This window comes from Excalfactoria chinensis, chromosome 14 (assembly GCF_039878825.1).
Source record: "Excalfactoria chinensis isolate bCotChi1 chromosome 14, bCotChi1.hap2, whole genome shotgun sequence".
NCBI lineage: Eukaryota > Metazoa > Chordata > Aves > Galliformes > Phasianidae > Excalfactoria > Excalfactoria chinensis.
The window spans coordinates 4,376,597-4,448,295 of record NC_092838.1 but is presented as its reverse complement, the minus strand read 5'-3'; the positions used below and the strand labels follow the sequence as shown (position 1 = coordinate 4,448,295).

The 71,699-nt window shown below is 49.6% G+C and overlaps 1 protein-coding gene across 1 annotated transcript; it reads right to left on the bottom strand.

The window, feature by feature from the left end:
• Window positions 1-18,465: 18,465 nt before the first annotated feature.
• HS3ST4 (heparan sulfate-glucosamine 3-sulfotransferase 4) lies at window positions 18,466-64,044 on the bottom strand. Its single transcript, XM_072349470.1, has 2 exons — window positions 63,179-64,044; window positions 18,466-21,533 (listed from the first exon to the last, which is right to left on the bottom strand). Exons 1-2 carry the CDS (start codon window positions 63,790-63,792, stop codon window positions 20,897-20,899), a joined length of 1,251 nt encoding a protein of 416 aa, XP_072205571.1. The 5' UTR covers window positions 63,793-64,044; the 3' UTR covers window positions 18,466-20,896.
• Between the last annotated feature and the right edge of the window lie 7,655 nt (window positions 64,045-71,699).

Genomic DNA, 71,699 nt, shown 5'->3' with positions numbered 1-71,699 from the left:
TTGTACATTTTGATTCTGCCCCTGCAGGCTATAAACAACCCAAATTACCTCTTTCTTTAGCTTCCAAGAGGACTAATCCCCTGTCTAGTGCTTTATCAGTCAGTTGAGAAAGAGTGAGACCAACCTGCCAATCCAAACAGAATATATTGAAGAAATCATATTACCACAATACAGAACCTCGCCGTAATTCACCTAACAGCTCAGCCAGTGAAAGCCTAATGCTGTGTCCACCTCTTTTACTGTAATGAGATCAGCAGCAGATTAAACACTCATCCACCCATCCTTTGCCCAGCCATCCAACCACCCATCCATCTACCCAATCATTCATCCATCCATCCATCCATCCATCCATCCATCCATCCATCCATCCATCCATCCATCCATCCATCCATCCATCCATCCATCCATCCATCCATCCATCCTTTACACACTGTCCATCTTGGACACCTGTTGACACTGTGAGCAGCTGCCAATTGCCAGCTGGGACCCCTTTGGCCATTTTGCTGGTGGGGACTGTGCTGCAAGAGTGACCCAGCCTGGGGATGGGGGCAGGGACAGCCCGGCCTGTGGATGCAGCTTTCATGGGAAAGGGAAATAGAACTGTCCAATTCTGCTCCAGAAAGGAGCGCTCCAGCCAGCAGCAAGCAGCTCACCAGCTCGGCTGTAACACAGACGCCCAGACCAGCATGGGTTGCTTCAAGGTTTAACGCTATATTAGAAAATGAGAGGTTAGAGCATGTTCAAGAGGAGAGAGAAATTTATTGTTGCCCTGGCCCTGCAGCAAAGCAGAGCTCAAATAACCCAGGTGCAGGGAGGACTATAAATCCCCCAATGGCAATCACGCTGCGAAAAGGACGGTGACAGCAACAGCAAAAATTGGCCGGTTAATATTTCTCTCATCTGAGTGAGAAAATAGCAACATTTAAAATGAAAACTCTGCTGAATTATGCAAGGAGAGAAAAAGTGAACACTGTGGGCCCTTCTCAGAATGCTGGTCTGGTGCTGTGCTGCAGGATCACAGCTCTGCTCTGCATGCTGGGCTCTCCAGGCTACCATCACATCTCCCTTTTCTCTATGGGACCCCCCTGGCACTTCTGAGCAGTTCCAGGCACATGGATATTTGTGTCCAGCAGGACCTCCTGCCTCATGCTGGGTGAGGGTCCTCAGCAGACAGTCCCAGGAACCGTAGGGAGCACACAGTGCAAGGGAACATTTCAGCTCGACGGACCCCATAAATTTCCAGCATTTATTTTTGTTTTCTGCTCCAGATGAAGGGAGCAGAAGAAATCAATTCTCCTTCATGGCTGACCATGAGCTGCCGTGGGCAGAGTAGGCAGCATCTGCCTGCAGCACCACTGATGGGGTACAGATCAGCACAACATCCTCGGCCACTTTCGTCTGACAGATCTGCCTTTTAAAACCATTTTTCCACAGGCAGAAAATAGAAACAATGAGGATGTGCTGGAGGTAGAGATCTGGATCCTTGTGGTCTGACACCTGCGGGAACTCGCTGTTAACCTCTGAAGCATGGCTGGCACCAGGGACGGCACATGCTGCTCCCCCAGCCCCTGCCTGCAGCACAATTTAAGAGCCTTCACATCTGTGTCATTAGCCCATTAATCCCACACCTTGCTCCAGCTTCCCACCACAGTGAGGATTTATGGGTCTCACAGACCAATTTCCTTATCCCAGGAGGAAAATCAGCATCTTGTTACGGGTAAAATGACAATAAATGAAATGGCCGTTAATTTATGATCTTGCCACACAGTGGCACTCAAACAGATTCCTATTAATGGCTTGTTATTATCACCATCCCATACAGGGCTAATAACAGTTCATGGAAAAAAACACATCTAAACCCAGAGCCAGCGCTGGCTGCAGGGCTGTGTGGGGCATGGCTGCATCCCCAGGGCTGCCCCACACCCTATCAACTGGATCCTGGTCCTGCTGGGGCCTCCTGCCTTTCTTGGGGAAGAAAAGCCTCGGAACTGCTCATGAAGCTGTCCCTCTCTGTGTGATTTATAATTCAGAACCTTCCTTTTGCAAAGGTGAAGAGAAAAGTGAAGTTGCGCCAACTGCGTCTTCCCCAGGGGCAAATGGAGCCAGAAATGCACTTATAAAGATGCATGTGAGGCCGGTGAGGAAAACCTGTGCCCCTCTTCCTTTGTGCTTCCCTTTGTGCTGTAGACAATCCCAGGGGACTGCTGCCTGCTAACCAGGAGCTCTGTTGGGCAGCAGTTTAATTTTCAATGTGTTTCACTCTCTCTGATGGTAAATGCAATTGTAGGATGATGCAGGCAGACCAGTGCCATTCCTGCCCAGCAAAAGGATGAAGCACCAGGCTGCTGCCAAGCCCATTCCTAGGAGCCCACCTCCTGCACATGCAGTGATGGTGCTGTAGATTTAGGTGCTCTCAGTAGAGCTGGCACTTGTGCTCTGACAGAGATCCAGGATGCCATGCAGGATAGAGTGGAACAGCAGCTGCTGCCAGCTGGGAGAGCTGCCAGGGAGCAATGCAGCAGCTGATTCTGCTGTCTGCTTGCAGCTCAACAAGCCCAAGAACATTGCCTTGACATTAAACAACTTCTCAAAAACTTCAGCGAAGCAAGTAGAACTGTAAAACCCAAACAGAAGCCAACTTTCTGTGTGATCAAAGAGATCGACTTGGGCCAAAATGGGGAACAGTCTCCTCACTGAACTGTGCTTTTCAAGAATATTAAGTTGCTTCAGATGGACACTCCCAACTTCTGCTTTGAATCCTGTGCTTTTTAAAGCCTGACACAAGCAGGACTTAGTGCAGGGCCCCGGCACAGGCAAGGACCAGTGCAGGATCCTGACATGGGCATGGATCAGCGCAGGGCCCCAACACAGGCAGGGCTCAGTACATGCTGCAGGGCTTTGTGCTGTCCCCCAGCTGCCAGTGCCCAAACGCAGCACTTCTGCTCTCTTTGTGCAATGTTCAGCTCTCAGTTTGCTAAACAGATCTTTTCAGGACGAGGAAACATGCTGGGCTTCATAAACACACTTCTGCAGCAATAGAACAGCATAAATAACTGCTCCAGTATATTTCCCGCTGCCACTTTTATTTACATTTTAAGTGACCTGTTATTACTGACCCCTCTGCCATAACCGCCTAATTGAGAGGAGGCCGCAGTGTAAGCAGGGCCGATGTGAAAGTGCATTATGCTAAATAATTCATAACAAGCACCGTGGTTGTTTCAGTGATATATGTAAATAGGAGAACCTTCTTTTTTAACTTACAGCCTGTGTTGGTTTATGAATTTTAAAAGGAGAAAATCTTCATCCTCTAGTTCGGCGCTGAAGAGAGTTTCATTCTCCCCGAAGTCGCATCCCCAGAACTGACTCCTGACTGTGAGATAGGAGAGATGTGCTCACAGAGCTCATTCCATGCCAGCACATTTTACATCTATTTGTCCCTGTGCTTTATCTGCGGCTCAGTGATGGTACCTGTGGGTGCCACCAGCAGTGTTGAGGACGGACACTGGCACTGGGGTGGGCACACAGCACCGATGTGGTAAGGCAGCGCAGTGCATCCTTCCCCCACACTTTTGTCTCCTGACATCAATGCCTGTGCTGGACAGGACTGAGGGCTGACCACGTGCAAGTGGAGGGATCCCCACCTTTGCACCCTCGCTTGTCATATTTCCCTGCTTTGCACGGAAAGGTTTTCTGCCCTCCTTTGAGGAGCTGCAGTGTCCCCATGCTTGGAGCAATCTGGCTGCTCCGTGCAGCTCCTTTGCATGCCTCTGGAGGACAGTGCAGGTGATGAGGGCAGAGATGAAGAGGTGGCACACACCACTGTTGAAGCAGCCTGAATACAGGCAACTGTAATGTAATGGAGGCTGTGGAAACCCCCTCTGCTGCCTGCTCTGCTCACCGCGGTGTCTAACAAGGAAAGCACAGAGCAAGGCAGGGTATTTTGCCATTTATAGACAAGTCACCCTGCCTGCCAGCGCAGCTGACAGCTAATTGCCTACAAAATGTGAAAGCCAGAGCAGGCTGCAGCCTGGACAGAAGCAATGAGAAGTTTCCTGCTTGTTCCCCAGCAGACCTGGTGTGGGGAAGTGCTATGTGCACTTCGGGCACCACAGAGCCCTGGTTCCTGCAGAGCACACCTGGGCTGTATGGCGGTGCTTGTGCAGCACTGAGACCTCCCACTTCTTACAGCTCACGTGAGAAAAGTGCTTCCTCCTGTTACCCTTTTATTCCAGCTTTTAATTCAACATCAGGTTTTCTCTTCCTTTATTATGAGTGTGGGATAAGAGGAGCTCCCGAATTGTCTACTGAAGACCATTCATTAGTTTTTTCATTCTTTTTACCTTGTTTTCCTGTCTGTCCTTATTTGAGATTTTTTTTTTCCCCAGCCCCTTCCTTGTCCCTTTCTAGTTCTCATCTATTCCTACAATACCCTCTAGAGATAGGGTAATCACTCCAAGAAAATTGACTTACATTCAATGGCAAAAAGCTTCATTAAAACTCAGTTAAGGTTCCCAAAGGTACCTTCTGTTTCTCAAGAATATTCAGCAGAACTTGTGCTTTCAATGAGATGAACCGAAGAGTTATAGTGCTGCCCAGGTGGGGCTGAAACTGTCTGTGGGGTCCTCTGCTCTGCTGTGCTCACCTTGAGGGGATGCCCTGCAGCACTGCTCAGCCCTGCAGCACCGCTCAGCCCTGCAGCACCGCTCACAGCTCTGCCTGTTCTTAGGGAGCAGCAGTGCAGAGCTGCTCGTCTGCAGCATGCAGAGCTCACTGTCTGCAGCCTGGGGCAGCACAGAGCTGCTGCATGGGGCACGGGCAGGGTGAGCTGGGAAAGGGATTTCCCCCTGCTTCAGCTGTCCTCAATGCTCCGATTGAAAGTTTCCCTAGGGTTCAACACCACGCACATCTCTGTGCAGCCCTCCTTGCAAGCGTGGTAAAACTTGTCATAAAATAACATGAAGAGTCAGTCTTTTTTTTTTTCTTCTTTCTCCTACAGCAGAGGAGTAATTACCACTTTGTAAAGCTTTTCATTTTTTTTTTTTAACGTTGAGTATAAATACTGCTGCTCAGGAGTGGAGAGGCAGGGATTTTAAATCTAATCCACATTTAACAAGGCTATTAAAGAAAATGTTGAAGCTGCCAGAATTTAACTGATTACAATATTTCATAAATCTTAACCCCCCCCCCTCCAACCCCCCTCAAAAAATATGTCTTAAAGAAAAAAAAAAAAGGAAGGGAAAAGCAGCACAGAGCCAATATCGCATGGCTTTTATATATGCACTACTGAGAATGCTTTAATGGGAAATGGAAACCCAAAAGATGCAATAATCCTGCCAAAAAAGCCCACAAATGTATTATAAAAATGTTTAAAGCTCCATTTGAGTTTTTCTAATTAACTCGATAATGACACCGGCGTCCCCTCTCTATCAGTCTCCTGGAAGATCCGATGTGTCTTGATTGTGAGAGCAGCAGGAAAGCGAGATTTCCCTTCCCTGGAGCCTGAGAGCTCTTTGAAGCTTCCACTTGGCAGCTCTCGGGGTGGCCCCGTGGCTCCCAGCTGCTGCATGCAGGGAGAATAGTGCCTGGGGAAGGGGAGGGAGCCTGAGAGGCATTTGGGAATGGCATCCCAGTGAATTAGCAGGGGCACACTTGGAGATTGCATTTCTTGTTGGCTGACTCAGAGAAATGGCCCTGGGCTGCGGTGTATATTCTCTAGGAGATATTAACTGTAGAAAATCAGAGGTCAAGGTAGAGCCATATAATTTCATGGTTGAGGGCTCCGGGCTGCAGCAGAAACCTCAGTGCCATAGGGGAGCGCTGCTAACAGCACTGAGTGCTCAGGAGCTGAGGCATGGCCCTGGGTACCCACTGCGGCCCAGATGGGGTGGGGGGCAGAGCTGCCCCTGCCCCCAGAATCCTATTTCAGAAGTGCTCTGGGCTCTCAGATCTCCACATCTGGGCACAGACATGCACTGCCTGCTGCTCCTGAGCAGGATGGGATCGTTCCAAAATGGTTTCAAATGGCTATGACATGGACTGGAGTTCACTAACTGAATTCCAGGGCTACTGCTGGCTCTTGCTCTTTGACTTATCTGAGATGGACTTTGCTTTTCAACAGCAGCTGTCTTTAGCTTTTCAGCTGTGTTGCATAGCTCTCACTCGTCCTCTTCAACTTGCAAACCTCACTGCAACACAGAAGGAGAAGAGATGCGGTGTTCCTGTGGAGGCTCCCCAAAGCAGTGTGGTTGGATTTTCTATCCTATCCATCTTACTGTGCCCCAAAAGCATTGCCTTGGTGGGGGCTGCACACTGACGGGTGCTTCAGTTGCTGCAGTCCATTCAGTGCAGGCTGTTGTGGAGTGCAGTATTTCAATGGCATGTGCTACGGAGCCAAACAATTGGTAGGGTTCAGTTACATCAATGCAATTGCCTTAATCAGCCAAACCTGTAATCTCATTGAGGGAGTGGGGGTTGTTCGACAAGCTTGTTTTCTATTGCTCCATGTGAACTGGACTTATCCCACCTGTTAAATCTTTATAGGTTTCCCCTGAGTTTTCCCATTATTTTTCCTTGGCTGCAGTTACTCCCTGGTAGTTTATAAAACATCTCTGTAACTTCCCCTGAGGGCAGCTCTTCCGTTCATCCTTTCTAAATATCAAACTCCTTATTTGTCTCCTCACAGTTTTTCAGGGCACCGTAATGTCACCTTACCTCCCAGCCTGAATGGAAACAAACAGAGGAGTTGGGCACATTTTCCATTTGCTTCTTCTGAGAATTCATGGAAACAATTTTTTCAGGCATTGGATATTGTAAGAATCACCACCACTGGTGTTATGACAACCTCAGCAAATACCTGATGGGAAGCACTTATCTGTGTGTGATAAATGGGCATAATGGTTCTGAAACAGAACAAAAGTATCTGCTGAATGTGTAGAATAGATGAATACGAGTCAGGTATGTGCATAGGGTTACTGGGCTTCACAGCCTCTGCACGTTCTGCAAGGCAGCAGCAGTCGTCGTGTCCCTCAGCATGTCAGATGTGTGGTCACAGCACTGCCTTATGTCTTCAGCGACAAGTGCTCAGGCACATCTTCGCACTGTACACATGTCTGTCTGATGCTTACATCTGTCAGGCACGAACTCATTAGCCAGGTGTGCTCTGCAGATCGGATCTCCAGAGCCAACCTGTGCTGTCTGCAGGTGTTCAGGCAGCAGTGACGCTGCCCCATGGGGTTGTGCCACCACTGAGCACCCAGCAGCTGCCTGCTGTTGCCTCCCGGTGAGGTTCTACTTCTGCTTTCCTCTCCAGCTCAGCACGATTTGATTTGCTCTGCCACATCTCTCAGCAGTGTTAACCTGCATTATTCAAACGGAGGTTCAGATAAGGGGTTATGGATGAGGGGTGGAGCTGGCCCTAATGGGACTCTCCTGGCTCTGTGCTTTCTTCTATGAAGAGCAGCTGTGTGTGATAAGCAGGTTGGCTGGCTCCATGCTGGAAAGGCTCCGCTGATCCCAATACCACACATCCTCTGGGTATGGCTAAGATGGCTCTGGAGGCCCCTTGGAAGCATTTCCACTGTCACATGGAAAGTGCCCTCAAAGGGAGCCTGGAAAAGGTAATCTGTGTCTGTAGTGTGTGCTGTTGTAGGCACACAGACAGCGCAGGGTTAGTGCTGAAAGCAGCAGCGTGCTACTTGTGGGCAGCTGCTCTCCCCGGTCTGAGCAGTGTGAAGCAGCTCTGGTAGCACGTGGCTGACATGACAACCATTGAGGTATTCACCTAATGCAGCAATTCCACAGCTTCAGTGGAATTCATAAAATGTGCCTGGACAGATTCCCTGAATCACTGCAGCAGGATGTCCAACCCACACCCAGCCCTGCGGCGTGGGTGTCACCACTACAATAATCGTATTTCTGAAGTGTGTCTCTGCTGCTCAGGGCCCAGCACAGATGGGCTCAGAAGGGAGACTTGAGGAGGAGACATGGGAGGCCGGGCAGTCCCAGGGCTTCTTGGTGCTCCTCATGCTGGGGTACTGGTGTCCTCCAGCCTGCCTGTTCCCAAGGACATGGATGTTTGCTGCCCTGGGTTCATTAGCAGCACTGCACATCCCTAGGTGGCATTCAGGAGGGGGGCTTCCAACTGCAATTGCGTCTGTTAAAGTTGCTTCATGTATCATACAGCGGCATATAGAGTATCTTCTCTGAAAAGCAAGAGATTGGAAGAGCTGGGCTGCTTTATTGGCTCATTCACTTACCAGCACATGAGGCTCCTTCCTCGCTGTTTGTGCTCAGAATGGATTTTTATTGCTTAATTCTCTGTAAGTGAAGTGCTAGCAAATTGTAGAATCCTATTGCTTAACATGTAGCATTAAGTATTGAACTAGCAAAAGAATCAATTACAGGTTTGGTCACTGATTAGCTTGACTTTTTATGGAATTTAATGTCAAATCTCATTGTAATTCTGCTCTTTAATTTGGAAAATACAGTACATGTAGGAGGGAGAGCAGCTCTGCTCCGTTGCTCCTCCTGCAGTGTGCAGTGGGATGGATGCTCAGCACCTGTTTCTACGTGGCCCCGCAGAGCTCTGGGCTGTGCTGTAGGACAGTCTCCCATCTCAGGGGAGCTGCACCCCAACTCCCTGCCCATGGCCTCTGGGTGCCCCTCCTTGGTGCTGCCTTTGCTGATGGACAAATGCAATTGGATTTCCAAACCACAGCAGCTCTGATTAGATTCACTCTCCTTTTCCTCTAGCCAGAAAGCCCTTTAATTCCTTTTCTTTCGATTGTGCAGGGACCCTTCTGTCCTCCTCAGACCCTTCGGCAGAATATCTTTGCTGTGCAGAGGCTGTGCGTGTGCCACTGCAATAAACTGGAGACGGCTCCAGCACAAACAGTGCGAGAGCTGCAGCTTTTCCCTTCCAGCACTGAGATTTTGGAGGCTCCTTCTCATCTGGCAGAGCTTCTCCCCTTGCAGGAGGAGATCTGCTCGCATACTAATTCACACCATACCCAAGCGATCCCTCTGCATCCTGAATGAGGATGGTTTGGGAAATTAAAGTTTGTAGGAAATGCATCAAAAATCTTATGTCCTCAAGCAAGACATCTGTTTCTCCATCTTCCAAAAGGGAGGTAACACTGACACAGTGGTGGTCAGCAAAGAAGGGAGGGATGCCTTTGCCAAAGGTGGGGGGGTCAGCTCAGTGCTGGCATCCCTGGGAGTGCAGTGGTGGGGATGGGGGTGGTGCATGGCTGCAGTGCACAGCGCTGCGCTCAGCACAGTCCTGCTGAGAGGCAAGTAGTAAATAACAATAATGATTATGAAAGCACTGTGCATGTGCCCCTAGGGCTCTGCCAAGAAACTTTTACACTGAAAGCCAACTGGAGCATTTTCCCCCTTGCCTAATTCACAAAATATGCCCATAAAAACAATAATTTATCGGTACAAGGGCAATTCCCTGGACACTGAAGGCAAGATTGATAGTTCCTGACTGCACCCTGTCCTAGCAGTGCAGCTCTGTGGAATTCCCTGGAACTTTGCAATAGTGATGAGGCTTTTGACATTTGCATACACAAGAATCATTAAATACAGTGATATTTACTGCCTGGGATTAAACCGTGGGGTAGCTCTGTGCCACCCCCACCTGTGTCCTTCAGCTTGCTCATGTGCTCCCTGGGCTTGGCTCATCCCCAAGTTTGCAGTGCTGCTTCCTTTCTTCAGGCTTGACTTTCACATCATGGCTTTTCAATGTGCTTAAATCAGTGCGGTGTTTAAAATTCAGCTATGTTTGTCGGAATTCAATTACCCCTGAAGATTACACAAAGATTATCAAAGTTGTAAACAGCAGAATATGCTCAGAGATCAATGAAGCGCAACAAAGACCGTATTTAACAGGAGAAATAAAAGTAAGGGCATGCTGGCAAACTCTGACAGCGGAGCGTAATGTCGCATCATCACACTGAAGGTTGGGAAGTAATTGAAATCTATGTTATAGCACAATATATCCCTGCATAGAAATGCAGTCATAGAGCACAGTTTCAGCTCTAATATCCGAGCAATTTGTTTGGTTTGAGGGGTTGCAGGGTCTGGGTGGTTCTGTTAAATGTCGGTGTGACCTAAAACCTTGTCACAAAAGAACTCCCTCCGTTGTGACTTGCAGGGTACACCTGCTTCCTTGACCACCTCATTCCTGTATCCTGAGGGCACACCTGGATAACTTAAAGGTTGCTGATGCAATTTGCACGTGCAAAACAATCACGCGAGGCAAATAAAAGGGAATTTATGGCTTCTGTGGTGGTTCCCTGACCTGTGGAAGCTTAATTTAATGATCTGGAGGAAAAATACTGAACATGCATGCACTTCCTGGGAAAATCTTGAAGTATGTAACATAAGTAATGGATATAAGCTGAAGATCTGTGTCAGGTATGTGCCTTAGGTGGAATGATCCCTGTGCGTCCAGCACCGTAATGACAAAAGCCTGCTTCTTGGTACCACATTGGTCTTAAGGAGTTCATTCAGTTTGTCTGGTGTCAGCAGCACTCTGCTATGGGCACAGTGTGGGGGCACAGCACTGCCCTGCTGAGAGCAGAGAGCTGAGCAGTGCAGCAGGACAAGAGGCCGGCTGCCAGCGCCTCTTCCCAGGAGCTGCTCCAATGCAAGATGTCTGTGTACCCCAGGCACTGCCCTGGAGCTCCTTCCCACAGGCTCTCATAGTGCCTGCAGAGCCCTCCTCCACCCTCCGCACCTTCATCATATTTGTGGCTTCCCATTGTCATTCCGCACGCAACGAGCCAGCTGATTTTTCTTCCCTTTAATATATTGCCGCTATAATACCAAGTCTAGCAGAACAATGAACTCCAGAGGATGGAGATGCCTTCCTCCTGTTTTGCAAACTAAACATAATTTTTATTTGCACTCGGATTTGTGGCTCCTGTGGGCGGTGCGGGGCGGGAGGGACGGCGGGCACGGAGATGGGGCTGAGCGCTGCGCCCTGCCCCGCGGCCCCACGGCATTGAGATGCAGCGGAGGACTCCTCCCTTTGTCAGACAGCACGGGGGCTTCGGAAGAAACCCTTCAACCCAGATTAATTACTGTTATCTGTACCCGCTGGGGCCCGGTCCACCTGCCTGCCTCTCGTCTGCCGCAGCGGAACGCACTGGAATACTCATTCCTTTTCTGCTTTTCTTTTCTCTCTCTTTTCTCTCTCTCTCCTTTTTTCTTTTCCTATTTACTTCTGCTTTAATCTGCATATTATCATCAGTGCAAAGACCTCTGAAATAACATCTGACAAATGATGCCTATTAAAAAAAACTCCGCACTGTCCTCTTTCACCGCCTTCCAATTTGGACTAGCACTATAACTATGCATCAATAGACAAGCAATATTATGTTAAGAACATGATAAAATACCAGCAGCTTCATAATGGCAGCAGCCAAATGGTAATTTCTGCTTCAGAAATTGGTCATTTATTTTGCTGGTCTGTTCTTACGTTCAAATTAGATGAAGTTTAATATACTGTAAAATTGAATGTATTCTATCCTCTTCAACAAATATGGCATGTATGAAATGATTTATGGGTCCTACAAACCTTAAAATGTTAAATAATCTCCTTTTTCCTTGTGCCTTAAGTCAGCGGTGCCAAATAGTTTAAGTACAGAGGAGCAAAACTTTATTAGCTCCCATCCTGATCACCGCTTTATTTTGCTGCATTTACAGAGGCAGGAACAGTATTTAACATATTAGACTGAGTTTTAGAAGCAGCCATATTAATTGGTACATTAATTTTACCCCATTAACTGTAATTGGGAGGAAAGCAATTCTTCCCGGGTGAATGTTGTAATTTGTGTTCTAAATTTTTAATGAAGTCACGGTGGCACTGCAGATGCTCGGTGAGGCGGTTCTGGACCTGGCCCTCAGGCACTGCCGGCACTGTATGATCCTGACTGCACCCCTGTGTGGGGCAGAGCCACGAGCTCCATGCAGGCAGGGGCTGCTGCAGGCCGGCATCCCTTTGGCTGCTGCTGGTGGCTCACAGCGGTGCCTGGGGCTGGTGCCAGCACAGGGCTGCACGATGCTCTACCAGGCACAGGGAAGCTCAGCCATGGGGTAGAAACACTTTGCCCTGCCTGACTTGGTAGCACATTCACCCCTCACCTAAGGTTTGACCCCGGATCCCAGGGAAATAATTCTCAGAGTGTCTGCCATGGCTGTGGGGTGCAGTGATGGAGAATGTGGGGACAGCTGAGAAGGAGGAGGGAGGCTGTCCTGGTGTACAGTAACCCAAATGGCTTGTCTCCTTGCCCTCAGCTCCTTTCTTCCCTGATCAGTCGCTTGTCCTTAAGTGAAAGCTCAGAGCAGTGCAGACTCCTGCAGTCGCCTGGAGCTGCAGCCCTGCGCATCAGGATAATGGAGAAGCATTTTATTCTGTTTATTTGCTCTATATAATTTTTCCTGCTCTCGCTGACCCTTCTGGGAAGCGTTCCACCCTTCAGTCTCTCTGCTGGGTGCCAGAATTGTTGAGCTGAGGCTATATTTGCATTTCATATTCTAGTTAAACCAACATCATCAAGGTCAGAGATGCTGTTGAATTGGAATAGTCTAGAAGGCAGCAATCCTCCTCTGTGGTACTCGCAGGTTTCCAGGAGCAGCACAGAGCCCAGAAGCTTCCTGGAGGATGCCATGCCTCTGCCATGCCTGCTGTGTGCCACGCACATGTGCATCCAACACTACGCTCTGTGGTGCAAAGCAGCATCTCTTTCGCATTGCATCCCCATTCACTGTCTCAAGGTCTGCTCCTAACCAGACACTGGCTCAGAAATAGATTGGCAGAGAAAAAGAAAGGCTGGGAAAATCCCCAAAAACACGAGGAACCCACTTGCTCCCAGAAGCCAGCTGGAACGTACACCCCATCTCACAACGCAGCCTGGATGCAGAGAAGTTAGTATGTATCCACACGTGCATGTGTGTTGCTACAAATGTATTTTAGAGAACGTGTCCGCACAGAGCTAAGAGCCACAGCACAGCGCTTTTTGCATCTGTGCACATGCCTTTCCTTTCATTAAGGAACGTTTCAGACAGAAAAGCAGCTGGATATCTGATGTGAAAGGACAATCCTGCTCAAGACTGAGAGCTGTTTGGAATAAACGCCAGACGCTGTGTGATGGAGACATTGCACAGAGACTTAATGCTGGTCACATCTCTCTTCTCTGCCAGTAAGTCAAGGATGTGTCTTTGCTATTGTATTTGGTGACTCATCTTTCAAATAATCATCTCTGGGAGAATTTTGTGCCAAGATGAAAAAATGCCAGGCTCTCAGCAGCGAGCGCGTGCCTTTCTCTGCACACAGCCCAGGGGGGAGCTGCGGGAGGATCTGCTCCTCCTCACACACAGCCCAGCTGGGGGTCATGGAGCTGGCACAGCCCTAACGTGGGGCAGCCCCACTTTGGGTATGGGATGGGAGCAGACAGACACAAATCCTGGAGGAAAACTGCGCTGCCTCTCTCTGACCCTACTCACTACGGTTTGACCTGAGAGTGGGGTGAGGTGACCCCTGCAGAGCCTGTGTGTGTAGGGGGAGCTGCTGGGGCTGTGTGCCCACCTGGAGCCTGAGCACATAGCACCTGGAGGCTTCCCTCAGCCCAAAGTATGCAGATGGGCTGAGGAAGTGCAGTGCAGGATGCTAATTAATTCAACAGGCTCACTGTTCCATAACATCAAACCTACACAAGGAAGATATGCTGGAATTAGCTTCCCCTGGAAAATGTTTTCTTGCTGCTTAACAAAGAGTTACTCAAACTTATTAAACACTGAACAAGACTGTGAATATGAACGATGCTGTAGGTATCGTGTGGGCTGAATGCAAGCAGCTGACCCCATAGACAGCAGCACTCCTCTGTGGCACCAGGAGGGCTCCAGCAGCAGACATGTGCTGGGTGATGCTGAAACATGCCAACATTTGTTTGTAACCTGTGAGAAATGTAAATAGCACCTGGCACTGGACTGTGAGCACCAGCTCTGCCCCCTGCCTCCCAGCTCTGTGCCTTCGTCCTCCAGCTCCATCACCTCTGGCCTGCAAGCCAGTGCCTCCGTTACCCACAGCTCTGTCTGCACCCAGAATCCAGAGGGGTCTGCAAATATCATCTGAGAGCCTCACCAAAAAGACTGATGGAGCTGCAGGTGCTTTCCAGAGCAGAAAACTGCAAAGCCCCACAGCAGGAATGTTTGCTGTCACCTGGGCTGAGAAGGGGGGTGGGAGAGTGCTTCAAAAACCAGGAAGAAAAAGGATCTAACAGAAAGGATTTGATGGATGCAATCAGGGCAGGAACTGAAGGATCTAAGGACAGAGGGATGCTTTCAAGCAGGGGAGGGAAGGGAGCAGGCAGAGTGCTGGGTCCTAAGGCATCCTCTGCACAGGCACCTATGATTAGATCTCCAGAAGCCCCGAGCTCCTGCAGAGCTCACAGGGACATCACAAGCACAGGGCTGTGAGTCCATCATTTGGCCTGGCTCTGTGCTTATGTATTCAAAATGGGGGGAAAAAAATCTCATCTGAAAGTGAGAATTATTTTGATGGGATCTCACTGGTTTGGGAGCTCTGCTGCTGCAAACAGAGCAAGAGAGTGGGATGTGCCAGTGGCATTGCCTTGCTGTGTGAAAAGACATTTTTCCTAACAGTCATAGCATCTTAGGTTTGAGGAGACCTTAAAGATCATCTGGTTCCAAGCCCTCTGCTAACCAGGGCCCTCCATGGCCTTGGGCACCTCTAGAAATGGGTACCCAAGGCAGCAGTGCCAAGGCCTCACCACCCAAAGAATGGGGGATATATAGAATGAGGATAAAACTCACATTTCTCTGAGTTTTAGAATATCTGTAGTGTGTATCTCTGAGAACAGGGCCTTCTTGGTGTTTTCTTTTCTGTGAGTAATTCTCATATTGTAAATCCACCAAACCTACTTTGCCACATAAGTTGTCATGCCTTGGAGGAAGACACCAGACTTATGGGTTTGTTATTAAGCCTTGCCATAAGGAAATATTAGTTGCACCATTTCTCTGCCTTGCTCTGTAGGGATGTCCTCCAACCAAATGGATGAGCATTTGTTGCTGTATCTTCACTTCACCTATTAGAAACTGCAAAGCCCTCCTCAGCAGGACCTGCTCTTTGTGAACTCAGACAGGCTGTGCGATCTGGAGAGCGGCCAAACTGCAGCCCAGATCGAGCCCTTTCACAGAGTCACTAATGAACTGCCTTTTCAGACTGCTAGCATGCCAAGGGGCGGCTGTTGTGCTGGTGTTTAGCCTTCAACAGCCACTGTAGTTGGCTCAGGGGGTGCCGAGAGCTTTTGAGTCAAAGCGGACTTCAAAGCAGTGAACCACGAGCATCACCGGTGCCACTGGGAGCGTCTCCTAGTGAGGGTGAGGCACCCGCAGGGCCATCCCGCTGCTCTGGAAGCACTGCCCTGTGCGCGTGTGGCTGTGCAGCCCCTCGTCCCACCTGGTGCCGCTGTGCCTCCACCAGCGCTGGGACGCAGCTCCGGCCGCTCGACGGCACCTGGTGCCGCACTACCGTGCGTCGCTGCACCGCGGCCCCGCGGCTCTCCAGACAGGCTGTGAAGGATGCTTACCCCATTAATGGGGGTATATTTATAACTGTTTATCTCTGTCAGTTGGGTGGAAAATTGCCAGATGTGTCATTTGCCTTCATTACACAGACATCTCTCTTGTTATCTGGATCAGTGCTTTTGAGCAGTGTGTCACCACCGGAGAAAAGCTCATTTCTTCTGCGTGATGTTGATGTTTGCAGGATCTGCCTCAGAGCAGTGTGGAGAGCAACATCCACAGAGACAAGTCCCTGCACAGGACAAATCTCTGTCCCTGCCACTCTGGCTATTAATCTTGTGGAAGGAGAGACAAGGAGCAGAGCTGAGTGCTTCCTTCTCCTTAGCCCTACACGGCAGCACAGTGCGCCTGTCTTGACTGCAGACACTCCTGAAGAGGCAGCAGAGCCCTGCAGACGTCTCCTCTAAAGCAGAACTAAGGAGAAAGGTAAAGAATGGATTTAACAGAAAGAAATTGTCTCAGAGTATAATGTTTTTCCTTGTTTCCCATGAAAAAGTGAGATTTCTTTACGGACAAATAGTCAAGAACAGAGTCCATTACACTGCATGGTTTTTGCCTTGAAACATAAATAGCTGCATATCATATAAGTGTTTGTTATGAGGAAATGTGTATGCAAGAGAAAGTTAGACATTACCCCATTATTTCATGTGGAAAGCTATTGCTAAAGGGAGAGGATTACTTACCATATTAATTTGGTTCTTCAACTTCTCATCCATCTCTCTGCACATAGAAACTTCAGCTGCAAAATGTGGTGTTATGTGCCCCCGGTTCCATTCCATCCCCACTCCAGGCCCAGTGTGAGGGCACTGGCTGTGGAATTGCAGGTCCCAGCAGGCAGCAGCAGCATCTCTGTGTTCTCTATGGCTGTGCTGAGCTCCAATGTCTGGGCAAAAGCCTTCTGATCCAGCAGCTCTATCCCTACTCTAAATGCACAAGAGAACTGCTCAGATCTACGTGCCCATTAGTCCTCATGTTGCACCTAAACCTTCCAAAATATCCCTGGTGGTGGTACAGAGCTGCAATGAAGTGATCATCAAAGTATTTCTTCTGAGTTCAAGTCTTCTACCTGAGGGTGGCAGAAAGCACTGCGCCAAACAGAGGAAGTGAGAGCATCGCTTTGCTTTGGTGAGCACAGGGGTTGCACCTTTTGGCACTGGGCACAGTGGTGCTGCTGCACCAGGTCAGGGGGCAGGGATATGGGCTGGAAGGAGCAGTTCTGTTGTGCTGGCAGCTAGAGAAAGTCATCACGGATTTGCAACTTGGACATCAAAATGATCCTTGCGTTGCTCTCTTCCTGGGCTTGGTGTTAGAGAGCAGCTCTTTGTTCCAGCATGTGAAAGCCAAAGGCTGGAGCCCTTGCCCAGTGCTCTCTTTTCCTCTGCTTGCTGATGTAGGTGCAGAAGCCTCAGTGCTGCACACAGGATAGAGGGAAGCAGTAACAGGGTCTTATATCATCATCTTGTATGCTACCTCATTCAAAGGGCTCTGTTTGAAACCTGGCACTAACATGTACAGAACATGTTGCATTTTTGCCAGTACCTCTTCAATCTGGTTTGTGAGACATCCTGGAGGAGGTGACCTTGGACAGCAGGCAGAGCAGCAGAGCTGCATAATAAGAGCATCTCTGCACCAGTGGCAGCCTGTTGGGTACAGGGCAGTTAATAAATAATGAGGATGTCAAAGAGAACAGCAGGGAATGGGAACAGGTAGCAGCTCTGCAGCCAGCTCTCTGACAGCCGCCTGGCAACGTCCAATTACAGGGCAGTGCGCTCAGCCTGGTTTGGGGCTATGGGATCCTGCAGCAAGTAAGACTTAGCAGAGCTGCATGGCACTTAGCAGAGCTGCATGGCACTTAGCAGAACTGCATGGCACTTAGCAAAGCTGCATGGCACTTAGCAGGGCTGCATGGCACTTAGCAGAGCTGCATGGCACTTAGCAGCTGCATGGGTTCACCTGGAGCCTGTCCCCATGGGAAGAGAAAGCTGCAGCTCTGAGACACAGCAGTGGTCACACAGGGGTTCTCCCAAGAGCTGGAATGCGTGCACTCACAGCCCAGGTGTTGTGCATCTGAGCACCCTTCAGGTGTGATTGATTTTTTGATGACTCTTTAAACATCTGGTGAGATGGGACTGCTTTCCAAACAGCAAAACCTGCACCAAAATGGTCTTGATTTGAATAATAAGCATTCCGCTGTTGTTTGGTAAATACACCCAGTGTTAATGGTGCCTAATGGTGCCTGTAATTGGTGTCTAAAGTTATTTAAAAGTAAATTTACTAGAAAATAATTAGCAATTTTATAGTTCACTACTTCCTAATTTTGTTGATAAAAGTTTTCTAGTGGTTTTATCAGATGACATAAGAAGGCCGTGCTGCAAAATAGCTCCTTCTTTTTTCTTTTTTCTTTTTTCTTTTTCTTTTTTTTTCAAGCGAGCAGGAAATTGTGCACACAAAATAGGATTAAAAAAAAATTTCCCCCTAATTTCTTTGCCTGGCAGCCAGCCCTCTCCCTGCTTTCATTACAAACTGCTTTATCCTCCATCAGTGGTGAGAGAAACCTCCCAGGTGCTGCCGAGGGATCCATGCCCCGTGACCTTGGCGATGCCTCCTGAGCTGGGAGAGCAGTGAGTGTGCAGGGAGGGCAGCCCCCAGTGCAGGACCATCCACAGGAACACCCCATGCCCACAGGGACACCCCACTGCAGGGCTGTGGCCAAGGCTTTCTGCTGCCTGCTCAGCACTGCAGGGTCTGCACCCGCAGGGGCTGTGCAGTTCTAGGGCCTGGCTTGCTGTGGGGTTCACAGTTGAGGTCCCTCCAGGCTCAGTGTGGGTCTGAGGAGGAACAGAGCACAGAAATGCAGCTGCTATACTGTTTTATTGTTTAGTGCTGCGGGTTCCAGTGTGCGGTTGGAGATGTTCATACTGTGCAGTACAGAGGGACACGGACAGACAGAAACGCGTTTGGGAGGCAGTGAGAGCACAGTGGCTGGGGCTCAGAAAAGACCAGCAACTCTCCGTTTTCAGTCTCTGCACCACGCAGCCCTCCAGAACAATGAATCACCCGTCTGTGTATAAAATTAAATATAATTTATGCTTTGCTAATTGAAATCAAATACAAAATTCAATTTCCTGTGTATTGTAATGCTGACATTTGAATAGGTTTTTTAAGAAGGTATTATTAACCTGACTCTCTCTTTTGGCAGGCCGCTCTCTGGCCAAATAACTCCTCTGTCAAAGCTCCGCGTTGGCGATGCAACCACACACGTTCAGGGTGCAGTTCAACCACATCTTAGCAGAGCACAGCCCCACAGCCCGACCTCTCAGTGCCACGAGTGCTCCCAGCCATGGGCTCATGGCTGGTATAAAAAATAAAACTCTGCAAATATGGCAAAAATTGTGGACCAGGAGGGCGGCAGGACGCACATGTGGGTCTCCTGGAGAGTCCAGGTGTTGACATGGAGGGGATGTGTGATGCAGTGCCCCAGCCCTTGTCCTCCTGCTCAGTACTCACACCATGTGGCACTGGGGCAGCCTGTGCTCAGGAGAAGGGATGACATTTTAATAGCACGTGACACACCATGAAGTTATTCCTATTACATACTTCCAAATATCACGCAATAATTTGGGGGGATCTGAGGATCAGTGAAAAACTTATGCCAGGGCAGGAGCTGCTTTGAAACCTAATCCAGACTGATAGGAGCCAATGTGACTTCAGCAGGGAGCTGCTCAGTACCCTCCAGCATAGAGCTGTGCCATGACCCTACAGCACGGACCACAGTGCAGATTTTCAGAATGAATCCAGCTCTTTCTTCTCCCAGTCCAAGGCACCAGCACTGCTTTTAGTGTAATGAACCACACGACAGACCATGAAACCCAGAGCAGGTTCAGCTTTTTAGCTTATGAAACACTGATTTCATTTGGTTAGATGGATCAGTGGGGTTTTCTTCCCACCTTAATCAGAACTGAGTTCTGGTCCTCCCAAAGCCACCTCACACTGCATCTCTGCTGCTCGTACTGGGAGCTGTGCAGCAGCCGCAGTCCTACAGGAGGACAGGAGCAACACTTGAGTTAGAAATCACCCATACAAGGGGAGCATTTCCACAGCGATAGCTCTGCACTTTTCTTTTGCTCCCTCTCTTCCTGTTTTTCTCTTGATAATGGTCAGGAAAGCAGCAGCTGCTTCAAAGTGCTGCTGCCTTGCTCTCCGCCAGTCCCAGCATGCAGCTTGCAATGCACTGCTGAGGATTCAGTTAAGATACGGGTTTGTTCCATAGCTTCTACCAGGATTTGCAAATTTGGCTGAGCATATGACTCGGTCATTTCCACTAGAACACACACATATGTTTGTGGAGCAGTGCTCACCCTGGGAATTAATTGCTTTTTTGTAATGGATTTAAAGTGAAGACGAAGGCTGCTTCAGGACTTTGCACAGCCCGTTGGCAGCAGCCAGCAGCAGGAGCAGGTCCATGAGGTGCACGTGAGCCACAGTCCCAGGGCCATGGTGGGATAACTGTCCCCATGGCCAGGATTCCATGGAGAGTGCCCGGCCCCCAGGCAGTGCCCAGGACCTGCCTTGGGGATGTGGGGGAAGGCTCCGATTCTGGTCTCACTGAGCAGCCCTATAAATTAGGAAGGTTCTCTCCACATATATCAGAATGGTTCTCTTCCATCGGTGGAGCTGAGGTCACCAGTGAGAGAAGAATCGCACCCAGGATTTGTGGCACTTGGTAAGTACAGGTTTTAGTGCAACAAGTAACTGGAACATCTGGTGCAAATTATGTTTCTGTACAGAGTTCCTTTGCAGCATAACTGGCTTTATTCCTTCCACATACAAATGCCAAGGTGCTTGTGAATGCACGGCCTGAATTCACCAGATCTCATGCTGCTGCGTGGGCAAAACTATAAGCCAGGGCAGGGGAAATCAGACCTCTTGGTTTGTGGTGCTGCTGAGTTCTGCATGCCGCCTCCTGCTGCTGCCTGCGTGGCACAGGGACACACCAGCAGCAGAACGTGGACACAAGGTGCCCATCACCCACAGCTGCACTCCCACCACCTTCTCCTCCTGCCCATTCCCTGATCCCTCAGGAGGACAGGGCCCAGGCCAAACACCCTGGAGGTGACACATCACCAAGGTTTCAGAGCTGGACATGCTGTTCATCTCCAGCTGAAGCCCCAACCATGCAAGTGTTGTGCTTACAAACCCAAGCCTTCAGCCCTGCATGAGTTCTGGGTCTCTAAGGATGATTCACATCTTAAAAGGAAAGAGCTCTCTTCCCGATTTCTTGGTTCTACTTCTCACTTTCTTCCCGCTCCCACTCGAAATCTTGGCCTGTCATTTGGTAAAACATGACATTGAATGGTTTGTAAAACTTCCGCAGTCTGTGGATGACGTCAGGGTCTATTTTGGGGTGAGTCCGACCCTTGGACTTGCCCAAGCACCGGGGAGCACTGCTGTCCTCCGGCTTCTTTAGACAGGGGAACCCCTTGGTTTTATTAAAATAAAAATGTTTCTCTGTCACAATCCTCTTGAGGCCTAAGAAGTCCTGGACCTTGGCCATCTCCCCGGCTGGGTCTGTGATGAGCCTCTCACCACTAACAAAGAGGATCTGGGAGAGGGGGAAATATTGCAGCCAGTTCTCCAGGTGCAGCGCGTAGATCCCAATGCGGATGGCGCTCCAGGAAGCGTCAATCAGCCCCAGGGTCCGGTTCTTGAAGGCCAACACCTCAAAGGTGGGGATCTCTGGCTTCTTGGAGAGCGTCTGCGTGTAGTCCGAGATGGCGCGGGTGACGGGGTTGCGCACCACCACGATCAGCTTGGTGTCCTTGGCCATGGAGTGGATGCGCCTGGGGGCTTCGTTGGTCACAAAGTAGCTGGGGGTCTTCTCCATGGTGATCTGGCCTTCCAGCGTCTTGGGCATCACGTCCCTGAGCAGAAGCAGAGGGAGGGGGTTAGTAACTGAGGGTGGACACCGGCAGCTCCTCCTGGCCCACACATGATGATGGGGTAACCACCCATCCCAGGGGCCTGTGGACCAAAGCACTTCTGGTTTTGTCTTCCCTTGGACCCCAGATATGGTGGGCACCCACGGTGTTAAATTAGCCTCGGTAACACATTATACAGTCAATTCGCCATAGGCATGTGTAGACAAAAGTTAATTGACAATAAACCTGTACAATACCTGTCTGTTCAGCAAGCCATCTGCTTCCATTTGCTCAATTAAGTCTATTCACTTCAGAGCCTTGTACCGGAGTGGTGCAGTTAGGATTACACAAGACCTTTTTGTTATGATGACATGCTTTTAAATGTCTCAGCTAATAAAACTTAATACAGAATAAGATCCCCTGCTTCTAGTACAATAATTAAATTTATTTACTATCTTGTGTGTGAGAAAGAATGACTTTTCTTTTATCTCTAATTCACATGCTCTGTCAATAATTAATTGCTGCTGGGTTTTGAGCTTCCTGTGCAAGCACTTTTATTAGCCAAAAGGAATTTGCCTACCGGATAAATTAGCATGTAGCAAGACTTTCCTGGATAGCATATTACCATACTGTAAAATGAAACTGCAGCAAGATAGCAGTTATATCTAAGAAAACAAAGAGGTAAATGCTTGTCTCATTTGCCCCCATTGCAAGGCGGAAGACGTGAAGCAACATCCCTGCAAGAGTGCTGCAGCTCCTTCCCAGCCATGGCAGCTGTCAGTCTCAATGTGCAAGCATTCAATACCACGGCGTGTGTGCTTAAAGGTTTTACAGGCACAAGTATTGATTGCTTTTTAAGTGTGCTCCAACAATATTTTTATCTTAAGCTTTTGAAATACTTGTGCATATGCACACCCACGCAACGTGCAGTTTGTTTAACATGGTGTTTGCTAATTTGTCCTGAGCACATGCTGCCTTCTGGGGATGCTGGGCATGGGATGCAGTGGGGTGGGAGGATACAGCAGGATGGGGGGATGCAGCAGGGTGAGGGGATGCATTCTGATCTTGTGAGCCACCAGATCCTGCAGCACTGAGCAGGTGTGAGGCAGCAGCACAGAAGGAGGTGCTCAGGGTCTTGCAGGATAATCCCTTTGCGTTCTCACTATTTTTAGTTCAAACATATGCTGAGGAAACAATGTGAATGGCTGGGACTGGTTCTGTGAGAGCACCTTGGGCACTGGTGACCGCAGCGATGCTGACGTCAAGCAGCAGAGCACTCGGAAGCAGTCGGTTCATGGAATTACGCAGCTGAGGGCTCTGCTTTCTGCCAGACAAGGCCCTGCCACATTTGTCTGTAACTGTGCCTCAAGACTGTGCCTGCTGAATGCAAGCAGCTGCCATGTGCCTCATCCCATCCCACCCTGTCCCTGCAGCTACAGTGACCACAGCATGCAACGATGCATCTCAAGATGTTTGCCTTTACAAAAAGCCAGAAGGGATTAAGAGGAATCCAGCAGCAGGTCAATGGAGATGCTGCAGAACCCGAGGGTGGCATTCCTGGAGGGATCCAGCACCCGGACCTAATGTCCCTGCAAGAAAGGAGCGTGGCTCTGGTGTGATGCTACTTCCAGTCTGCAGCCCTCAGGACAGCACTTGCCACTGGCAGCCATGTCAGCAATGCCTGGCAGCAGTTTGCAGCCCAGGAAGATAACACTGCTCCAATAGATCAATGCACTTCCAGAAGAGCCCACACCTGCAGGAGGGGCAGCAGCCAAATGGTGCAGGAGTGAATGGTTGGAGCTGAGCTGGGGTCTGAGAGCAGCCCCAGGAATCAGGAAGGGAGCAAGGGGAAGAACTGGAACCAGGCAATAAAGACTCTTCCAACCTTGTGACTTTGCCCAGGATGTTCTCACAACAGATTTCTACTGAACCATTAATTACCAAAATGATGTGTTGCTCTTCTGTTCCTACCTCAACAGAATAGTTATTTTATCATCATGTACAGCTAGCAGTCTCTCTGTGTTTCCTTTTTAACTGATTCTAACACAAGTTAACTGCAGCTCTCTGCTTCTGGCTGTTCTATGTACAGTGCAAATTAACTACAGCATGATCTGGGGGCAACTGGGGGACCGCAGCCAGGCAGTGGCTGGGAAGTGTCCTTCGTGGGTCCCTTGGCTTTGGTACTGGTCGGTAACAGGAGTAGCAGTGTGCAGAAGTCCTTCTATGGTGCAAATAGACTGCCAGACAGGTAGAGAACACCATTATCCCACAGTGTTCCATTAACTCAAGACCCGTGCAGCAGCACTGCACACTTGTTTATGCTTTCTCAGACAGGATAAGCTGTTTTCCTATGCAATTGTCTGAGCATACGGAGGGGCCTGCACAGACAGACTTGGCTGCTGTAGGCTCCTCTGAGTCAGACATGCTGGCAGCAAGCAGCAGGCTGTCAAATGTCAAAATGTGGCGATTATGAGATGTTAAAAGCTCTGCTGGCCTGCAAGAGATGGATGCTCAGACAATAGTGCTCGAGGGGCCCACTGCCATTGCCTGGCGTGACCCTGCTGTGGCAGGGGCAGAGCCCTCCCTGCCCACCCCAATCTGCTCTGCAGCACGGAGCTGCAGAGCCATGGGGAGCTCCCAGCACTGCTTCACATCACTCATGGCCACTTGGCATCTCCACTGCAACACAAATCAGTCCGGCCACAACCACTAAATGATTGTTTCAGAGTAATACATCTTTGTATCTGGGCTCCTATCTGACATGATGCTGTTCTCTAAATGTCTGTGGATGCTGAAACTGAAAGCTCCAAGAAGCAAGGGTTGGCTGGGCCCTGCACCCTGTGCTGATGCTGTGCAGCCAGACAGCAGGGGCTGCTGACAGCAGCTGCATTGCATTTGCTCCAACAACCACGAGCACTCTGCTGCCACTGCTACATTTGCCTGGTCAGTGGGGTCCAGCATTAGATTTGTTTGCTTCATATTACGGACTGTGACTGTTATTTGTGGGATGACAGTGCTTTACAACAGACGAAAATTAATCTGAATTCAGAGCAAGCACTGCTGCTCTCCTGCACCCACGCCGTCATTCTGGAGCATCCGCTCCCTGTGGCGCTGGGTATCTGCCAGCAGAGGATCTCCCCCCCTCCCACACCCCCTGGGCAATGTAACGCAGCAGCAAAGCCCCTTCTTGTGCAGTTTTGTAAACAAGGATTTTGCTCCCCTCTGCTCTGGGGCCAGGAGGGAGCCTTAATATTATACTTACTTGGCTTTTACTTTAAATTACAGTTTCAATAAACTGTTGCAACAACAACAAAAAGCCTCTAAGCTTTCGCTCCACAGTGAGGATGCTCCAGACAATACCACTGGCAGGAAGTTACAGGGCAAGCACCCCACAGTCCTGTGAGGGACCTGCTGCTCCCACTCCTCCTAGAGACCCTCTAGCTGCTGCATGGCGATGGGCACAAAGTGCATCTGCTGCCCCGTCCCCGGTGGTTGGTGGCAAAGGGCAGCTGTAAGCCCTCCTTGGAAAAGCCTGCTGCAGTAATTGTTCTTAACTGCTGCCTTCAGAAAGCTCTTTATTTTCAAAGGATACATTTTGATAAATTTGTGAATTTGCATGTTGCCAAAATCCCCTTGTGGTTTATTTAAATCCAGATTATCTTGTTTATTCCTTCAGTCACAGCTGTCATTTATCTCTGTGTAGGCAGCTTGCGCACGATGTTGCAGGTTTCCTGCAATCCCACTCAAAAGGAGTCTTTGTTAACGGCATTTTCATGTTCCCAACAAGGGAAAAAAAAAGCTCATGGCAGCTTCCAGGGCTCAGAGGACCACAGAGAAGGACAGAGACCTGCACGATGCTGTCTGAAGCAGGCAATGGCCAGGAGCTGCCACGGGGACACGTGTGCATGGAACTCATCTCCGCAGCTCCTCTGTGCGGAGCCAACATCTGCTTTTGTCTTTCAAAAGACAAACATGAAGTCATTTTCCATTTTATTATTAACACATTCTGGTATAATTGCTTGAGCTGTCAACTGTGACCTGCCAGTAATTCAGCAGGCGTGGGACTTTCAAGGGGAGAACGGCATTGCAACTGAGGGCTGCAGTGCGCATTAAAAGCAGAACCTATTTGCTGTAAGCCCCCGAGTCAAATCTCTTGTTGAATTCGTTCAAACATAAATTTACAGCTGAATTTACATAGGTTTAATGTTTTATAATCTTTTTGGTCTGTGAATCTATATTCAAGACTGAGTGCATTAGCTTAGAAATATTGTGCTTAACACTGAAAATAATTTTAATCTCTCCAAAGTCCAATCCTCTGCACATCACTAAACCTCGGAATCCAATCCCTTCTAATAAGAGACACAAAACTTGCATCTGTCGCTGCCTAATAGATTCATGCTGCTCTAATTCAAATGGCTTGCACATGTGTTTTAATAAAAAACATCCAACAAATTGCGAGGCACTTTCAGAAAAGCAAGTGCCAGCACAGAGGGAAACAAAACATCCCTGGGAGATGCCCTGTGTCAGCTGCATGGCCTGGGAGCCATTGCAATCCCAGTGTTGGAGAATGGGGAGACCCCAGCCCTGCACCAGCAGCTCTGCTCCTGCAGATGCAAAGCCCAGAAATAAGGAGTGCCTGAGACTGCTTCTTGCAGCAGACGAGCAGCTTTCCTTTGTCCCAGAGTTCATCAAGCCATTTGGCTCCCGTGCAAAGTGTTCTCATGAGGGACAGTTGGAAAGAGCCCAAGTGTGCAAGCCTGAGGATGATCTCTTCATGCCAATCACTTCCACACTGAGCCTCCCCCCAGCACCTCCTGGACTGTGTGTGCTGGAGGCACCCAGGGCATGGCAACACCCCCAGCACCGCTCCCACCATCCGTGTGTGCCCACCGAGCCCCCTCCTGCACGACGGCAGCGGAGCGATAGAGAACAGTCTCTGGTTGCCATAACAACGGAGGTGCTAACATCGTGTTGACTAACTGCAAGCCGATCTGATCAGAGAATGGAAGTATCGAGTTGCTATGGTAACCGAAATGCCAAATTTGAAATTGTGTCAATAGCAAAGTTATCAAAGAGGAACCAAACGTAAACAACGGGGTCAGGGCCCGAGCCTGGCCCCAGGACACTGCACAGAGCCAACGGGCACCGCGTGCTGCTGCCAGGCTGGGAGAGCCACCCTTGGGGCCATGCCCACATACAGAGCACTGCTGACCCATCCCTGCATCCCTCAGTGGCAGAGGCCAATGACACTGGAGTGCGGACTATTTCCAATGTCACGGTTCATTGGCCAGCACAGTCCAGAGCCCAACTGATGCAAGGAAACAAATTTTGTGTCTCCACAAAACGCAAAATCTTTAACGGCTCATTGGCATGTGCTGGTGTTGGCCTGGATAAGGAGTGACTCCTGAGAGCCCACTATTGATTCTGTCAGGGATTCAAAGGTTTATAGGCATCGCTCGGGATCTCTACAGTGCTTGTACCACCTTAATGGCTCTCACCACCAACAGAACTGAAAGCATCCCCCCGCACACTGGGAAGCAGCTGAACCTATTCCAGGAGACAGACAGTGCCTGGCTCCTCCTGGGGAGGACTGTGGGAAAGGGATGTGAACCTCACCCAGGGATGCTCCTCTCCTCCTACCACCGAGCACCAAAATCAGTGGGCAGCTGGCTGAGAGCAGACAAAAATATAAATACACTCTGATTTCACCAGGACCATCTGGCTCATGCATGATAGGCGGGTAAGGACGCTATAATCGTGGAGCAGAGAACTAAGCTGATCCATTAAAGTCTTTTAAGCAGAAGCGACTATGGAACCCATATTAATCCAGTGATGCTTTATGAGCAGACATCACAAGGTTAGATCCATTCAGTTGCAATTAAAAATAACCCCCTCTGTTCAGGCTGGCTTGGATAGCTATTACTGCCTCGTGTTCCTCAAAGACTCTTATGTATATAGATGGTTGTTGCGAGCACAATGTAATCTGAAATTATGATCTTAATGCTAAATCTTGCTTTCTTCTGTTCTTTCCTCAAGTGGATCTCCCTGGGGACATGGCTGTTGCCTTGTTCTGAAATCCCTCGACCATCTGACAGCGCAGCTCGCACAGAAATCACAGTTTCAGATGAGCATTGCCACAATTTCAGTGCCTTCCTAATGGAGAGTGCCCCCAGCTGCAGACCTCCTCACCAGAAGCCATGGCAAATGCCTGGAGGTCTGCTGTCCCCATGAGCTGCCTGCCTTATAAATACCTGCCAACACTCTGCAAGCTGCTGGCAGATGCCTTGCAGAACCACGGCCCTCAGCATCACTCAGCTTCGCCTGTGCAAAGCAATCTCAGTTCTCCAGGTGAAGATGCACATTTAGCACAACATCGTTTTATCAAGGATGAATTCGACCTGATCTCTCCAATTTTCATGTCCGACTTACTGTTGGTCATTGCTCAGTCATGAAGCAGGTAGTGAAGAAGCCTGGAAACACATATTGCAAACCCCACTGCAGTCATAACTGTTTTGACTCTCACTGCTGTTCCCTACAGAAGTGTAGCAATGCGATTCACAGGGAATATGTCAGCATTGTCTATCAGATTTAATTACTGTATTAATCACAGCCATAGCAAAGAAGCAGCAGCATGAATGCCCCCTCTTGTATGTGTCACTGCTGGAAGAGTGAAGGTGCTGCCTCTGCTGGTGGCAGATTTCCAAGTCAAGTTTACCTGCTGCACTGGGTCTGGCTCTGTGCTTTCCCTGTTAGATATGGGCCTCTCTTCAGTGCAAGTCCCTTCCATGCCGCCTCATCTGTTTTACATCATCACATGAGGAAGAAAAACGACCTGGATGCTGATGATGTTCTCCCCACGGTGGAGAAGGAAAGCAGCGCAGCAGGGCAGCAGCACAGAGCAGTGTCACCAGCGCTGCAGCAACAGCACTCCACAGTAGGGCTGACAGAAAAGGATCAGGCCTTCGTGTGGCAAAACCCATGGGAAAACAGTAATTACGGAATGAGCAAACTGATACAAAGCAGCTGTAGGCTGCCAGCACCCCTGGCTTGCTCACTTTCCAGTATGGGAGTCCTCTGGGGATGGGGGTGCTCCTGCTCCTCCTCACTGCTGTCCCTTCATCTGCTTAAAAGCGACACTTCCAAACTGCTTCGAATACTGATGCAACAAAGCTGGGTAGACGAGATCGTTCCTGTTTACCAGAGATGGGCCATTCCTGAGACGGAAGATCACGAAAGTAGAACATTAAGATGTATTAATATAGATCTATACACCACGAGGAATTTCATCTTCTGGAAAAATTTACTTCTAACAGGGAAAGAAAAAAGATCCTGAAAATAATGGCTGCTTAAGTGCAAGCACTGCTGCTATATCATGCTAAAAGCTTTGCAGGGGAAAAAAAAAACCACAAGCAAACAGTAAATAAATTCCACTTTTCAGATGTATCTGGATGTTATCCTAACACAGTGCCAGAGTAATAGGAGAGCCATCAACAACTAAAAGGATGGAATTGTTATGGAAGGACAACAAGAGCAGCAATACCTGCAGAAGAGGCTGAATAACAGCAGTGATTGTACACACCCCGTGCCAAGCTCTGTGCGTTGATGAGCCATGTGGAAAAAAGGGCTCCCACTCCACAGACACAGAAAGGTTTGACACAAAACAGCTGCTAAACGCTGTCACAGGAGCACCGTGCTGTTCTGGGGCAGGCTAGTTTAGGCGAGATGGATCAGCGCAGGCCCAGCAGTACTGAATGCCCTGGCCATGTGGATGGCAGGACAGGCTCCTGCATTACAGTGACCAAGGTAACAGCAGACGTGGAGGAGGCAGAGCCAGTCCCAAATCCTTCCATTTAAACACCGGGTGGCCAGACCTCCCTTCTCGCATTAACCTCTCACTTGTTCCAAAACAAACAACTTTCCACTTGTAACTGTGCACAGTGAGCTGCATGCAGGCACAATGCATCCAGCTTCTGCAGCCAGCATACCCTGTGCTGGTCAGGAGACAGGTGAGCCCCACAGCGACTGAGTCCTCCCATAGCACTGCCAAGGATTGTACAGATCTGGGATTGCACTGCTCCCACCTGGGCGCTGCTCTTCTGACCCATGAGAGAGCAGTGCCAGCTGGGCTGAGTGCACAGCCACTGATGTGCTCGTGTCGATTATTTTGGGGTTTCGGTTCATTCATTATGTATGCAAAAATGATAATACACTGGCATCTGAATGTCTTTTAGGCATACAATATCCTTATTATTCAAAATGTTTTTCCCTCCATAATTGAACGGTTTACCTTATTATTACTTTATGTTAATGACCCGGCATTTCCATTTTTCTATAGGATGCTTAATTGTAAGCAAAGTGCAATCAGAATCAGAGATGCCATCTGTAATTGACAGCACCATAATAACAGCCAGCATCACAGGAACAAAGTACCAAAATAAATGGAAGCAGGGAGAAAGCCGCTTCCAAAAATACTCATGGAGCTGTTCTTGGCCAGGACAGAAAGCCCCATCCACGCAGTATCTTCTCCCCAAGCAGTGACAGTTTGGGCATTAACGCAGATAGAGTGCTATTTATATCAGTTTGTACATTTAATCAGTTTTTTTGCAGTTTTCAGCGAGATGTGAACTATATCCCTGTCCGAGGCATTTGGTTCAAATCAGCTGAGACAGAGAATAATCAAGATTTATGATTCTCATTCTGACTCGGATCACACAGTCAGTGCGAATGGTGCAGCAGAGCTTCCTCCCCTCACTGAGCGACGTCCCCGCACTGTCCTCACAGCAGCGACGTAACGTCCATCTCGGGACTGTCAGAATGCTGCTGCAGCTCTGATATGGGCAGCTCTGGGTTTCTCTCCTCTGCAGATGTGCACGGACCTTTCCAAGTGAAGGGTGCCGCAGGGGCACTGCTGCCAGGTTAGGGCTTGTTTGGCTGAAATCAATAAAATCGTACTTTGCAAAATAAAAGCGGTTTCATCTCGTTCTGCCTCTCAGCACAGCTCCAAGCAATGAGCAGATTGAATTGTCTGTGGTGCACCTGACCTCCTTCCCCAAAACCAGCTCTGCTGGGAGAGCAGCGCTGCGGGCTCTGCTTACGCTGCTGCTGCCCATAAATCTGCCTGTCCCGCTGTGGGGTGTGTGGGGTGTGCAGCACAGACAGACCCTGAGAAGGGCTCGGGATGCAGCTGCTGGGGCTGCTGGCACTGCCCCCATTTCCAGGGGCTTAGCACTGCCCCAGGAAGCTGGAGCTTGGGCAGCAGCATGGAGCTGTACTCCGAACCTTGTGGATAAAGGCCATCTGCTGTTGATGGTTCATGAAAACAGAGCACTGTAACCCCAGCAAGCAGAGCTTGGCTGCGGCCCTGGATTCACCTGATGCACGGGGTGACAGCAGCTCTGTCTTGATTGTGGCAGGCAGTGAGTTTGGAAGGGGAGCACGGCTCATCTCACCTCCTGCGGGCTTTGGGAGGCAGGCAGAGAAATAGTCCGGAAGGGAAAATAAATGCTGTTTACTTGCAACGCTGAAGTCTCCATGTAGTGACTTTGTCAGCGCAGGTGCACGTCAACATTTTGGCTTCTCCAGGGTTTGCTCAGCCATTTCTTCCCATACGCACAGCTCAGGCTTAGCCAGGATCCCGCCTTGAGTTCACACATGCAGTATAACATTCAAGTAGGTGGAAAAACAGACTGATTCCACTCCAGTCAATAGAGTAAACAACGCCTGGTTTGGATAAACAGAATTACCAGTGCTGAAGAGCCCTGGGCGGCACTGCATACTCTGATTAGTATAAATGCTAAACACAAACCAATTAACACTAAGTCTGCTTATCTCGTGTCACTTAGTACTAAAATAAAGCCTAACACTAAATACACATATTGATTTAGCCATTAAATCTAGCATCACTCAAAATAACTCATCAAATTATTGAGGGGGAAAAAAAAAGGACATCACCTTAATTTTCAGAAGCTGCTGTATTATGAACAGCGACTTAATTGTTCCACCCAGCACCAGGAAGTTAATGCTGATATACCACTGAATGAACCGAGGGGAACCAGAGGCAGAGGTGCCAAGAGCACATCTCTGTGCTGACTTTGCTGCGGAAGCACTTGGCACAGCAGCCTGGCGCTATGCTGGCTGGCTGCAGGTCCAGGAGGCACACACTGCCACGATCAGATGGAGCATTGCTCCTCTGGTGTCAGGCACAAACCACGCACATTCATCAGCTCCTCTAAGAAGGAGTTCAGGACTCACCACGTGGTCCAGGCAAATGGCACAGACTGTTGGTGACCCCTCAGGTTTGGCCAGGTGTCCCTCAGCAGAGGAGGTTAATAGGATGTGAGAGGCCACAGCTGCCACAGAACCAAGAGAGGAGGACAGGTGAGGGACAGCAGCATTAATCAGCCGGGAGCAACGCAACAAATGGTTATCTCAAGCTGTTTGGAGATGTGGATTAAAAATAAATCTCCCTGAGTTTAATATTCCTCCAGTCAGCTCCTTTTTTGTAGGTGGAATCTATTAAAAATTATCTTTCTGCTAAAATGATAAAGTATTTTTGACATTTAACAGCTTGCTTCAAGCAAAATAAGTGCAATAAATAAACGGGATGGCTAATTGGCTCCGGCACACCCAGCACTCAGCACAGGAACACAGTGCCAGCCCTGCCAGCCCCTCCACACCTCCATGTGGCTGCTCCAGCCCACCCTGTTAGCAGAGCACAGCCGGGAATGTCCTGCAGCAGAAACACACGTTGATGCCTTAGGGCAGCAGCAGCAGTGAGGGAGACGAGCGCTGCAATTTTGTCTTGTTGCACTCTGTACTTTGAGGTACTTAGTTTGCTGTAAGATGGAGAAGGAACTGCTTGGCTATGTAGTCTTCTCAATAAAAATTAATGCTTTAACAAGAAGCCAAATAGCTACAGCTAATGTACTTCTGAATGAGATCTAAATTTTATTCATAAGCATCAGTGTCAGGACGAAAATAACAGTTTTATGGACACTGTGAGCATAAACAGCTCTGCTGATTCAAAAACAGAAACTGCACTTCTGAATGAATCAACTCATTCATTTGGAACAAAAGCATCGTTTTAAATACATGCCTCAAATGAAAGAGAAAACCAGAGACAATATTCCTCTCGCGAGCCTGCTTCCAAGAAACACACTGCTGAGAAGGGAGCCCAGCTCCTGGCAATGGGATGGCAGTGGGGAATGTGCTGGGAGGAGAGTAGAGCAATGGGCTGGGATTATTTCGGATAGACCTGCACCATGTTTAGGTGTTTGCACAGACTCCTGAGTAACACTTGTTGAGACATCAGAGGGAACTTAGAGGAAAAAGAAACATGTGGTCATTGTGGACATCACTCCTTGGTGTGTGAGAGGATGTGCAGAGCCTCCAGATGTGTGCTCAGACACGGATGTGCTGCAAAGACATCTGCATGCAAGGCTGTATCCATGCAGTTATTGTAAGGGATGAAGCAACAGCAAAAAAACTCTCTGTCTCCAGAGGAGAATAATACAAAAGAGATGACCCTGTTTCTTGCCAACGTTACCAGACACTGCTGTACCCAGCCTATATGCCCTCCCTCCATCAGTGCTGTTGTGTCTGTCCCTGTGCAGCACTGCACTGTGCTGCTCAGCCCTCCCTGCTGCAGTGGCTCCAGTCAGGACTCTGCCATGCCGCAGCCGTGTCCCACTGTGCTCCGACCCATGCTGGGCCTGTGACACTCTGCAGGAGGGGCTCTTGAGAAGCACAGGCAGATTTTGATGGGAATATTGATAGCATACCAATATGCGTTGCTAGACCAACAAAGCAGTCACAAATGCTTCAAAGGCACATGTTAAAAATAGGGATGGAATTGGAAAATGTGGAGAGCGGTGTAGCTAACAACTCACTGATAAAAGAGTTTTAGAGAAATGCCTCTTGGAGAATGTGCTCATTACAGACAGGAAAGTCAGAAAGATGTCAGAAAACAGTGGCATAAAGAAAGCTTCGCAGACATGTCTGGCAGGATGAGGAGATGACAGCATTCTGGACCGGTGGCAGCAGCTCAGCCAGCTGCAGTGCCGACCTAAAGCCAAAACCGGGCTGAAAAACACGTTGCCTACTGAGGGAAATGCAAGTATATGACCTGAGACACTCCCAGCTGCATCTGGAATGGCCTGCACAGAGCAGAGGCTAAAGAGGACACGGCTCAGGCAGGCACTGCCTTTCAGCTGGGAAAATGTCTTCAACCCCGTTATTTCTTGTGAGGAGACGACGTCAGATGTGCAGCCTGGGGGTCTGCAGTCTGCTCTCTGGGTTATTTAATGATGTTTTGGGGCTCTTTAAAGACGAGCTGAATTCTTTGCTCCTGTTCTGGGAAAACGAGTCAGGGAGTAATTGATCTTTTCCTAACAACCCCAAGCAGCGGGAGGCTGTCAGTAACAAGGCCTCTGGGTGCTACACCAAGTGGCTGTGCATCATACAGCCCTGCTGCATCCTCACCCCAATGAGTCCCAGCTCAGGCCTCACCCCGCTGGGGTTTCCCATGCAGCAGCTGGTGATGTGTCCCAGGGACACTCCTTGCACACAGACCCAGAACTTCTGGAAGTGGCTGTGAGCTCAGGGCTGCTCTCGGGCATCTCGCTCTGTGGGGCTGTGAGCCACGCTCCCACCACTGCTGCATTTCCTGTAACTGGGGTAATATATCTGTGGCCACAAATGAAAGATCAATATTTATTTAACACACGCACTACCCTTTGGAGACCTTTAATTGTAAATTAATCATCATTAACTGACAGTAATTGAACATGATGAAAGCCACCATCAGGGCTCTCCCTGCAGCAGAGGCTCCGGGGCAGCCGTGCAGTGTAGGGGCATGGGAATATGAGACTGGTAGATGGGGCTCCGCAGGCTGCCAGCACACAGTGACAAGAGGAGAATCATCCTGGGAACACGCTCACTGCAACGTGGCCCTACAGCCTTTGGTGGGACACATTGGTGCTATAACTGCAAGTCCCACATCCCACAGGGAAAGGCAGAGCCCTTCTGTGCTGTCCCCAGTGCTGAGCTGATGCAGTGGCATCGGCTGCTTCGCTGGGGGAATCTGTGCCAAAACTGCAGAGATCTGAACAGAAAGAGACATTTGAAGAGAAGGGGCTGGGTGAATTGGGTGCAGGCTTTCCTGCAGCTCTGGGCACAGGGAGAGAGTGGCCTGGGGAGGTGGGGGACATGCAAGTCACTAGCAGAAGCGTTCTGGGGACTGACACCCTTTAGAGGAACTTGCCCATTGAAAGACTTCTAGTACATTCACAGGATCTCTGTCCAAGGGGTTTTAGAGCAGCTCTACCCCGTATTTCTGTTGTAACAGTGATTAAGCAATAAAATGTAACTTAGTCCATGGTGGGGAGCACAGGAGCATGCGGCTGATCTCCAGTACCAGCAGGCTGTGCAGAGCGAGCTGGCAGAAAGAAATGCAAATTCTCATTCTATGAGGACAACAGAGGCACGAATGCTGACTTTATTAAAATGCAGAATTATTTCAGGTCCCTTTGTTTAGCTCAGAGCCCAGAGGTAATTTATGCACAAGGATGGAGCAGTGAGGGCTGTGCTCAGCTGCCTGGTGCTGCCAGCATTCCTTGGCTCACGCTCTCGGTCTGAAGGCTTTCCAGAGCTGGAAGGAAGGCTGGGGAGTGCACAGCCTCCTTGCTTGTTGTTGTTGAAGAAGTTTTCTGGTCCCCACAACTCCTACATAAGGCTCCTGGGGACTGGGCCATGAACACAGAGGCTAATTAAGTGCTCACACATCAAGAGGCTGCTCTGCTCCTGCTGCTGTTCTGCTGTGGCTCTGTGCCTGAGACCCCCGCCTGCCTCAGAGCAGCAGCCTGATGGCACCAGGGCATTGATGGATGGGAGATACTTATCTCTGGAGAAACGGCCTCAGAAAGATGCGTGGGAGGCAGAGAGGCAGGGGACAGCCATCCTCTGCCCCCTCAAGGCTGTGGTGGGATGGGGCTGTGTCCCCCAAACATTTCACAGCTGGCACCTGGCTCAGGTGCCTTCACATCATGGGATTCACAGCTCCTGAGTGCTTGATGGGTTTAGAGACTGGGACCCGACAACACGAGGCACTGTGAGCTCCTGTCAGAACTGGGGGCTGTGTGCTCCTGCGCTGCTTTGGCCTCTGCATGGAAGGAAAGCAGCAGAGGCTGGCAGCAATCCCCATACCTGGCACAGAGAAGACAATTAGTTTCTTACCATGAAACAACAACTTGGGGGGCTGTGGCCAAGCAGTGCACACACCGAAGTCAGACTCCTGGATGGCTCCAAGAAAAGCCCATACAGGCATCCAAACCCTGGGACACTGCAGGATACCAGGAGCCCTCCCAGCAGCAGATTGGTGGAGGTGAGGCTCAGGCGCCAGACACGTCCTGCACTGCACACTGCCTGAACCAATTGCTAAAGCAAACACAGGCTCCTGGGATTTGTTGACAAGGAGGTTTATTGAGGTGAAGTCTTTGCATCGGGTTATGTGTTCTTGTTTACGAGGAGCTTAAACTATGTCCAAGATCACGCTAGATGAAATCCTTGACTTCCACTGCCATCCAGGAAGACTCATCTAGGCCGATTTGCATTTCCATCTGCATACTAATGCCACGCTTATAATCAGCAAGAAAACATCCCCAGCTCATTGGTCCAAATGTAAATGTCTGCAATGGAAAGTAAACACGGGAGAAAGCTTCCTGCCATTGTGATGCTCTGAACAAAAGCTCACCCGTGCAGGCACTTAGAGGATTTGCCGCATCCTGACTGACAGAACATTAGGGGCTCTGCCACGTAATCCTGAGATCCGTACATTTGGCATTAGGATGCGCACTGCCAGGGCTGTGTTTTGAGAATATTACAGTGTGCTTGACACAAAGCCCAGCTTTGCTGAGCCAGGTTTATGATCTGATAAAAGCTAATACAGCCAGGTGTGACAGGAAGGCAGAGGGCCTGCTATAAACAAGGGATGGGAGCAGGTGGATAAATCTGGGGCTGCTGCTTCCATGCATGAGAGCTGTAGGTTTGAGCTGGAGGATAAGAGCCATGCTCTGCGTGACTCCAGGGCGTAAATCACAGCCAGACACTGCTTTCACTGATCACCAGCCATCACTGCCTCTGGTAACAGATGCAGCTTTGGGACAGTCAGTAGGAGAACTGAGGGTGCTATAAAGATGTAAAAGGGGGAGGGTGAAAACCAGCCACCCCCTGAAGTGAGGCTATTCTTCAGTGTGTAGGTTGAACACAGTTCAGATGAACCCGCCTTTACCTTTCAGATCCTTCTCCCCATCACAGCACTGTGGCAGAGCCCTTCTGTATGGCCATGGGAGGGAAGGCTTCCACTGCTGCTGTCCACCGGGGCCCATGGGCACCCAGGGCTGCACCACAGCACCCAGTGCCCATCCACAGCATAAACAGAGCACATCCCACCTGCTGCACCAGGATCACCAGGATCCCAACCTCAGCTTCACTTTGTTAAACCCCACCACTATCCGTTTCTCTGCTTTTTGATCTCTTCACCACACATGCTACCAATTAGGACGCAAAATAATCATGTTAATTTCCATCTCCGTTTGCAAACAGCCAATAACATTTCCTGCACTTGCCAAGAGAAGGAGGGACCCAGCATTGCAGAGATCAAGTGCATCTCTGTGCCTTGGAGAGGACTCAGTGCATGGTGACAAGGGAGCACAGTGGGAAGGAGAGGGAGCAGCCTCAAAGCTGCATGGAAGGAAACAACCACAACCCCAGAAGGAAATTAATTCTTTTCTGTGAGCAGCTTAATTCAAGTCCAGAAAGCACCATGGCCACACCACCACCATCCCTGCATGATGCAGACCCCATGACCCAGCACTGCTCTGGTGAAGGGGACCCTCCTGACTCCGTGCTCACCTGGTGCCGGATGCCATGCACAGAGTTCCCAGGGTTGAGCCTGGCAGCCTCACTGCATTCCCATAAGTCACAAAACACCAGAGAGGAAACATCACCCTGATATACCTCAAAGTTTCCTGAAAGTTTCCAGCAAATTGGGGTTATAATAAAACACGGCTGGGGTCAGCTTGTGCTGTGCCAGAGGCAGACATTGAGTCCAGCCACAACACGTGGCATTACAAGGAAATTAATCACTCTTGCTAAGCTCCTTTCCTACCACTGTATTACAGCCATGAGGCCCTAATTGTGCTTGTTAGAGTGTCTTTCTCACACTTGGTCCAGGCCGGTGCTATTTCAGATAAGACAGAGTCTGAATCAATTCTGTCTGGCAGGTGATGCACTTCATGTCAGCCCATTCCTGGGGCCTCGGGGCGCTGCTGAATGTTTGAAGTGCCCAACTTCTGTGCAGAGAACACAGAGGGAGAATGCTCCTGCTCAGCAGCGAGGGCATTTTAGCAGATAAATTACCCACATGTCACTGGTAATTCAAGGACAGGGCTGCCTCCAGCCCCATGGTGGCTCTGCACCTGCCCTGCTGCCATCACTTATCTGCACCGTGCTCCCCATGCAGCTCCTGCTGGGAATTAGCCAGGTGCCAAAGGAAGTTGCTCTCATTACCAGGGAAGGTAAGCCCTGACAGTGTCCACCTTTACATTGGGGCCATCAGATCTGCCTTTGGAAGATGCAGTGCTTTCCTGTGAGTCTACACATCCCTGCATGTTAGCTAGCGTGCAATCAGAAATGCTGTGCTCAGCTTTCTGAATCTCAGTGTCTCTGCCCGGGGCAACAATCACCTCTCTTGGGGGGTTACACTGCAACTGTAAGCCCAGGAAAAGGCTGTGCCTGGATTCTGGGACAGGTGTGGGAATGCCAAAGAGGTTTTACATCAGCTTCTGACCACAACACGTGCAGAGAGACATGCTGCCCCAAGGGAGCAGCAAACTGCTCTGATACAGGGATTAGGCTTTAGAATCCTCATCGGGAAAAAAATGTTTGCAGATCTGTGTGCCTCCATCTCTGATAAGACCACACAGCCCGACATGTGCTAACAGGTGCACACAGGCAGCACAGCGTGCCCAGCCCCTCACCATGCCCAGCCCACAGATGTGTCACCTCCCTCTGCCCCACAGCACTGCTCAATGCCAGGCGTGCTCTCCTTGCAGCCCTGGCAGCCTACAGGTATCAATCCTCAGTGCATCACAAGGAAAAGCACAGCTCTGCTAGGTAAGAGCTCCATGGCAGCCTACCGTTTTGACACAGATGCTGTAACACAGCACCACTTGTGCTCCTGATGTTCAGGCTGTCAGCAGCTCCCACATACACCCTGCTGCAGGGCTCTTCTTGAACCAGAGCAGCCCCAGCACACACACAAGGAGCCACGCTCCACACCACTGCTGTGCCTGGCCCAGTGCTGCTGTGTGCCTTCAGCTCCCAGCGGAGCTCCAGCTTTGCTGCCTGCTCCCAGGAGAGCAGCAGAGAGGAGCTCAAGGGGCTTTCACCCTGCACGGCGAAGGGAAACAGCAACTTTTAAAAAGTCAATTAGCTCTCTGTCAATTAGCTTACACTGGAGTAGGTAATTACCTTATCACTTACGGTACTCCCACACTCAGACAAGGCAAACATTGCTCCTCCAGTTGCACCACAAATTACTGCCTGGCACTTAACACCCGGCCTCGCCTCTGCACTCCCTCTGGGTTTGATGCCCTGGTGGGCTGACAAACTGAGCACAGAAACCGTCCTGAGTTCAGGAGCTCCATCTCCAGAGGCTCCCAGCTCCCACAGTGAGCTCTCCTTGCAGCGCGTGCCGCGGAGCAATGCATCGCAGGCATGGCAGGACAGAAAATCTCCATTAAAAATCTCCATAAAAAGTAAAACAAAATAAAGAGGTTTCACTGTAATCCTATTAATGCATCTTCACACAGGTTGGTATCTCCTGAAGAACACTTCCCATTAAGGAAATCAATTTAGTATTCGACTTTCTTCCTGTGGTGCATATTGAAGTGGGATTTGACAATGATGGAAAACAGATTTGTGTTAAATACTGCCAATAATGTCTCATAGCTCAAGGTTACAGCTTCTTGTGAGCGACAGACGCTCGTAATCCAACACGCTGGAAATACTGCACTCCGCTATCAATTATCTGGAGTTATTAGGTTTTAAAATAAACTGCACATCCGGACTCCAGGCCATGTGTTTGTTTTACGTTTCCCTGCAGTCGCTTTGCTCCGCTGCAGCTCTCCTGGGGTTGCTCCATGCCATGCCTGTGGGCACCCTGCATTGCTCAGCCTTCATGCTCCAGGCCACCAATTTCAGACCTGAATGGAGCTCGAGACATCAGATTTACAGCACGCAGGTGATTTATTCAGTCCCTTCTGTTCGGCTGAACACAAATTACAGGGTTCGGATTTACCTGGTTAGTTGGGAATTTCAAACAACTGTTTTTCTTCCTCCGGTTTCTCAGAAGCCCAGAGCAAAGCAGTTTGCTTTGTGTCCTAAATCCCAGCTTTGATGCTTAACAAAAGCTTCCTTTTCCCCGATAAACAGAAATTAAGCCAAACATTAGTGGGTCCATTTCTTTGTCACTTAGGAAGGCGGCACTGTGGGGGAGTTAGAGGACCTTTCTGAGCATCCTTTTACTTTGAGGCTCACAAAGCATCAGCTGAAGGAGCATCTGCCCCATGAACTCCCACTGCCAGGAGATGCCTGGAGGGAACAGCTGTGGAGCAGCATTGCCCTGTGATCAGCAGGCTGGAAGCAGCCTGGCCTGGCCAAGAGGTGATCACAACCAGGAGCACATCCGAACCTTTTGCAGAACACAAAGGCATTTATCGGTCCTACAAAAGCCAGGGTAACAGTGAGAATTCTTAACTTCTATCAGCATTTTATTAAGCAATTACAGATCTACAGACATTTCTCTCCTTTAAAGTGTTGCTGCATCAATGGCAACAGCCTGCAAATATTCTAGAGGCATAAACAGAGTAATTAATCAGGGTGCTGTAATGGCACGAAATTAACATATGGAAAACACAGACTGAATATTGGAGAAAGTTTGTTGGCAGCAGCCCATGTTAATCAGAGTATTGCAATCCAGGGAAAGGGGGAAACTCAGTGCACAGTGCAGGTCAGAGAGCCCAGCGGGATGCTTATGGGATTGACAACTCGAGATCAGGCTTCTGTCTCCTCGTATCAGTCACTGAGTGGTTTCTGACGGTGATTCAGTGCTCTGAGTTAAGGCTTGTTCACTCACAGCACAGCAGTAATGTTCTCACTGTGAATTTGCTTCCTGGGCACGTGGTCCCTGCGTGCCCGTCTGTGCCTTCCTGGGTAGGGGCAATGGTGCTGGGGCTGTGCTGGGGTTGCACTGAGTTTCATGGAAAGTGGGATGGGATGATTCTGGTAAAACCACACATCTGACCAGAGCACTGTGTGGCCCCATACCAGGGCTGCTTCAGCACAGCAGCTGCAAGCAAAGTCCTGGGCCCCAGCCAGACTTTGAAAGAGCAAAAACTGCAAGGTGAAGGAGTATGATTACCACAAGTCATAAACGCTGTTTCCACAGCAGATTTTCCAAGAATCTGGACTTGTTGTAGTAGTGTGAGAGCAGTGCTGCACCTGCACTGACCTTCCCTTAGGACTCACCTAAGATACAGCAAACCCTCATCGCAGATCTCACATTTCTCAGCTGAGATTGAAACCCATGGCTATGGCACCACATTTCTGTCCTATGCAGGACAACTGCAGCAGTGCTGAGGGTGCTGCACAGAGCCTGCCTGCTGCACACACCATGCACTCGGTGCATTTTTCCAGGTGACAACACATGCCTGTTGTCATCCCCAGCCTCAACAACTGAGGTGCGGTGCAGGCACAACCGGAGCTCCCTGTACCTGGGTGTGCCCTGCAACCATGCAGATTGACAAAGCTCTTCACAGATATTAACCCAAAGGCTTGGAACTTATCTAGCTACTGCCAGCTGCTTCCTCCACTCATCCAGAAGGCTGTGCCCTGCCTATCCTGATGCTGAAAGCAGAGAATGCATTGTCTGATTTTACAGTAAATGCCAAGAACTCGGTGTAGTAACAAGTGTCACTAACACGTCTTGGAGTGCGACTCATGCAGCTGCAGTACATGGCAAGGTTACCTCTGCCTGCCACTGCCGGGGAGGCAGCCGTGTGTAGGACACGTCTCCTCGAATGCTGACAGATCATTTGCTCTGAGCGTCCTGTTGCAAACAGATGTCTCTGTGCACCAGAGCAGCCACCCGAATGCGAAAGCAGTTTGTTCCCGGAGCTCCATAAAGATGTTATATTTGTTCCCAGAAGTTAATCTTTAAAGATTTTTAGAGCGATCAATAACCGGTGGATGTATGCAGAGCAGCCTGGAGCTGCATGCTGGAGCACCTGTCTGGGCACAGCGGGGATGGTGGCCGCACACTGGGCACTGTGGATGCTCCCTGGGGAAGGAGGTGCCCGTGGTGCCATGTGGGTTCCCTGCCCTTGGGGCTGCTGGACACGAGATGAGTGTTGTTCCTATGAGCGATTCAGGAATACGCCCCAGGTCACAGCAAAGCCCCCCCACACCCTCTGAGAGTTATTTCCATATTCATGAGCCTTATCACTCTCCTCAAGCTGCCTTGCAATGCAAGCAATTGAGAAAAAGCAGCACCAAACAAAGACAGATTTTGAAGCCATTGGGGAATCAGTAAAACAGTTCCTCAAAGACTCTCGTTCTGCACCTGTCCTGCCTGGTTTAAGCCTCTGCTCCAGCACTGCAGGTCCCAGGGCAATGGCGCAGTCCCAGCATGGCTGGCACAGACCTGGCAGTCACACTCAGCATGCAGTGGTGCCACCAAGTCCTTGCCCAGGTGAGTGATGGGCACTGGAAGAGAGGAACGAACTGAGGCTCCTCTTTGAGGAGGTCGTGCTTTAAGGAAAGTGAAACATAACACACACTTAGCAAAGAAAGTGAATTTATAGCCAGCACTGCATAACGAGCGGGTGTTTCCACCAGCAGCTCAAGTCATCAGGATCTGCAGAGGCACTGCTGCTTTTGCCAAGGCAGATATCGGGGCTGGGGATGCAGGGGACAGCAGAGAGAGGGAGGCTGCATCACCCAGCCCTGTTCCTGGGTGTTGTAGCTTTATCAGCCCGAGCCTGGCAGCAGAGCAATGCCCACAGCCAAAGGGTTCAGCCCGGCATGCTGCAGTCAGCACATCGAAGCTCCCTCACAACTTATCTAAACTCTTCCCAGATGGCTTTTATCTTTAGACTACTGTGCAGCAATACAAAAAAAGACGACAATAATTTAAGATCCTCTTTGACTGCAGGCTAATACCAATTTGCTCCATTTGCCGGGGATGGTACTTTCCCTTCTTAACAGAGCATTTGTGATTTTTTCAGCGTTTGCAGATAATCTCTTTCTCCTGATAAATGCAGCCATGAACTTTCCTCCCTCTGAAGTGGCCAGCAAGGATCCAGCAGAATGCTCAAGGAGATGGGGTGGGCTTGGGGTGGAGGGAGGGGCCTGGACCTGGACCTACTACTCCTTTACTTCCACAAGCCTTAGCAGAGAAGTGAGGACAAATACAAAGCAAAGGTGCATGGATTTCTGCACTGGAAAGGTGCTGCATACCCCAAAGCCTGTAGCAGCACTCAGCATGCCACAGCCCACAGGGATCCCACTGCAGCCCATCGCTCTGCCTTCCTTCTGGATGGTCCCTCAGCCCTCCAGCTCTTGGCAGCAGGAGCTCTCGGTCTCAGTTTTCATGCTCTTTCAATGGCTAGATGTATTTCCAGCCTGGCTCTCTGCAACTGCAGCCTGGAAGGTCTCCATAGGCAACGCTCCTGGCTGGGTATGTGCTGGGAGCAGGTGGCCTCCAGATCCGTGGGACTGCCTGGCGGGATGTCAGCTCCTTCTCCATCTATTTCTGATGCTGCTCAGAGCTGTCTGGAAGGAAGCGCTGGTTACAGACCAACAAGGAGCGGTTTTCATCTCCTGAAGAGATTTTGAAACATCAAAAGCTCTTCCCACACCGATGAAAGAGCAACATCCTGGAAAACGTTATGAGCTCTCAATGCATTGTTTGAGGTCTATAGAAATGGAACCATGACAGATTTCAGCCCTATTGGTGTTTTGTGGTGCTTTTTTTTCCTTCATATTCTAGATCTGAAATAAATAAACCTTTACATTTTGACTGTCATTTTCATACCTGTTCACCAGAGCAGCTGAAGGAAAATGTTCTGTCAACAATGAAACTTTCCCCCAAAACACATTAAAATCCAAACATTCACCAAAATCAGCAGTTTGCAAACTGCTCAGGCTTTGACTTAGCAACTGTCTTTTTCTTGCAGCTAAAGAATGGCCGAGGAACATTCCTGGGCATCTCTGCTGAAGATTCTGGGAGAGCAAGGGGCTGGCAAGCATCTCTGATCCTCAGCCAAGTTCTCTAGCACCGGATTTGAAGCATCCTTCTTCCTCTCACTGAAGCACAGACAAAAACGGCGTGTTCTTGTAAAAGCCTCCAGCCATTAGGAAGACAAAATGGTAAGATGTTCAACAGAGCGTGGCCTCCTGGCTCTGTGTCCCTGGGATACACCATGGCAGCTTGTGCACTGCTGACCCTCATTGCTCTCTGCCACCCCCAGGATGGGAGCACTGCTGTGACCATCAGCAGGCGGGTGCCACTATGGGAATCTGGGGGGCACCATCCTCAGGCACCAACAGATTTTTCCATGTGAGCAACACAACAAAAGCCTCTTCCTCCACATGAGAAGTAGCATCTGGTTCTTCTAGGATTCGCTTGGCTCACTGCAGGTGCCTCCATCCTGCAGATGACAAATCGCCTCCTGTACGGGCTGCACGGCGTCTCTGGTTGAGATTTCACCCAGAACCACATCCCTAAGAGTTATTATCAGTTTCATTAGATTAATGATTGCAGAACCACTGACAGCATAGCAGATGAGGCATTTACTTTTGCATTCGCGTACAGTAGCAACCAGTTGCATGGTTTTGCTTAAATCAGGACAAGAGACTGACTGGAGACTGACATGGCGAGGCGTGATTTCTTGCTGGCTTTAGCAGCAAGGAGGCAGATTTATGATGCTTAAAAATTACAGACTGGTCTGGGAAATGGACAGAAATCTTCTTGGTCTGTGCATAACAACACACACAGCTTTAACCCCTCGGATACTGCGAGCATCTTCTCTGGCTTCTCAGAATTAGGCGGGTGGTAGAACCCCCCTAACATAATGGGGTGAGGAAAGCAAATTAGAAAACATCCTCTCACTGCCTGGTCTGTCATCTGTGCTGTTAATAGTCATGAGTAGACCACATGGCGGGCATGCTGAGCTAAAAGGAAGCTAAGAGATTGTTTGTGCCATTAATACATCTCATGATAAATGATGTGTAAAGTTTTACCGCAAGGTCTTAACGAGGCTGTGAGCAGGAAACACCCAGCAGAGGGAATGCCGATTTGGGGAAGTGATCCGAGGGCCAATGGGAGGGGCAGGAGAAAGGCTGGGAGCAGCCTGAACCCAGAGAAGTGAGGGGTGGGGGGTGTGCCCCCTCCTCCAGGGCTGTGTGGTGCTCCAAAGCCAGGCAAGGAGCACAGAGGGATGGGGGGGAGGGATAGGGAAAGGGGGTTGCTGGAGTGGCTCACATGCTGCCAAGGTGAAGATTCCCAGAGCTGAGAATGAATGCTCTTGCTGTCTCATAAACCCCACACAAACACGAAGAGAACTGAGCAAATGACAAAACGGAGATGAATTTTGGGGAGTGGAGAGATTGAATAACGAAACAAGGCATCAAAATAGCGGTTTATGCACGGAAAAAATATAGCTTGACAAGGACTAATACTTCATGTGAAGCAAATAGCTCACTGGTAAAATATGCACAGTTTAAAAAGTGGTATTAGGACAAAAGTCCTGGCTTCTGCTCCTCACCAGAGCCCCCAGCGAGCACAGCTTCCACCTGCACTCAGCACTGCATCTCTGCACAGTCCTCCTTCCTTCCATCCTCCATCCCTTCTTGCAGAAGGGCACTGCCCAGCTCTGAGCCCAGGCAGTTCAGCACAGAGCAGTGCATGCAGTGCAGGCAGAGCTGACTCCAATCCGGAGGAAAACAGCACACCAAGGGACTTGCAGGACCCACAGACTGACAGCACACCCCAGCCACCAGCGTGCCCAAGTCGGGGCTCCTGTCACTCTCACCTTCATGTCTATAAAGGACTTTGCCACAAGGCAGAGGATGTATTTTAGAGAGTGTGCTTAGCAGGCTCCCAGCGTGCGCTCTGTGCCAGACCATCTGTCTGTGCTCCCCATCTCTCCTTGCCACAGCCAGAGATTTGCACAATCAAACACATTTCACTGTCACTGGAATCTTCCTACCTGCAATGAAGGCTGTAAGCCTTATCTGCATTTAGGAATTGAGCTAAGCCAGCAGATCCCTGCGTATTTGCTCTTTGAAACCATGCTCTGGCAGTGGGGCTACTTTAAAGGAAAGCCCTACATCTCCAGCCTGCAGATAAAGCTTTGCACCATACAAGACATTTCGATATTTTATGCTAGAATCTGGCATTGCACCAGAAGAGCTCTGAGTTATCTTAAGCTTCATAAATGCAGAGATAGATAAAAGCAGTAATGGGGAAAGTGTTCCTAAGTCAAGGGTTAGAGGCGCACAGCAGAAAAGGTTCTTATGGGGTACTCTCCCACCAGCTTTGGCAGGATAAGTGCATGCTTATACTCCCAGCCTTGGGGTGGTGCACTCACCGACATTAAGCTGAGAAGCTTATAGAAACCCTACCCAAAGCAGGTCACCCTGGCTCCTAAGTATGTAAAAGCATCGAAGAGTAGAAATGCATTTTAGACTACAGTGATTAATTAGGATGATGGATAGGGACACAAATCTGGTTACATTGCTTCCTTCGCACAAACGCAAAAGCTGCTCTGAGCGGAAGGCTCCAAGATGTTCAGAACACAGTACTGCCCGGGATGCTGGCAGCTTGCACAGCAGTGGGGGCTGCAGGACACGGGCTGAGTACAGAAAGAAGGGACCGTCCCAGCAGGGTTGTGTCCCCATGGGCATGGTTAGAATGGTGCCAGCAAACTGGATCTATCTTTGTGCTCCCCCCCCCCCCACCTCCCCCATCCCCTCCCTGGTTGCCCATTTCTGCAGGAGCTGCATGGTTGGAGAGGAACAGCTAAAATAGGCGGTCTGGAAATAATCTTGGAGAAGTGAGGCAGCTGCTCAAAGGCTTGTGCCAGCCTGGAGCTGAATCTCGCTCAGGGAAAGTGCTGCAGCAAAGGAGACCCTGCGTCTGATCAGGGAGCTCCGTCGAGAGCTCAAGTGTTTAACCAGCAATAGCAAAGGAACCTGGAAACAGAAAACAGGAAAGAGCAAACGGCTTTAAACAGTGGAAATGTTCGGCTGTGGAGGAGGAGGAGGAGGACTGGAGAGGGAGGATTAGCCGTTTATAAATACAAGCAGCACCGAGTTAAAAGGCTAATTAGAATAGCAAAAAGAAATACAGCAGCACATTTCAGAGACCATTTCAACTAACAAAGAGTTTTTCAAATCTGTTTGCAAGAGTGAATATGAGAGAGAAAATTGAATCCCTGTGAAATGATTTCAAGAACCGGAGGAGGAAAAATGTAATGGCAGCTCTCAGAATGCCCGTCAGGAGCCTGACGTCTTCATCTGCTGTGAGGGAAGAGCGCAAGGCGACTGCCCCCAGCCCTCATGTGCTGCGAGGAATGAGATCTGATAGCAAAGGGTCGGTTTAAGAAGAGACAAGGCACACAGGGGGCACACAGGGGGCAGAGTGGTGGAACACCAGGGGCTGAGCATCCTTTCTCAAGCATGTGGAAGTGGAGTGAACAACCTCATTGCTGAGGGTTCAGCTGGAAGTGTGCAAGTGCTCATCCAGCCCCTGAACTCCACATGTCCCCAGGCATCCCTTGGTGTGCACAGTGCATCCCAACTGCCCCTAGCTCGCATGGCCTGCCCTGTGCTACAGACAGAGCAGTGTACCTGCAGCCAGGGGCAGTGTTGTCCCGGGACAGGAATGAGCCAGGAATCACATCCTCAGCATGGGCTCCTAATGGTGCCGAATCCAGGACAACACAGCTCCCCAGAGCCTGCTGCACTTGGAAAGGAGGGACTGGCACCCCCAGAGCTCACATGGAGGTAAACAGCTGAGGACAAACGGGATGGCTTATACTCTGCATCTGGTTGTGATATCACTGATGGCTGCTATGACCAAGCCACAGGTCACGATGACATCAGGCCTTAATGGAACAGAAGGGTGACAGCCGGGGATGATTCAGGAGCCAGAGCAGGGCAGGTGGTGGTGAGGAGCAGACATGACCCACATGTGTCTCATCTCTGCCAGACAGCACAAGGCGGCCATGCACAGTGAAAGGCTGGGGAGCGGGTGGGCTGGCTGGGAGCTCTCTCTGATATTAAACTAATTGCATTGCCTAGCAAATCATAACAGCAGCTCCAGTACTCTGCCCTTCTCCAAGGATGTGGAGTGGTGTTATGAGCATTAAATGACTCAGATTCACACCACGTGCTGGCTAGGCAGGCACAGCACGGTCCTGAGGAGAGGCAGCAGCAACTCTGGTTCCAAAGCAGCAGTGCAGGGACTGCACCCGACCCCAAGGACCTTGCTGGCAGAAGAGCAGCTCCCTCGTGGGGTGCAATGGAGCCAAGGAGCTCCAGGGCTCTCCTCTAATTACCCATCCCAGTTCTTCATATACTCATATCCATATCCATGATGACCTCCTGTAACAAACATAAGGCAAAACCACGAGGAGCAGTTTTGCTGATAGGTAGTCACCAGTCACAACCCCTGTACTGCCCTCATTGCCTCCGCACTCCTCTCCTGGTGTACCTCCCTGGGGCTGCCAGCAGCCCTGTGTTGGGCAGCCCCAGAGCAACAAGCATCCTGGGCACGAGCAGCCCTGTGGAACAAGGAGCCAGCAAACAGGTCCTGGTTCTCCCCACACTAAGACACACAGACTGCATCCAGCAATCCTCTCTCTTGGAGGACCTGTGCTGGCCACTCTGTAAGAATCATTCTTTACTTAAGAATGGCTCCTTGGTGTGGGCAGCAGGACGATGGCAGTGGAGGATGGTGCTCAGAAACAGAGAGCTACCCTGCAAAGGCTGGCAGTTTGTACAGCATCCTGCACCACTGCACCACACTGTCTCCTCTGCCCTGCCTGGCTGAGGCTGCCCTGTCCCCAGGGATTCCTCCCTTCCCAGCAGCCAGCAATAAAAGCCCTGTGCCAGGTTCCAAGCTGGCCCCGTCTTAATCCTCGAGCTGAGGATGTTTGGAGATTACGAGGCTCCAACATCACACACTTGCCCTGTCCTGCTCTCCTCAGGGTATCTGCCCACAGCTGCTGTCACAAAGCAGGATCCTGGGCTTGGGAACTCCACCCCACGATGACAGACAGCGCAGCCCCATGCTCTGTGCACTGCTCTGGGCACTGCTGTCACTCCAGCAGGGGAGGATTTAGTTCAGAGCGCGGATGGCTGCAGCGAATGTCAGCTTTAATAGCACACTTCACCTTAGCTGGACGAAGAACCTCCTTGCCCTGTGGCAAAGCCACTGCAGCCGAGCTGCAGCCACTCACCAGGTCAAACCTGGCCATTTGCAATCCGCACTACCTTAGCATGGGGAAGAAACAGTTATTTCCCCTAATTACATGTTAAATGCCAAATAAATGCCCTATCTTGTATGGTAATTGCAATGTCACTGAGTGATTAATGCCTGCTCTATAAGCTGAGAATCCACACCTTAGCCAACTGCAGTGACCCTGCTCCATTATATTACAACTGTCACAACCTCTCATGGGCTCTGCTGAACTAACACAGGGAGCAATCTGTGTTTGACAGAAAACTTTTGCAGGAGGACAGAAGCTTATGAGAAAAGTGCATTCTGCACCAGCACCAGGAGCTGCAGCTCTGCTCAATCCATGAGCCTCCCCCTGGGTGGGAAAATGGTGCTGGGTTGTGCTGTGTGGCTGCACTGAATGATGAACTTGGCCACAGGCACACATCGGGCCCTGGGAGCACCTGGCAGGAGCTCAGGGCAGCCCAAAGCAAAGCGCAGGACCTCTCAGCCCCTTTTGCACTCTTGGGGTGTCCCAGCGTGGATGCTCCACGCAGCTGCTCCTGCTGCAGCCATCACAGCACTGATCAATAGGAGGCTGAATGTTAACACTGATTCTCCAGACAACCTCACATTCCTGTGCTCCCACCTTAATGATCTCCACAACTTCCAGTTACCACTGGTAAACAAGGATGCTGCGCTGTGAGCACACGGGGTCAGGCTCCCTGCATCACAAGGTGGAACCCAGGCACGCTGCTGCCCGCTCGATTCAAGTTGGTTCCGTGCACATAAGGAGATCTCAAACGGTGGCACCTGCTAATTACATTGTAGAAAATAACAAAAGGAAATTCTCGAGCAAAGCTCAGCGTTTCGCCTTCCTCCCCACATCTACACTGTGGTGGGTTTTTTCCAGCTTTTTTTTTATTATTGTTATTATTTTTTAAAAAAGAAATAAGCTTTTAAGCATTAAAAAACTCCCCAGTGCAGCTGGTACAAATGCAGCGTAACCTTGAATTATACGTACCAGAGCTGGCTTTCATTATTTATTAGCAAGATCAATTAGAATATTCTGTTTGCAGAAGAATATAATCCAATATGTACTTCAAGCACTAACAGCTAAATATATGCTTATTTAAAAATCAATCTAAAAGTCAAGGTTTCCTTTGTAAATCCTTAGTGCCGATTAAAAAGAAAAAGCTTTGAGTGTTACCACCTGCTGGATACCGTCGTCTCAAGGAGACAGTTATACATTTTAAAACATCTCCAATGGGAATTGATTGTAAGAAGCAAACAATTGCAGAAGTCCCAGTGGGGTGGGCACAGGGCTGCTGGGATGGAGCCCAATGCCTGGCACACAGCTCCCAGCAGAGGTTCATTTTTCATTGACTCGCCCCGGGTTGATACAGAGCCAAGGCAGCATCCTGGAAGCCCGGACCTGCACGCTGCAGTGTCCTCTATCCCTGAGGAGCAGGTCTCTAAGATTAATTGTCATGTATTATTTATTGACCTCGGCCGTGACCTTGATCTGGAGTTGCTTCCTCAGTGCCATGCAGTGCATGGGGCTGCAGGGATCCAGTGCCTGGTGCTCCCCTCCAGCCTGCCCCCAGCACTGCCTTCACCCCAGCTCCCAACCCCCCCCCCCTCAGTTGGGAGCAGCGAGCTGCCTGCTTCTCCTTCTTCCTTAAGCTCTTTCTTTCTTGTCTTTCATTTCTAAATCTTATCTCCAGGTAAAGAGGGTATTTGATGGGATCAAAAGGTGACCTTTAACAAGGTTAGCAGAGCCTCAAATAATACCCTGTGAGTTCACGCACACTCGAGCATTAAAGAGAATGGTCCTCTGATCTCTGGTTCCTCAGTGGAAAAAGTTGTTTCACAAAGATCTCTGCCAAAAGTCCATGCAGAGCACTGAGAAAACTTTCATAAAAAAAAAAAACAAAAACCAACACTGAGCATTGGGCACAGATCGTCCTCCAGCTTCTGAGAAACGATCATTAAAACTTCAGAGATGTTTCTCTCCCTGTTAGCAGCTCCCACGCTCCCTCCAGTTTCCAGGGTCTTGGCTGCTGAACACAGAATCATGCAATCATTCGGGTTGGAAAGATCATCCAGTCCAACTGTTCACCTACTACCAGTTTTGCCCCCTCACTCAGGTCCCTAAGTCCCATACCTGCCCTCAAACACCTCCAGGCACGGTGACTCCACCACCCCCCTATGCAGCCTGTGCCAGTGCTTGACCACTCTTCCAGAGACAAAATTCTTCCTAATATCCAACCTGTTGCAACATCCAACATCTCATACCCTTCACTCATCTGATCACAGCCTGACGACCTTTGAAAGGTGAATCCCCCACTACTAAGCATAGGGATGGGGGTTCCTGTTCCCACTACCGGCCTCATCCCGTGTGTCCATCCCATGTGACTGCCCAGACCAGCCCCACTGACCAGCAGCAAAGGGGTTAAAAGGCCTCACTGCTCCTTTTAGATCTGGACTGCACTTGTTTGCAAGCTGAATTTCCCAGAAGTCATGGCTTTTTACTAGCGGATCTGCTGTAGAACCATGTTGTTATAGATTGCAAGTTCCTTAAAGGTCAGATAACACAATACAATTGAATCATATTAGCGAGTATACCGACTTGGTATTTTACAAAGAAAACCCATAAAGCTGATTGTTTGCTGCAGAGAAACATAGGTTGTATAATAAAGTCAGAGTAATTGTCTCCAGAAACAAACAATCAGTTTAGGAGAAAAAAAACTCGCTGTAATTGTGGGCCGTCGCGCAGCTGCTGTCAGAGCAGTGCATGGGAGAATATCGAGTGCAGATATTGCCAGTATATATTTTACAATTTAGGTTACAGTACCTAAATGCATTGCAGAAGACCTAGTAGGGAAATAAACAATTTCCAAGTGTATTGTTGAGAGACAAATATTCAATACTTCGTTTAATGTATGGTTTGCAGTTAGCGGTTAATCTAAGACAATGCAGAGCGAGCCATGTTTCACACTGCTATTAAGGAAATGCAGAATTGATTGCGAGAATGATTGAAGACTTCTAAAGAGCACAATTCCCAGGTCGGTGATGACCCCTCCTTTTTTTTTTCTTCTAATTTGTCTGTAATCTACTCAGACAAATCCTTTTATCACGTTTACTTCCTTTCCAAGTTACAACCCGTGTGATTAATTACTTAACTTTGCAGTCCTGCTTACCCCGCTGGACTCTCTAATTTTTCTTCCTTTTAAAAGAGTTTCCCACCCCAAATAGACACATTTCCTTTCTGAGCTCCCGTACTCTGTTCCATTCAGACTTGCCGTTAACGACCCATCGCATCAGCCTGCAGTAGAGCTCCCCCAGCTGCCAGCAGACTTTGGTTCCCCTTTACACCAGAGCTGTGGGCACAACACCCAGCTCCCCCCACCCCATCAGAACCTCCCCATGAGGAGATAGGAGTCCTATGGAGAGTACGGCACCCACCTCCCCCAGTGCCGCCCAACTCACCACTCACACAAGGACCTGGTAATTCTCATTTGGTTCTAGATTTAACCTCATAATGAAAAAGGAACTGGAACCAATGCCACTGTTTCAAAATATCTGAGTCACAGAAAGAGGAACACACAGAGCCCCATGGCTTTTCATCCACCCCCAATAGCAGCATGTGCTGTTAACAGTGTGATGGCAGTGGAGCACCCAGCCTGCGCTGACCTCCCTTCCCGCAGCCCTCCATTGTGTCCCAGCCAACACACGTGAGAAAGCAATTAGATTTGAATCTGGTTTTCTCTTTCTACATTGCCTTTCTCTTCTCTCTACTTAGATGCTCCTCAGTGTTGTAACTAATATGATTTGTGTTTAGCACAGTGTGAAACAAGGATGATTTATGGGTCTGTTAACACCGTGCAGCTACCTGACGCCATCGCAGACCCTGAAAGGGCACTCCAAGAGCAGATTGCTAAAAGAATTCTGCCACTCTGTATAATTATTTATAAACCCAGCCCACATAATCACCGCTATTCCGACTCTCACAACAGTTGTGTGCTTTCCTTACGCCGTGTTCTGCATTTTGGGGAGAAAATGCTACTAGTATCGTGGCCCCAGCCCCAGCACAGTGCACACCCAGCCACCACAGAGCGACAGTTCAATAAACTGGGATGCTGGCTTTAAATTGATGTTTCAGCTCAGATTAACTTGTGCCTTAGCTAAAATAAACGTGGGGACAGCCTCTGCATTTCATTACTAACAGCCAAGGCAAAAGGGTCTGCGTGCTTAGGAACTGAGCAGAAACAACTCTTCCAACGTTTCCAACAGACCAGCACACCCAAAGCTACTTGGGCAATTCGGAAACCAAAGTCATCTTGAAAATCTCTGGGACTGGTCCAGTTTTACCCGTAGCTTTGAGACTGACTCCGTCAGTGAGGATCCCGCGTCTCACACAAGCAAATGCCCTTCATTAATTCTTAATGCTGCCCCAAGTGCATCCAGCGTCCTCACTTGGCAGCCCTCCCCCCGCAGAGGGGCAGGCGGTGAGCACAGCCCCCTCCTTTCCTCCAACATATAACAAGAAGCCAAATGAAATAATGAAACAAACTCATTTTAATGCCACAGAGGGAATTGTTTTATTGCTAAAGCAGCAAATAGAACTAATTGAATCTGCTGGAAAAAAAAATAAAAAATAAAATAAAAATGGAGAGAAGGAAAGGAAAGGATAGGTCCAGTGCACAGACAGAAAGGGCGAATTGGGGTCTGAATATTCATGGGCCTGCAAACTGCAAATCCTTGAATGCAAAATATCTTCATAACTGATAATACTGCCACAGGCGATGCATGCACAGCGCTCGGAGAGAGAAAGTCGGGAATGTTTGCATTTACAATTTTTACTCTTTTTCTGAATTAATATTATATAGAAGAATTTCTCTGGTTCATTTAAACTGCTTTGCACCTCCCTGGTAAAACAGCAGGCTGACAGCGAGCACTGCAAGCCGGGACCAGTGATCATCCTTGGCCAACGTGGAACTGGGCCAGAGCCAGCACCCATGTACCCCACCTGTGAAAGACAAAACTGCTTTTCTTTTCTGTCTCAAAGCTTGCTTCGTGAGGCCTTTCTGGTGATAAGACTCTAATTGACAACTGCTAATTATCTAGGGGGGTGGGTGGTGGGTGTCACCGTGCCACAGTACCTCTGCTTATGAAGGTAAGCAGAAGCAGGACAAGCAGACGTTTTCAGCGGTGAGGCTTGAAGTAGCTGACCACCGCAAAAGGCAATAATGCTTGTGCATGGCAATGAAGGCACCACTCCCTGCTGGCTTATCTGTTGGCCCAGGTATGTCACACTAAACTGGGAGAAAAGAAGAAGAAAAACCCACAGAAATAGAGGATAAAAGACCCTCACTAAACTAAACTAGGGACTTTGGAAACAGACTCCCAAAGATGCCTTTGATGGAGAATTCCCTGAGGGGAAAACCTCATTGGAAGAACCCCACATCCAAACCCAGCCCCACATCCCCACACCATGTCCCAGCCCCATGTCCCCGTCCCACTGCCCAGGGACAAACAGGCTGATTGCTAAACCTGCCCCGGGTGCTGCTTCTCCCAAACCATTCCTGTTTCACAGGCAGCAGATAAACCTGCCACAAGCTTTTAAACTCACTGTTTTCAGCAAACCTTAATTTTTAGTGAACCTTAATTTTCAGTGGCGACATATATATAAATGTAAGGGTTTTGCATTTTAATTAAGGCAGCATTCGTGTTCTTCATTACAACACTAAGTCAGGCAGCAAGAAACACCAAGGATATAAATCCTGTTAATGAAGAAGGAACTATGCAGTCTGCGCTGTGTGTTTAAGTACAGGGGCACCAACGTGCAAAATGACTGCTACACAATGTGCTGGAGAAGGGCTGAGTTAGAAATGCAATTTGTGTTCATTTATAGGACATCACTGCAATTGCAGGACACAAATCTGCACTCCAAATAAACCTGTTCAGATCTTAGTTGCCCAGACCATGGCAGAGACATGGATGACATCCTGCAGAGATGACCACAGCCTGGGTTTTGGAATATTACATGGGAATGTGGTAATAATAAAGCACCTTGAGGTACCTTCACCAGCAGTGGCTCGAGCAGAACAGCCAGTAATGATCTAATAACACATTCCCCTACTGCCATTCCAGCCTCAAGATATCCAGGATAGTTGGAGCCTTAAATCCATGCCAGTCATCCTTTGTCACTAATTATTCGGTTATTTGCATTACACACTTTACATACTGAGCAGACTCCAATTTCATGGTGGACTAGATTGCAGAAATGCCTCTTTTAATCTCTTTAATTCTGAAGTAGCACCAAACTTTAATATTTTCTAATGGAGCATTCGTTTACTCACATCGAACAATATCACCACAATTTAGGAGCAATAAAAGTCAAGCTACCACCAGTACGATAAGCTTGCTGCTTTATTTCCAAAGTTCAATCAGTTAACCTAGGAGAGCAATAGCTTTCCTACAATGAGTAACGATGCAGAATAATATTTAGATAGAGATAAACCCTTTTTGCATAGGAAATTGCATTACGATTTGCTGGGTCTCAGAAATGTTCAGCTAAATGTGTTAGTTTACCAATGAAGTTATTGCCTCAGGCGTTTTTCCACCGTGCTTTGATTGCTGGGGGGGGGGTTTCTCGAGGATTTGGAGCTGTGTAAGGAACCATTATTGTTCTTGATGTAGGCATGTGCAGCACACCCAGCAGCGCTCCCTCCTCCCATGCTGATCCGTGCACTGCAGCCACCAAGGAGCAGCAAAGAGGAAGAGAAGCCCAAGAGCAGGTGCAGGAAAGGGTCAGACCCTCAGTCAGGATGGTGCAGAGAGGGTGCTCTTTTTGGGAGATGGCCCAAAATGCTGCCTGAATATTTCTATGCCCCCTCAGTTTAGTGCCTGCTCACTATCCAAAGCCCCCAGGTCCGTAGCCCAGTGCAGCCTGCTGGCCCTGCTGGCCCCCACACGGCGGGGGGAGCTGATGATCTGGGATTTGTGCACTCCAAATGAATAGCTGAGAAATGAGCAGGGAGGTGTGAGTGCTGACAGTGCAGGCAAGCAGCAGTGGAATCAATGCTCATGCTCCCAGGGGGAAGGACCAACGAGGAGGAACCAAAGGCCAATTAAAGACCTCCAGCAGCAACGACTTCAGGATCCATGGTCTGTCATCGGCCCCTCATGAGTCAGCACTTTGGATGGAAAAGGCTTGGTGTATCTTTAAACAAGTGGGACTGGAGCTGAGAAATTCCTCATTAATGCCCTGTCCAAGCCGTGCAGCCCTGTACCCACTAGCTGGCCTCCTCCATGCCACTTCCCTTACCCAGGAGCTCCCAGATCTGGGGGGCAGCTGGCCAGAGGAGCCCCATCCTTGCTTGGAGCCCCTTCCCCCAGCTTACACATATGTTTTTGTCTTTTCCTTGACTGGGTGATCTCAGCTTGTGCTGTCAGCTGCTGAATCCGAATGCGAATTTAACACACGCTCCTGACTCTGACGTTAGCTCTCCATGAGCGTGCTCGCATGCTCAGCTTAATTATATGAACGTCCATCAAGAGCAAATACAAAAAGGGCAGAGCTGAGGCTAAAATAAAGTTATTTGCAGATGTGGATGAACACTAATAGAAAGTATATTATATTACTGCACCCATCTCAATGCAAGATGAAAGGATATATTCTCTAAAACAAAGGAGAGATACAAATTTAGGCTACCAGAGCTACTCATAACCAAAATGATTGCCTGCTAATAAAGGAAGGGGCCAAGCCTACTCCAGTCTGGCTCTGAAGGGAATGGAAATCTGATTTTTGCCCAAAATGTGACACAGAGATCACTATAATACAAAATAAAGTCTGGCAGATGGAGTTATTTTTATCTGAAATCAGTGCTGTTCAGCAGGTTGGTGGCTCCAACTGACGTCCCTTCACTATTTCCTCTGACCTCAGCTGCCCTACTTCAGCTTCTACATGGTCAGACAGTCTCTGGGATACCTGGGAGGACCCCACGGTACTTAGCTGGGAAATCAATTGTGAATTTTGCATCCACCCTCAGCGTTTGGCCTGTTTATATTGCCAAATAAATTCTTTAAAGAAGTACTGTACTTCACAGGAGAGCTTGTCAAGGTAAATACCTTCATTTACATAAAATGTGACTAGCAATTGAAATGTTAAAGCCATAAAGAGCAAGTTTATGATCCATCCTTGATGCTTGGATGTATAATATGACAAGGGGGAAAATAGTGCGCCTTGCAACATTTACTAAATTGGTGTGTTGACTCTGGGGATGGAAATGGGAGATCTGAAAATACTGGTAGTTTTTCCATAAATAGGAATCCTTCCCACAGCCTTCAGACACATGGCTTTTGAATACTCTTGCTTATCCTGGAAGCAGCAGCTACCCAAAAACAAGCAAAACAATCAACCAATCAACCACTCAACCCATCACCCAACCAACCACACAACCAACCACACAACTCAACCACCTAACAACCCAACCAACGACCCTACCAGACACCCATGCACTCACTCAACTGGCCACCCAACTGACAAACACACAGTGGATGCACCAGACCCATATGGCCACGCAGGCAGCAGTGCCCCGGCCTCTCGCATTGTGGTCCCCAGTTCCTCTCTGTGACTGAGATGACTCTTTTGTTTAGGGTTTTATCTAAACTTTTTTAAAGGGATTGGAAGCCAATTTAAACCGCTTCAAATCCTAACTAACATATATATATATTTTAAAGTGAATAGAAGGATAAAATGGACTGCTGCCTACTCACATACCACAGTGAAATTATAATACCCACATTTAATGCTCTGGAAAGTTTGATGGTGTATGTTCTTTACCTGAACTCAGCACTAACATTTCAGCCATTCATTCAAACTCTTACCCTTCTCAATTCATTGAAACCACTTCAAGCAAAAATCATTTGAAAGAAATTACCTCTGTGTATTACACCATGAGCAGTGAGAAATGTCCCACATGAGCCTCTCCAGCCCCCAAAGCAATAAAATTTCTGCTGAAGTGCATGATATAATAACTCAGGGAAAAGAAGTCCCCATGACAACAAGAGGTAAGAGAAATCCATGAAAAGCAAAGGACTCAAACCTCTCTCAATACAAGGTGTCACCAATTTGTACTGGAATTTTTACTTTGAAAATCAAAAGGCTTTGTCCACAACTTTCTCTGAGAACCTGTTGCTCCTTTGCCGCCAGTTGGTGCTTCTAACAGAGCAGAACAAGCCTCAGTAAATCAAAAAAACGAGCTGAGGTCAGACTCATCATTTAAACCCATGAATACAACAGACTGACTCTTTGCCTTTCTCTTTTCCAAGGCGGCTGTTTTTCCCAAGGCCTATTTTTGGATTTTCTGTAGTGTCTACATGCTTGAGTGATACTGCATTCACGCACAGAGCGAAGCTCACAAACTTTGACACTACAAATAACACTTAAACCATTAGAAGCAAAGCAGTGTAGCATTTTCTTAAGTGGATTATCGAGCAAAATCCTACAGAAAGTATGTGCTTGAAGACATAGTGTAACAGTGAGATTACTGCAGGCTCCCTGTGTGCTCCAAGCGATGCTCTGAAAGCCACCGAGCCCCACTGCTGCCTTGCCCAGCAGCAGGATGCTGTGGCCACACAGGGCTCTGCAGGCTAGGCTCCTGCAGCAATCCCCTGCCCGTGTGTTGTCCTCACACTCATCTCACACTCTTTGCAAGAACGAGCAAGCACAGCGTGAAGAGGCATGGGGTGCTGAAAGCTGCTGCCATTCCCATGGCTACAGTCAAGCAGCCTGTGGTTAGCCATCATCAGGTGATAAAACACTGCAAAGAGGCCTGATTCATTCCTGCATCCCAACCCTTGATCTGAAACAGAGTGAAAAGGCTGAGAGAAAACTGCTGGCCAAGGATGCTGATGGGGGTTCCCCTGGCTCTGCACACAGGGAAGGGGTAGGGTGGTGGGTCTGGCACATGGCAGCTCTGGGTATGAAAGAAATTCCACACCTGATGCTGCAGTGGCCTCCTCTCAACCTCCAGAAGGGCAAATACAGGGACAGACTTGGGCCAGCTTGGTCCTGTGCTCACAGTCACCAGTCTGCAAGCCACCTATAGCAACCATGCTGGCCTTACTGCAGCTGGATGCAGGCACTGGCAGAAGGTCAGTGGTGCATGAGAGTGCTTGTATTGCAGGGAAGACTTGGTCTAGGAAAAGTGGTGCAAAGATAGGACTTGACCCATACCGAAAGGTTTGGGAAAGGTGATGAGAACAAGCTGTTGGAAGAGCAGCGCTATATGGAAATGTTCCTGCAGCCTTCAAACCAGATAAATCCCAATATATTGGATCCACAGAGGTGGGAGGGCAGCTGAGTCACTACATTTCAGCAAAAGCCAACTCACAGCAGGTCCAGGAAAAAAATCAATACCTTTTCCCCAAGTTACCAGAAGTGCAGAGGGCACAGTCCACTAGGAAGGCATTTTACAGAGAAATACTGCAGTTACCAGGCAGCGGTGCCTGTTGTTAGCAAAAAAAAAACCCATCTGTCCTTCCACTGTAGGTGTTCCTATAGTGCCCATCAGCGCAGAGCTGACGGAAGTGGTTTGGTTTTCTGAATAGCCTGCGCTCCTGGTCGTGGTACACATTATTTGTACCAAGGCAGCAGTTCACACAGTAACACGCAGGTCTGACCATTATGGAGAACACTCAAAAAAAAAAAGAAAAGAAAAAAAAGAAAAAAGAAAAGACAAACCAGACAGGCCGTGAAAATAGCATTAGACATGCAAACCGTTTCATTGCTTGTCATGGTGAGTGCTCCCTGCAGCGGCTGCAGCAGGACCACTGCGTGCATAACGTTATGCCCATGTAATTGTTTGGCACGTGGGGGCCTGGGGCAGAGCACCAGCAGTGTGGTCTGATTGCAGAGACATTGCCACAGCTCCTGCTGCCACAGCTGGCCTGTTGGCCAACAACAGGTATGTGTACACAGAGCTTAACTCCAGGACTGAGGTTTTGGAATAATCTTCAAGCTAGTGAACTTCAGATCTCCATTCAGTGCTCTCCTTGCATTATGGAGATCATATTTTTGTTAAAACAACACATTTGCTTTCAAAATACAGTTACATGTCCTCAATTTTCTGCTAAAACACCAGATGTCAAAACAGCCTTCAAAGCATGAATGGACAGAAGGGAACCACTTCCCCTTCCCAAGCCTGCAGGCAGCTGCCCATAGCACTAGGCTGTCCTGTTTGTCCCAGAGAGTGGCTGAGATGCTGGAAGTGCTCCGACCGACAGCTTTGGTCACTCTCATGAGCAGAGCATCCCAACTGAGTGATCTCTGTTCAGGTTCCTCCTCCTTACCCAGGTGCTGAGTCCCAGCCCTGTCCCCAGACTCCCCAGACCTGGTGTGAAGCTGCTCCAACTGCTGCAGGGCAGCATCTGCACTGTGCCTGCCTGACTACAAGTCAGCAACGATTCCAATAGAGAACAACAGCACGTCCTGTGATTGAGAAAAGAATGCAAAATAAGAAAGAGTCACCAGTGGCTTCCAAAGGAAAGGTAAACACCTGTTCCTTGACAGAACAACTTGTTCCATGGTAAGACAGAGCACTGGTAAAAGGGTCCATTGCCCAAGGTAATGCCTACTGCTCGGTATCATGGCCCCAGAACTGAAGATGGGCAAGTTAACACATGCACCACGTATAAGCAATGCCACACTGCCAACAAAACAAAAGGTTAAAACTCACTTCCAATTAACCCTCTAACACAATGTTTTATAGTAGTGGAGTTACATCCAACACTGAGGAGAAAGAAAAAAATCCCTAGGAAATTATCAACAGAAGCTAATGCACATCATGGTGCGTTGGGTGCAGCTTAAGGAGAGCTCCATCACCTCACCCATCCTTCAGGCAGCTGAGCACACATTACAGGCACAGAGCAACCCTGGCAGCACAGACCAGAGCGGCCTGACACCCAGCTCACACCAGTGCACGTGTGCTCCTCCCCATAGCTTGGCTGGGCGGTGTGAGATGTGCTCAGCAGTCAACAACAAAGCAAGGAACTCAGGCTGCTATTTCCTCGTTTCACTGCAGAAGAAAAAAAAAAAATCAACTTGACCACATTAAGAACTAACAGCTTAAAAGGAAGTGTTATGTGCAAGATGTAAACAAGTGATAAAAGTCACTGTAAGGAGATGCTGCTATAAACACTTCAGTGGTTGCTTTTTTTTTTTTTTTTTTCCCCTTTAATAAAAAGAAAACAGAAATATCTACTGATAGGAAAACTCAGCTACTCGGGCAGGGAGCATCAGTTCATCTCAGTTCATCTCAGTTCAGCTCAGCCCAGGGCAGGATGCAATCCCTATAGGTGCTGTCCCCCACTGTGTGACCCACTGCCCTGCTCTTACATGGCTGCAAAGCTTCTCAGAGAAAGGAGAAGGATGGTGCTTGGGGTGGGCAGGTGGAAGATGCTTTAGGTTAAACCATCGGGGCAAGCACTCAGGGCCACAGTGATAAGTAAATAGTGAAGTAATTTATTTACCCCACGACCAGAGAATCCATCCTCCATCTTACTTTGCCCAGGACCTCACAAATCAGCCCCTACCCAATCTTTTCATCTCACACCTCCTGCCAGCGCAGCATATCACCAGCACCAGGAACCAGCTGGGCTGGCCACAGAGCTACCACAGGGATGAAAAAATTCACAGCACTTTCTGCAAATGAAAACCCGTGTGTGCCGTTTGCTCCAGGAGAGTGGCTCCATCCCCTCTCCAACCCTTTCCTGTGCAGTGTGATTTTCGAGATGAAAAAGCAGCTTGTCATATCCTCTGCTTGATCTTCTTTACCCGTTTTGAATCAAACCGAACCCATTTATTTCTATGCCGCTCTCCAGCCTCTTCCAGCACATTTGCTGAACTTATTTATCGAGGCAAAGCTTTCCTACATGGAAAAAAAATAATAATCAGTAAAAATAAAGAGCGTGTCCGAAATTATTTTGCTTAAGTGTATCAATAAAATAATGGCATCCAATCCTTCCTTCCTCCCCTGAGTTGGTACAGCATTCTGAAAAGAGATGAATATGGTTTCACAGCACTGATCTCCACTTTATTGGAGTCCCCCAAGAAAATCCCTCTGCATTTTGACAAAGCCAGGTGGATGCCACACCAAATGGGTGTTGCAAAGACTCTGCTTTCACGATATCCACACAAAGTTGCTTAGAGTTCCTCAGATTTACATGCTGCTATCATAGAAACAGTGAGTGCTATTCCAATAAAGAGTGCCTGGCTGAAACATGTAGTAACCAACTTGCTGTGCTTGTTTTCCCTTAATTTTCAGAGCAAGCACATGTGCGATGAAAACGCAGAACCCATCTGCTTAGCCACTGTTTCTTGGAACAAAACAAGTATGGGTTTCTTGTAACCATGAGCTAAAGAAACAGTAACTTGCAAGCTATGCTAACACACCGCATGCTTTTTGGTTTGAGATCAAAGAGAGAAAAAGGAAGGAAGGTAGAAACCAAGGGGAGAAAACACCACCGCCAACCCCTGAGCCAGCACAACTCGTTGCTCTGCTACACCTTCCGAGGCACTCAGCCTTTCCTCACTGCGGTTCAGGATTTTCTGATAATCAGAACTCTTAGTGTAAGAGTCTCTTAAAGTGTTACGTGATGTCGAACACTCACATTTCGAGATTTCTAATTAAATCTTGCAACGAAAAAAAAAGAAACCTTTAAAAACTTTCAGACTTGGAACTTGTTGAATAAAGAGTAAATCTTAATTGTGGGGTGAACCCTCTGCAGCTGGTGTGACAGAAGCATCCTTCTCCACTTGAAAACCCACAGCATCACCTGCAACAACGAGCTCCCTTCCTTCTTTCAGCAGTTGTTAATCTCTGACCCATTCGGGCACTGTGCAGCTGAACCGCCGCGCTTTGCCCAGCGCCCAGCAGCAGCCGGGGACGGTTCCGCACCCCATCGGTGCATCGCGTTATACCACCGCGGCTGCAGGGGAGGCCCCCCGGTCGCACAACCGCCCCGCCGGGACCTCTGAGCCCACTCAGCCCCTCCCGGCGCGGCTCCGCGCGCTCACCTGTACCACTGCAGCCCCTTCTCGTAATTGCGGTCGAAGAAGTGGGGCTCGGTGCCCACAGCCCTCACGTCGGGGTGAGCGCGGATGGCTTCCAGCAGCGCCCGCGTCCCGCCCTTCTTCACCCCGATGATGAGCGCCTGCGGCAGCCGCTTCTCGCCGTAGTCCGGCGTGGTGCCGCGGCTCCCGGCGCGGCTCAGCTCCTCGTCCGTGGTGCTCGACTCCTGCGGGTCCCTCTCGAAGGCTCCGTTCTGCGCCGCGATCACCTCCCCGGGGGCCAGCGGCGTCCGCGTCCAGGCGCCCGCGTCCCGGCTGCCGTTGGAGGCCCGCGGCGGAGCGGAGGAGGCGGTGGGGGCAGCGGCGCTGCCGGGCGGGCCGGGAGGGGAGCGCGGAGCCGCCGTGCCCGGGAGCGCGGCCGGGGAGCGCGGGGCGCCGGGGGCCGCCGTGGCGGGGAGCGCGGCCGGGGAGCGCAGGGCGGCCGGGCCCGCGCCCCCCATCAGGCTGTAGCACAGGTAGGTGAGGCAGAGCGAGAGGCTGCACATGCAAAGCAGCTTCCGCGCCGGGGGCACCTTAGAGCCGCGCCCGCCCGGCACCCCCGGCTGTGCGGGGGGGGCCATGGCTGCTCCCCGCTCCTCGCCCAGGGCAGCGGGCGCACATGGTGTCAGCCTCCTCCCGGCCGCCCCGGCCGCATGGGGCGCCGCCGCCCCCCCGCCCCGCCGCCGCCGGGGGGGAGCCCCGCATGGCACGCTCGGCGCCGGCCCCCGCCGGGCACCGGGGCGCGCCTGGGCTCAGCGCCGCCGGCTCCGCACTGTTGCCTCCCGAGTTCCTGCCGCGAAACTTTGTGCCGGGTGGGAGGCGGGAGCGCGCTCCCGGCGCGGGGAGGGCCCGCCCCCGCCCCCGGCCGCGGTGCAGAGCGCGGGGAGCGCGCCGGGCCCCGCCGAACGCCGGCGCCGGCAGCTCCGGGTGCACCGGGGACAGCGCCGCGAGCACCGGGGACGGCGCCGGCAAGGAGCTCGCCGCGGGCAGCGCTCGGCAGCGCCCGCCCCGGCCGGGGCCGTCCCTGGGGTCCGCGGCCCCGCGCTCCGCCCGCCCCGTTTGTCCCCCCCTCCCTGCGCTCACGCCTGCGGGTGGCTGCGGGCCGCCACGGGCTCGGGCAGCACCCGCTGCCCTCTGCACCCCTGCTCTGTTCCTCAGCAGAGATCACCCTGAGGCAGCTCCTTCACCGGTTATCCATACTTACTCCCCTTTGGGTGCCCCAAAATGCATCCTGTATTGTCAAACTCCCCAGTGCCCCCAGCTTACTGCTCCTGTCCAACTCTTCCAGCTCTCCACCGATGAGCGCACCAAAGAGGTCCCACGGGAATCTCTGCTCCTGCTGCAGCATGCAGAGGGATCAGAGACCCCCGGCTTTGTTCCTCTGCAGTTGGGGAGTGGAACGGGCAGATTCCATCAGTGGAGTTTGAGAGATGGGCTGCAGCTCATGAGCAGGAGTTGGTGGCAGCTGCTGTGCTGGTGGAGCAGATCTGATGGCCTTTCTCAGTGTATTGGATTTGGATTGTGGGGACCAAGAGCTGAGGTTGGCTGCACCTCACACTGCACAAGGAGCAGTGCCCAGGAACAGGCTGTGGCCAAAAGCCTCCCATGGCAGCTCTCTGGAGCAGCCACCTTCTCTTTTCAGCTTCACAATCCAACCCTTCCCACCTCCAGCTCTTAGCTTTTGCTTTAGGATAGATTTTGTGCTTTAATGTCCCTCAGCTCCTCCTGCCCTTCATTCTTGTGTCTCCTGAGTATCTCTCCCAAAGGCATCACTCTGTGTCGTTGTGGGCACATCACCATGCTCTCCATGCCTCCACAGCTGTACAGATCTGCTCTTGCTGTGATGCACAGTGGCTGAGAAGCTCAGTCCTTTGCCAAAGCCCTCACGGGTGAGTGAGCACTACCCGACCTCCTGTCCCCAAGCTCCAGCTGGGACTGGGCGCTGCACATTGCTAGCAGAGCCAGCGCCTGAACTGAGTGACATACACTACAGAGGAGCTTCACATTGACTCACCCCCAGGGTCAACACCAGCTGCTGAGAATATGCTGGAGAAGCAGAGAGCACGTGCCCAGCCCCGTGTGGCCACAGCACTAGGAGCTTCATTCTGCCATGCCTATATCCTGCAGGAAGCTCCAGGCCGGCACTGAATCTCACTGTTACTTTGTGATGCTCAACTGGAAGCACCTCTGAGCAAATGCCATTGGAATCTCAGCTGAGCTGGATCTCACAGCAAAAGCAACAATTGAAAAAATAATATTGATTGCCAATATTAACCAGATACTGAGCTCTGAGAAAAATTACTCATCAAATAAGATGAAGAGCACAGAGTTTCCCCATAATGAACAAAAGCTCAATGCTGCTCTCAGCTGGACATGTGTTCTCTCTGTGCAGCTCCAGTTCCGATAGAGATTATTTCTTTATAATATATTTTTTATGGTACACATGAGACCTCTGAAATGCTGCGCCTCGTGTCCTGTAAATCATTTCCTGTAACTAGTGGATTCCTTTTCAACTGCATTACAGTAACGTGAATGTTGAAGGACTAACCTGAACTGACAGAAGCAAAGTCGTGCATCCCTCAGCCTATTTCCCACCCTGGCACTGGGAGCAGGAGCAGCTGGGGGACACAGCCATGTGCTGTGTTGTCCCAGGGCTCTTTGGGGTGGCACAGCCCCTGCCACAGGAAGTCTGAGCCCTCAGAAAGGTCTTTGCAAGGCTGGAGGTCAGACCTGGACCTGAAACCAGATCCCCAAGTTTGGGTCACTGGGGAGAGGAGCAGATGGTGCTGAACTGGGATGGGAAGCGCTGAGCAACATGGGTTTGCTCTGCACTCTTGTGAGCTCATATGTATGTCCTTAGCCTAAATGTCACATCTGTGCTGTGATATGTGTGGGTCTGCATTGCAAGAGATGAGTCCTCCTCATACAGAGATACTTTCACTCTAACCTGGAGAATCTACTGAGCATCTACTGAAGTCAGTAGGGCTGCTCTCCGTTTTCACAGTGCCGTGCCAATGCCAATAGCCCCACAGGTTCAGGGATCTGCTTTATTACAGCAGGTCTGTATGAAGAACACAGTGAGCAACGTTGGCTGAAAGTCAACACCAACATTCAATTCAACAGATGCACCTTTCTCACTTTGCAAGACAGTGTTTCCCTCCCTCCCCCTCCATGTAGAAAAAAATAAAATAAAATAGTTTGGAGTTTTCAGTTCCAAAAATAGAAGATAAACCTCAAAATAGGCACCATTCATTGAAGTGACAGTGCTTTGGTCTTCCTTGTACCAAGCGCACATCTAAACCACAGTGCTTAGTGAAATGCCCTGCTCTGACATTCCTGTGCCTCTTCTCCTGTGATGTGCTGTGCAGAAGACTAATAGGATTTGCAGGCAAATCATACATAACAGAAAGAATATTTCTTCTTGGGCATCAGCTTCCAGCCAGAGGAAATTTTACAACCAGAATGTAAAGCCCTCTAAAACAAGTGGGTTAGCCTTCAGTACCTGCTGCCTGGGCTCGGGCTTTTTTTATTCATCATAAAATGTGTATTTTTCCAGTATGGATGTCAAACGCATCCATGAGCAGATCCGAGTGTTATCCAAGTGGCTGCTGCTATTTGGTGAGCGGATGCAGCAGGAGCTGATGGAGTGTAACACTTTATTTGACAGTTCTGCTTTTAAAGGCTTGTGTATTTACACTGCATACTCACACACTTAGATTCACATTAATTAGCAACAGAAGCATTCCCCAGGCTTTCAGGAAGTGCCCAGCCCAGCGAGGTGCCATCAGCCCCATGCAGGAATTGCCAGATCAAACCGGAGACTGTCAGATTCACCCTCACTGCTGTGGCATGGATTGAGCCCCATTGCTTTGGAGAAGGGTGGAGGAACATCATGCTGTGCAGCCACTGTGCAGCTGCTGCTCACTGTGGTCCCTCCCAGCTCCCACTGCTCAGTTCAGCTTGGGGCTGCCTGCCTGTCCCAGCACATGAGCAGAACACTGAGAAGGAAGATGACCCTCGATAGCAGGCAGTGCTGGCACAGAAAGAAATAGGTATCAGTTGGCACAAATACATTTGGCTAGAAATGGGATTGTTCCTAACTGGAAGGAAATGTTTTTCTGGAACAGATTCCTGAGAGGAAAACAGGGGGCAAGACACGCAATTAGTTTTAAGGTTTGGCTCGAAATGGACTTGATAGTATGGCTGGCAGCAATGGGAGGGAATGGGATGTGATGGCCCACACTGGCCCTCCCAGTTCCATTTTTCTGGTGTGGTACACAGTGAGAAGACCTGTGATTGGAAAGGGGTCTTCAGCCTATTGGATAAACAAGGCTCCTTGACAGCTAGCTGGAATTAGTGTGAGTGAAAAGTGTACATTTTTAATAGGGACAGTAACTTAATAATTTGTGAAGGGTTACAGCTGTTACCCATCTTTGAAAGCTTTACAGCAGGGGAACTCTTACAGGGAACGGTTGTGCTGGACCAAGCTGCAAAGTGAGGCAGGATTCCAACAGAAGCCTCTGCCCTGTGAATCCCTGCATGCTGCTATCCCAATTACCGCTTTTACAGATTGTCGTCTTTATTTCCCAGTGTTTACAAACACTTATTAAATATAATCATTCCTGGAAATATACATATATATATTTTCAGAAAACTTCAGAATTCCCATAATTCTTCTTCATTATTTACTTGTCAGCAGAAGCAGTGAAACACCTTGAAATGAGGGAGATTAATTCATTCGGTGCTCTGCCTCCTTCAGGGAATGAATGAAGTCTGTAAATATATGCTGAATAGAAAATAAACAGTAAAAACGCAATGTCATTTAAACTCTCATCCAAGAAGGCACTCAAGATGTTTTTCAGTGGCGTTCCACAATGTCAAAGCGTTTCCCCATTCATGGAGACAGCCTCGGGTTTAAAATGAGTGTTTGTTCTGATGGCTTTTAGAGGAGGCTCCTGTGAATCTGAGGAGCCACATCTGTCTTTGTTGCCTAAAATTAACAAAAGGTGGAGGACGAGCATCTCCAGGCAAGCCAAATCCCCAGTTTTACTGGTGCCTCGTTACAGTTGCTATAAAAGAGAGAACACTTTGGATCTCTCAGGCTTGGAAGCGTGTATGTGCAATGAATACGTTGTGGTCTATGATTTATACAGCAAATAGTTCTGCAAACACTGTAGCCAGAGGGAAAGCCGTTTTGTTGGGGAGGTGGATGCTGGCAGGAGGCAACAGACAAGGTTGGACAAGGGGCATTCGCAGAATCAGCTCAATGGCCCCCAGGGCCCCACCAGCCTCCTGAAGGCTCCTGGCTCTGCCCATCACTCAGGGCAGGGCTGCACCCCAGCCATGGCTCAGGGCTGAAGGTTCCACATCATCCTGTGGCTCTCACTGAGCAGCGCAGGAGCTGTCTGCAGTTTGTTTAGGAAGGTCATTGCAGGACCATCCCATCTGGCATGTACTTACTCAGAGTAAGTGGGTGAGTGGCATTATCTGCACACCATCAGGAGATAATCTCCTGTTCTAATCCTGGCTCTTGCAGAATTAGGGCAGGGTTTGTACAGGAAGCCCTTTGCTGATCACATCATGGGATGACACAGCAAAGCCGTGTTGAATACAGGCGCTACCTGTATTCAGTGTGTGCCCACAGCATACACTGCTTTCTGAAATACCCCTCATCTGTGGAACCTTTTCCTCCTGCAAAGCAATGTGATTTGGCTACTGAGGTGTGTGTTGGGCTGCAGCCTCTCACTGCCTCATCCCTTTGATGCACTACAGCTATCATGCATGCCCATGGCCAGAGATGTCTGGCCGAAGCAGGATGGCATTGAATCATCACTGTCTTCCTGGCTCAGACCCGGGTACTTTGGCTCACACTGCTCTGAGGTTCTCATTGTGAGGCTGTGGTACCATAGCTATCAGGCAGGCAGGAAGGGGAGGTGAGAAGCCTGCCCTTGCAGTGTGCTTGAGGGGAGCATCTCCCTCAGAGCCCTGTCCAAGGGCTATGCCTACTGAGGTGCCACAGAGCAAATGTACCATCCCCTCATCCTCCTCATACCCTCCCTGTGGAAGAACTTCCAGTGCCAGCAGTGCTGCCAGCTCAAACCTTTTTTCACTTAGAGCTGGGAAGGCTGCATCTCAGTCATAAAACAAGAAGCTCTGCTTCTTCTCCACTTCTTTAAAAATCATAATTTATTCATCCCTAATGAGCTGCAGACCAAAACAGAGCAGAGGGCACTGAGTGCCAGAGGAGGCACAGAGCAGAGCAGAGCTCATTTCAGGTCACTGGCTTGGGGCACCTTCAATCAGGGCTCGCATCCTTGGTACTTGCACAGCTCAGAGTAGCCCGTAGGAGCCAGAGTGGCTCCCACCCACGTGCACTGCCCAGTATCGGTATGAGGCTTACACAGCTGCAGCATGGCTCTGAAGAAAGAGGCCCCAGAGGGACCCGTGGGTTTGAGCATTGTGAGAGCCATAAGCATGTGCATGCTCAGTGACCGCTATGGATCTGCTGCATGGTGTGCTCACAGCTGCCTGAGGCTATTTAAAAGATTTCTGCTTCAAAGCAGCTCTGCTCCCTACCAGGCTTTTCACTCCTCCCTTTCCCCAGCACTTCTGATGCTGCTCTGCCCTGCACAAGGCTCAGCCCCTGGCACTTGTGCTCTTGCAGTGAGGGAGATCCTTGTGCCCTGCAGCACAGTTCCCACTGCCCCTCATTTTGTGGTGCCAGGAGCTGCCAGGTGCCCAGCTGGGGGCAATGACACAGCTGCTGGGTGCAAAGTTGCTCCTGCAGAATGAGCGCTGGGTGCTGCAGGGCCCCATGCACGAGGCTTCCCCAAGCAGCCCATGATCCGCTACTCTTCATCAGCAGGAGCGATGCCCAGTGGGAATCCCTAAATCATCTCTGTTCTTCCTCACACGTTCCTTCCCCTGCGTGGTTCCTCCTCTTCTCACTTGCCACTCAGTCAAACCCTGCCAATTTCAGTAATTTAATCTTTGCTCATTAGATGGATCCTCCACCTCCTTCATCATTTCTGTAGCTCTTCCGTGAGCTGCCTAATTTATCACTCTCTGCCTGGTAACGAGGTACCCAGAGTGTTCTGCTAAGATTTATTCTTCAGAAACACCCATGCCACCTCTCGCATGGGCTCTGGCTGCTCAGGAACTTTTCCTTTATAGGATTTTGAGTGATCTTTCTTGGGCTTGAAATAGCATCAATAAATGATTAGGACTCTTCGTTTATTGCGTTTTGCTACAACATTTGCCTTCCTTTGGTCAGGTGTGTTTTATAGTCTAAGAGAAGAAACTTGTACTGAGGTATCCCCAACCCAGTGTGACAAATAATGCCTAATTGCAAGTGGGGACCTGAGCTACGCTTTAAGCTTCATCTGACCAACCCGACAGCAGCCTCTGAGTGAGGCAGCTGCTAACATTGCTGGGATGGCATTTACCCAAGTCTGAAGTCACTTCTCTCTCAGAAAGCTTGTTCTCTCTGGTTAGAAATATCTTTGTGATACGATGTTTCACAAACCCTTCTGTTGTTCCATCATTATCCAGCCACCAGCTTGCTGCCAGCATGGGCTCAGAACCCCAGGGAGGAACTGATGGAGATATCAGTGCTGGGGGCAGGCTGGCAGGCCCACACTGCTGTGACCCTTCTAGCAAGGATTTCCCACCCTGCTCTCCTCCCACCATCCCGCAGGTCACAGGAATGGCCCTGCTGACCACCCTGGTGCTCATCTTCCCATGACCGTCTCCTGCTCTATTCCCACATTGCAGCTTTCTGCCACAGCTGAGCAATGCGGGAAGTCCTGGCTGGGCTCCATTTTTCTTCTGTGATGTGAGCAGTGACAGCTCATAAACTTGAGAAAGTATCTGAAATGTATTGGGAAAGGGAAAGCAAAAAAGACCCCACAACATGAATAAGAGGGGATAGGGTTTGGTGTCAAGCATTTCATGAGCCAGAAATCCACCAGGCAGCGAACCGAAAGCAAAGGGACCGCCTCACTGCCCACTTAAACCAACTTCACATTAATCTGTGCTGGGTTTCTAAAGACTCGGGCATAAAGGTCAGACAGTCCTTGCCAGCCCATAAGCCTCTCTCACAGAAGAGAATTAACTATGGCCCTCGTTATGGAAAACAGTCAAAATAACACAGTGATACTACCTCCAAGAGAAAATAGATAGTGCAAGTTATTCCATCTCCCCTTCCAGTGCTATCAGTTTAGAAAAGCCAGGCTATTTACAGAGAGCATTTTGCTTCCAGTACTTTTCGAAGTAAGTGAATTTTGTATTAAGTTTAAATGCAGGATAAATCAGTGAAATAGGAAGATCTTTACACTCCAATAAGATGCTATTACTCATAAGCATATTGCACTGTAGCTTTTGGACTAAAACTATCAGTGCATGACAGGACACCAAGGGCATGCAGCACCTGGGATCCATGAGAATTAGCAAAGCACCTTCTGAATGACGAGGTGATTTGGGATATTGA

Coding starts and splice junctions, on each gene's coding strand:
- HS3ST4 (XM_072349470.1), bottom strand. CDS start 63,792: ATGGCCCCCCCCGCACAGCCGGGGGTGCCGGGCGGGCGCGGCTCTAAG. Junction 21,534..63,178: donor AAGGGGCTGCAGTGGTACAG/GTGAGCGCGCGG, acceptor GCTTCTGCTCAG/GGACGTGATGCCCAAGACGC.